General features: G+C 39.3%; 1 protein-coding gene across 1 annotated transcript; it reads right to left on the bottom strand.

The window, feature by feature from the left end:
* Positions 1–26,748: 26,748 nt before the first annotated feature.
* Positions 26,749–70,894, bottom strand: LOC131184792 (ras-related and estrogen-regulated growth inhibitor-like). Its single transcript, XM_058156515.1, has 4 exons — positions 70,685–70,894; positions 39,386–39,442; positions 33,364–33,437; positions 26,749–29,724 (listed from the first exon to the last, which is right to left on the bottom strand). Exons 1-4 carry the CDS (start codon positions 70,779–70,781, stop codon positions 29,239–29,241), a joined length of 714 nt encoding a protein of 237 aa, XP_058012498.1. The 5' UTR covers positions 70,782–70,894; the 3' UTR covers positions 26,749–29,238.
* Positions 70,895–72,089: the final 1,195 nt, after the last annotated feature.

Below are 72,089 nucleotides of genomic sequence, written 5' to 3'. Positions count from 1 at the left end.
ACCCTCCCTCGTTCCCTGTTGACTGTAAAGGCAAGGAGGGAAGAGATACTGTATACTTTCAGATTTGTAAGATTCAGTTAATGTAACCTTGCAATAAAGTTAGAGCTGGTATTTCTGGGTGTGCTTCTTGTGTGAACTACCTCACAAGGCTGACAGTAATTTACTCTTTTTCAGAGGGCCGGTATTCCTTGTGCAACACTGTGACAGGGCTGGGCAACATTTTGGTAGCTTATTTGTTTTTATTTCACTTATTTATATAATTATTCATATTATTTACATAGCCACTAATAATTTATATGAGCCACTCAGAGCCACCCCACAAGTGGCTCTGGGTGGCTTGCAAGATTAAAATAGTTAGATCCACCAACCATAACCGCCAAGGATAAATGTTTGACCCCACTCACCATCAAAAGTAGTAGAATTCATTTACTCACTACCCCCCAACCCCCTATTCAAATGTCTGGGGAAACAGCCAGGTCTGCAATGTTTTGTGAAATACTAACAGTTAAGGATGTTTGAGAAAAAAAGGAGTGGGTCAATTTTGTTTTAGAATTGTGGTCTCCAACCTTTGTGGCTTAGCGGCCTGGCTGAGGGGAGAGGGGAACTGGACTGTGTGAGTGGTGCATGCACACGCAAGCAGCACGACTCATGTGAGCAGTAGCGGGTTTCAAATCCCATTGGGCGCGTGTGTGCACGTGCGCACAATGCTTCTCCGCATGCGCAGAAGCAACCGAGTAGGTGGGCAGAGCGTCCCATCACCACCACTATTGGTTCGCCCGATCCAGAGCGAACCGGTAGCAACCCACCACTGCATGTGAGTGTCGGGCCAGGACGCATGTGCATGCACACGCAGCGCAACTTGTGTGTCACCCTGCCACTAATACGATTTGAGCAGCATGTGCATGCACACGCATTGCACGCTGCTCACACAGCCCGGTTGCAAATAAGCCATGGGCCCGGTAGTGGGCCACGGCCCAGAGGTTGGGGATCCCTGTTCTAGAATACAAAAGCGAATTAACATGGAAAAGTTCAAAGCAGGATTTTCAATTAAAGTTCTATATGGATAGACTAATTTATCAGTTAACTTTCACCCATACTCCTTATTTTAAAAACCAAGTTCCAAGCAACTGCTTAATGAAGAAATGTGAGCATTTTGGATAACTTTTTGTTTTCAAAACTGTCATCTATCCGTAACACCCATGTAATCCTCCCCGTACCTGCCCTTCATGGAAATACTGCTGCCTCTTCTCCTTTCGGTTCCCTGCCAGACTTTCTCCACATAAGGAAAACTGAGAAGAACAATGGACACCCAAGTCAAGTTAGAGCAGATTATTTTTTAAACATTTTCAAAAGGACTTCGTAAAAACACTTCCATTCTACTATCAACACTGAAAGCGATACTTGTCCTTAGCAGGATTAGCACTTCACTGTTTTTGACAGTGTGCAGGGAATATAATGTCATTTATGCTCATAACTAGATGTCCCTGAATATTTCTGCCTTTGCTTTCCTGTTTAATATAAAATGCCTATTTAACATAAAAGTCAATGTACTAAGCCATGATAGCCATAATTGCTAAACCACACATGGCATGACTGCTGCCTCGTAAAATAAATATCCTCCTACAGTGACCTTTGTTATATCAATAAATTGCTTTGATTCACAAATTGTATCACTCCATAGACTGTAACTTTCTCAAGGATACTGGTAAGAGGTGTGTTTACCATTCTTCCTGTTCAAAGTGGGATCTGGGGTCAAACCATTGGGGTAATAGTCCACTTGATTGGCATTTATACTTCTCACAGACTAAGCACTCTGCCTTGCAAAGTGTTCTGTTTCTAGACACAGGACATTCAGATTCCCAAGCAACCCTATCAGTGCTTCTTATCGGTTGTACAATAAAATGATTCTTGGTCAATGACCCAGTCTCTGTTATACACAAGAACTTGTTTGATCAGTCTTCAAGGCTATTTGCTCTATAACAGCAGGAGATTAGTGATTCACTGTATGTTGCTACTTTTAATAAAATGATGGTTGTATCCTCTCCAGCTCTTGGCATGTCCTTAGATGAGTTTTTCCACTACAACAGTCAGTCTAATTACATAATGGAATTATTTTTCCATCTATGTTTTCAGGCTAATAAAACAAGAGAACAATCTTGAGAGATGATGTAATGCAGCAAGGAATGTTTTCTAACCTCCTTTTGCATATCAAAGAAAGTAAGTCTTCAAGTGAAAGACAAGGAGAATCTTCTCCTAGTTGCCTATGTCTCTACTTACAATTGAGATGTGTATTTCAAATTGTTGAATGTGTTAAAAACTTTACCAAATGCCTTGCCATTTGGCTAAATAGGACTAAAAGTATAACTTCATGGCCACCAGTAATTAGCAATAGTTTTTGAGAGGCCATTTATCAGCGTGACAGAATTGCGGTTTTTTGGACCGTTTCCCATCACTCTCACACACTTAGCAGTTTATATAAAATTTGTAAGAATAAATCAAGCATTGCCAACCTGAATTTCTTAGCTTGAAAGATTGTGTAACTATCATAATCAGTTATATAACTTTCAACTAAGGTATGAAAGCCAGTTTGGTGTGGTAGTTAAAGCATCCAGCTAGAAATTGGGAGGCCATGAAGACATCAATAAATAAATAAGATACAATAACATTACAGTTTAACTTGCAAAGAAAATGTCAATAACCACTTTACAAGTGAAAACAAGTCATTGTCCATATACTTGGAACTAAGAGCAGGTGGTAGATAACGTTTGTTATCTAAACCAAACCGCATCAAAATATATTGGACTTTAGATATGGGCTGTACAGTCACCAACATTTATGAATCACCTACATATTTCTTGTTTTTATATATTTTATATTTTTAGCCATCTGGAATTAGCATTGTAATTTCCCTTTTGTTTAGATAATACATTTTTGAAAGATCATATTATACCCTACAAATAAATAAATAAATAAACAAATATATTTATATATTTGTTTTCTGAGGTTTTCACGGGTGTTTGTATGTAGGTCTTTGGTTGTTCGGGTTTTCTCCCGTGTAAAATTGGAAGTGTCTTGGCGACGTTTCGACGAAGTCTCATTCGTCATCTTCAGGCTTCAGCTTCGTGCTTCTGGGAGCAATGTGTGATCGCAGCTGTTTCTTCCTTTTAACTACTAGTGGGGGTTTGAACTGATTGGCTGGGAGTTTGGCTGTGCTCTGATTGGATGGGGGTTTTTTTGTGCTCTGATTGGCTGGGGGTGTGTCCTGTGTTGGTGGGGGCTTGTTTGTGCTCAGTTTAGTCTGTGTTGCAGGGGGATTTGAGCTGGTGAGCTGCATAGCTGTTGTTTGGCTTTGTGGTCGTGCTACATCTTCATAGTGGGTGTCGGTCTGCTGCATGTATGGATTGGAGGGGTTTGAAATGGCTAATGTTGCAGCTGCGGTCTGGCTTCTGGTCCTTGGTCGTGCTTCATGATCAGTGTGGGTTTGGGTCTGCTTTCTGGGTGGATGTGCGGTGGTGACATCCTGTGAGGACCTCGTGAGTGTGGGTCTGGTGTCATTCCTCGTGTCCCTAACGAGTCCCTAACGAGTCCTTAACGAGTCCCTAACATGTCCCTAACTAACGAGTCCCTAACAAACAACAGCTATGCAGGTCACCAGCTCAAATCCCCCTGCAGCACAGACTAGACTGAGCACAACCAAGCCCCCACCAACACAGGACACACCCCCAGCCAATCAGAGCACAGAAAAACCCCCATCCAATCAGAGCACAGCCAAGCTCCCACCCAATCAGTTCAAACCCCCACTAGCAGTTAAAAGGAAGAAACAGCTGCGATCACACATTGCTCCCAGAAGCACGAAGCTGAAGCCTGAAGATGACGAATGAGACTTCAAAACGTCGCCAAGACACTTCCAATTTTACACGGAGAAAACCCGACCTATATACAAACACCTACCTATATATATATATATATATATATATATATATATATATATATATATATATATATATATATATCTATATATGTCTCTGTGTGTGTGTGTGTGTGTGTGTGTGTGTGTGTGAGAGAGAGAGAGAGAGAGAGAGAGAACTTCTGGAGACTGTCACTAAGTCTTCTGAAGTGTGGATATATGAATCACTATGAGTATGTGGAAGCAAGGATGGTTTGCCAGATTAGAAAGTTATGAAAAGGAATGATGAATGCTGTTGACATAAATGTGATTTAGTAAGAGTTCCTTTTCATCTCCTTCCATTAATTTCTCCTGCTTATTATTTTTTACTCCTTTTCTGCTTTTTGCATAAAGTTGGCTCCTCCCAAATGGAATTGTATCATGGTTGCACACAAGTATGTGTTACATATTTGTTTCTACCTACAAGATTTATGCATTTGCTGACAAGAAAGTGACTTCAACACACACATTCAGATTTAAAGTAATTTTATTTCATATCCTAAGTGGAGATTGTGTATCCCAGCACTTTCTGGCTTAAGAAGATAATGAACCTCTCTCTCAACCTCCTGATTTAGCAACACCACCTGGTGGAGCACAGAGTTATAGAAGTATCCACCAGTTCTTTTGCAGATTAGTAAGAATTGCTCAGAATAGCCTGGGCCATTTGTTAATACCTTAAAATATTGGGAGGGGGGATTTATTACTAGAATAAAAGTCTCTGTTTCTTAGCAATTTTACTACAATTTCTATATTAAAAATACCATACAATTGATGCTACCTAAGCATGTGGGATAGTTAACTGGAAATGGGGAGTCCATCTCCAGCCATAGAAACTCAGTGGGGGATTATGGGACACTTTTTCACTCACCATTGAATCTACTTCACAAACTTTTTACTGGTGGGGGGGGATGTGAAGGGGAATGCAGTGTATAATCAGCCCTTCAAGGTAGGCCAGGCTTACAATGATTTTTTAAAATTAATTTTTAATTAATTACAAGGGATTAAAAGAATGCTCTTTATTATTATAGGACATATTATCAGGATCCTGAGAATTTGTTCAAAGCCTTCACTGTCCCCTTTTTAAAGAAAACACATTCAAGGCAGATCTGATCTGAGCTTCTTTCTCTTGCTTTTTACTTTGTCAGGACTTACCAGCCACCTCTCTCTTCCTCTTCAAGACTCCAGCTAAATTCTTCCATGCCTTTAATTCCTCCTAGAAAGACAAGATACAAATTTAACAAACACAAATAGCAATACTTACAGAACATGCAGAATTTAGAATTTCTGGCTGTACTTCTGGCACCTTCAGAAGCAGGAACTGCAAGCTCCGTGGTCCCATTCCAAACTGTCTCCCTCAGAGGGCTCAAATCTGAGCCATAGCCACTCTGGAAGAGTGGTGAAGTAAAGGAAGTAAAGGAGGACTGCCTGTCAGGTCAAGGAGAACCTCAGTTCTCCTCCCTGATCATCCAAAAACGAAGAGTGGCAGCAAAAATGTCTGCCACAAATCTGGGGATAGTCAGAATACCTAAGACTGTGCTGGAGTGGAGAAAGTGAATGGTGAGCAAACTGGGTGAGAAAATTTTTTTAATTGCAATCTGACCCCAAGAAAATCACAGAACATGCAGAATTTTATTGATGCCAGTACAGAAAACTGATTGCTATGACCTGTAACAGATCTGGCAATCAGAGTTGGCAATATTAGGAGACTTCCAGCTGATGTTGTGGCGAGATCGGACGTGAGGAGTGGGTCTCCATGGTCCCGCACCGAGTTCTCTCCATTGGAGAGCTCTGAAAGGAGCTAAAGCCACGCTGTGATGGTAGTGAAGAAAAGAGGGGCACCCTGTAGGTTGCGGAGAGCTGTAACCCTCCTGCTTGACCCAGGGCTTCTTCCCTCTCACCCTCAATGAGGAAAAGAAGCAGCTATCATGGCTGCTGTGAAGCTGGGACAGTCAAAACAACAAAAAAATGTTCAGGAGTGGTGTAGATGAACAGTGTCTAGAACTGGGTGAGAAGATTCTTTTTTTTTAATTTGGACCCTAACTTTAAAAAAAAATCCAGGAAAAGAGATTCTTAGAACTATTTCTTAAAGCAGCAAACAACCATTGAGAGAAAAATCCTAGACCCGAAAGAAAGGAACTAAGAGTAGAAAAGTTAAAGACCTTTTAAAACATAGAAAACTGGATTTTTAAACTGGGTAGGCATTGTTTTGGAAAGGCATTATAAAATGCTGGAACTATCTACTTGAATAGCTGACTTTGTTTCCATAAATTGAACTAAAATTGAATTAATCAATTTATCAGACTTAAAACAATGCTGAAACCTAAGCTGAGGGTGTCATCTACTGGTGAATGAAAAATATACCATACTCCCTACAAGCCTGGGAATAAACAACATTCATCTGGAGGAATGTGATGATATTTACTGTTCTATAACTATTTACTTTATGACTACTGGAGACTCTATTGTGAGAATAAATGTAAATGTAAATAAAATAAAATAAAGAAGACTCTTAAATAAAGTAAAGTGACTTTTGATTTGTGGAAAGCTGCCTGGACTATTTAAATGGAACTGATTAATAATCCTGAGATGTGAAGAACTATGATTATTGAACTTTCTGAGGAGCAACATTGGGCTTGAATATGTTGTTTTTGGACTATTGAGTAAGAGTGGGACTTACTAAATAAGACAAGATGCTCCACCAGGGGAAATGAGTGAGATTTCAAAAGAAATGGTGTTGATGTTTCAAAGCATTAGGGATACTATGACAAAGAATCACAGAGAGATAAAGAACCTATTACAAGGCATAAATGGGAAAATAGAAAATATCCTACAACTGATAATGAATGAAGATCAAAGAGTCCAGGGAAGAGAGAAGACAGCAGAAAGAATGGAGGAAAAGATAGAACAGACAAACCAGCAATTAAAGCAAGAAGATGAGAAGGAGAAGACGATAAAGATAATAATACTGATGAAATAAACCAAGGGAAAAGTACCTTAAAGGGTTTAAAATGGAATTGGATAACCAGGAAGATACTTTTGAAAGGGAGATAGGGGTGTGGGTGGACACTCTGGAGACCTGGCAGCTTAGGAGGATAGAGATGGGAGAAATATTCAGACTGAATGCTGATAGAGACAAAGATCCAAGAGAGACATATGGGAGGCAAGCTAAAAAATGAATAAGAATTGCAGTATTAAAATGGACAAGAGATTATGGATAGAAAGGATTTTTTTCTTTCTTTTTTTTTTCTAATATAATGATAGCCTGAAATAAGAATACACACCTTTATATAAAGCAATAGTTATATGGAAAGATTGGAGGTTGAAAGATGGTACTATTAGGTATGATTAAATAATAGGATGATTGGTACTAGAATGGTGTACTGAGACTTTGAATAACCAAATAATGAAGGACTATGTCTTGCTATAAACATGTGTATTAACACTAGGATTAGTAATGGTGGCCTGACTAGAAGTAACAGTAACAAGAGTTGGAACGGACCTTGAAGGTCATCTAGTCCAACCCCCTGCTCACACAGGAAACCTATACTAGGGATTCAAACCACCAACCTTTCTGATCGACAAGCTCAGCATCTTAGCCACTGAGCCACCTAGGGAGCCACCCTAGAAACTAGAATAGAGGTAGAAATAAGAAATAGGGGGAATGTTAGCAGATATAATTTTTATATAATAGAATATAAGTAATAACTAGATGGAAAGATTAGAGGTTGAAAGATGGTATTACGATGTATGCGTAATAATATCATTAGCATTAAAATGGAACATTGGAATAGCTACTCTAAAACAAACATATATATTAATATTAGGATTATATAAGTTTGATTAATGTAACAAATATTATTATTATTATTGCTATTTGTATCAAAATGAATTCTACCCAGAGGCCACACTGTTCATGTGTTGATATTGATGTGTATTTAAAAATAAAAATCTAATAAAACTTAAAAAAAAAGAAGAGTTGGCATTATTAGGCAAAGATTGAGGCTCACCCCCAACAAGGTTCCTCCGGCCAGCTCTGGACTCCCTGGTTCTGCTCCTTCTCCATACCTGCCCTATCCAGCAAGGAAGAAGAAGTAGAGGAAGGAGATATTTTATCACTGTCTATTGATCTGAGTTTCTTCCTCATTCCTGTGCAAAGAGGAAGCTCTGGACAGCTTTGCAAAGATACATAATCAGCACTGGAAATAGTGGCAAAGGAGAATTGGTTGCACTAAAGGTTTGTTAAACTCTTATTGATTGAGAAGTGGTATCCATGAAAATGGATACCATCCACCATGTCTTGCATTGGCATCCCTTCGTTCAGAAACCTGCCAAATTAGAGAGGGCGTACGGTTGAGTATACACACACACACACACACACACACACACACACACACTATTTGCTGTAAAGAGCTTGTTTTTATGGGCAGGGGTGTTACTGACACATTCAATAAGGAATGAGCTTCAGAATCTTCTTTTCCTCTCTGAGCATCCCACACATTTAAATGTAACACATTCCAGTTTATGTTTACCAGGCCACTGTGCCTGGAATCAAAGGAAGCGTTTGGGTGGGAAAGACAGAGAGGAATTGCAACCCCCTGTTAAAGTGATTCACCAAAGAGTGGGAGGAGACCATCAGTTCACCCCACCAATTGCTTCCTGCAAAGCTAAAGCCCAGCTGCTTCTTTCTTTCTAGCCCCCAGAAATGATCCTATCACAGCATTTTGTTTTTCAACATTTTTTCCTGGGACCTTTAAAAAAGGCACAAGTCAGGAATGAGCGTGTGCATGCTCACACACACACACACACACACACACACACACACACACACACACACACGTTTGTATCAGTAGTGGTACTATATTCACTTACCTTCACTACCGGTTCACAAATGTGAGCTCTGAGCATGCGCAGAGTGTCCGTGATAACGTCCAGGCGGGTGGGTGGAGCCTCCTCCCGCCGCTACTAATTCGCCCAAACCGGGTAGAACTGGTAGAATCCCACCAGTGGTTTGTGCGTATGTGTGTATGAGAGATCTTTAGAGCTACTATAGATGGGATGTAAATATAAATTCAGATGAGTGCTACATGCAAGTACCTTGAGTTTTCTGTATCTCTTTGCAGCTCTGTATGGGGAAATGGTGTTTGGAAACTCGATCAGTAGCACTGTGCATTTTAGTTTAGGAATAAGGAGATGCCTAGGATGTGATGCAGGTTCATAAAATTGTACAGGTTGAAGAGAGACAAGTGTTTCTCCCTTCTATGCATAGTTAGTGAAATTGGTAAGCATTGAAAGTAACATTAATTAATTATCCCACCTCTGCCATTGCCTCTTGGCCAGTGGTGGGATTCAGCCAGTTCGCACCACTTTGGGAGAACCGGTTGTTAACTGTTTGAACAGTTTGGCAAACTGGTTGTTGGAAGAAATCATTAGGTCAGAGAACCGGTTGTTAAATTACTTGAATCCCACCACTGCTCTTGGCCCCTTTCTTCCACCATCCACTAAAATAGCTGTTTATATATAATAACTATATATTAAAATATCTTCTTTAATCAGTTGCAATTCTCTGTTGGTTTTCTTCCACACAAGCTGACATGCATGAAAACCTCAAAAGATTTGATCCTTTGCTTTTCCTCCATGGGCGCATATATCAGACACCCCCAAAAGTAAAAGCAATCCTACACTTCTTCTTCTTCTTCTTCAAATTTCTTCTTTTTTCCAGATGGGGCAAAAGGCACAGCAGGGGTGCCAGCAGCTGGTGTTTGGGATACAAGCCAAAGATACCACGTTTGATTCTAATTTTCTTATGAGGAACTGATTAGCTGTGCTCTTTTAATACTTCTCTTCAAAGTATCTTTATGCGCACAACAGGTTGTTTTTTTTAATGGAATTACACAAGAAGTAACTATGGTTGCAGCCTAAGATGATTCTTAAACAGGATCAGGCGGATAAAACTTTGAAGGACTGACCAATCAATTATTTACAGTGACAGCTAAATGAGACTTCTGGTTCAAAGGTGTTATTCCTTTGAAGGAATGTTGCTGGACGTTGCCAGATGACTCATGGAAGAAAAGATCCATTGCACACATGCAGGTTAGTTGAAGAGAGACAGGCCACGGGACTGGATGACCTAACTCCTGACTAGGCTTCTTGTGTGGTAAATTTTTATGGACCATAAAGAAACCTAGGACAATGGAGATAGGGCCCAGGGCTAAATGGGCAAATACTTAGCATGGATGTATTTGAAAAATATTTTTTTTTCTTTTAAATCACCTAGTGCAAAAATAATTTGTTTATATCCTACCTGTTATTATTTTTGCAAATAATTAAGGGCAGCAAACATATCTAACACACCTTCCTGCTCCTATTTTCCCCACAACAGCAAACTTGTGAGGTGGGTTGGGCTAAAAGAGAGTGACTGGCCCAAAGTCACCAAGCTGGCTTTCGTGGCTAAGGCAGAACCTGAACTCATGGTCTCCCACTTTCTACTCTGGTGCCTTAACCACCAAACCAAATTGCCTAAAATCATGTCTGCCTTTCTAAAATGCTTTATTGATCATGCAAGATTTCCCCCTCACACATTACATAATTTCAGCCTGCACTTTCTTCAACTGAATTTGCATCATTTTCAGATGGTGAAATACCAACTTCTTGTTGGCAGCTTGTGTCTTGCAACAAATTTTGAAGCTGAAAATGTCTCTTCTTTAGATGTGCTTGGACAACAACCTCCAGAATTTGTAGCACAATTGGAGAAAACCTCAAGTGTGTTAGAATAGCTGCAGCCAAGGATCTCACTTCAAAACTCTGAGCAGTTTCGTTTTCTCTAGGGCCAAACCAAGAATATATTATGTACGTATATATGCAAGAATATGTATGACACTAAAAGTCACCAGGGTACAGATCTAATTTAGTAGCCCTGTTTTGACGTTGCCTAGCAACTTGGAATAGACAGGGAAGTTTGTATTTTGACTTGAATATCTTAAAAACATATATTCTTGTTCTCTGGTTGCTTTTGCAGATCAGTTCCAATGATGTGGAAAACTACCCGGTTGCTTTGAATTTGCTTCTTTGTTGAATTGTTGTTCTCTTAACATTTCTACAGCTTACTTTGTTTCTAAAAATTCTTGACTTACGTTATTTATAGTTAACTTGCTTCTAAGTAAAATTTGCCAAACTTTTTACTTTACTAGATTTATTTTATACACACACACACACACACACACGTATATAGTAAATCAAAAGGCCAAAATTAAGAGTTGTGAGAATGATCCTACAATATATAAAGTATTGGCAAAAATGTAGGAAATACATAAAACCTTCAAACTTTGTTTGAAAAAACTCTTGCATGTTAAGTAGCAAGCCTTTGGGCATCAATGTTCCAACTTTGTTCCTCTGGAGAGTTTGAGAGAACCTGTTTCCGGGTTACGTCTGTTGCTCTCCTTGGGAGATGTCCAGAGACCTGCCTCATCGATTTGGCATTTTCTCCTTTGCTGATTTTTTTCTTCTATGCTTCTCCTTGGGGATCTTCTGCTTTCAGAGAAATGTGGAAGAACTGTGCAACAGGCAAGGTGCAGGTTATATCATTGTTAACTCAGTAGGCCAGATTAATATTTTACTCTTCACATCTACGGTATACAACAGGGGTCTCCAACCTCGGCAATTTTAAGCCTGGAGGACTTCAACTCCCAGAATTCCCCAGCCAGCTTTGCTGGGGGATTCTGCAAGTTGAAGTCCTCCAGGCTTAAAGTTGCCAAGGTTGGAGACCCCTGGTATACAATGTGCAATAAGAAAACTTTATTGTTCCATTCCTTAGGCTGAGTTGACCTTTCACATGAAACAGGCAATTCCCTGGATTAAGAATGAGTTTTGTTCCCTAATTCTGTCTTTAACCTAAATTGAATTTAATTTGGAAGAGGTTTGTGTACCTATATATCCACATATCAGGGATGAACAACTACAACAACAAAGCTGTTTATAAACCTTTTGTAAAGTTTAAACTGAATATGTTATGTTTTATACATTAAAACCAAGTTAAAGGGGACATAGACTTTCAGCAAGGAGAACCCAATTTAAGGAGAATCGACTGGAATTTAATAATTCAGCATCCTGAAGGCAAAGTGTTCCAACTCAGAATGGCAGATGGCGTTCGCCTTCCTTAGCCTATGAACCACTGAAACCATGCAATGCTTTCATGAATCAACTGTTGCTACTAAGATGCAAATGCTACTTTGTGACACTCACGAATTATGGATGAGAAGTGAAACATCTTCAAAGAAAAATCCGAAAACCCAGTTGCCTCTTGGAAAAGCAACTTTGGCTCTCTCTTGTAGAATGCAGATGTTTCACAGAAGAAATCTTAGCATCATTTAGTGCAAGTCCATAGTACTAAACTCTGTTTATCTCAGATTGGTATTATTTAGGTTCATTTGAAGTTTAAGCACTGGAATATGACACTCATGGAAGCATTGCGTGGCTTCAGTGGATTGTCGGCTCAAAGAAGAAGAACGTTGACCATCATTTTGAGTTGGATCACCTTGCCAGTCAGCCATCCACATATTAAGCACTTAACACATCAGCCGTTCCCCATTTTGTAACAGGAAGACATGTTTGTATCTAGGGGTTGTCTTTAAGTTGGATGTTCTTAACCCCGGGGTTGCCTGTAGACCACATTATGCTTGAAGCTAAGCACTGCAGTTTATTAACTATGAATCGCGACTTAATATTTTGTGTGAAGCAAGTTGTTATATAGTTCACAGTTTTAAAAAAAAATCCATGGCACCATATGATAGGTGAACTTAATATATCAGTGTTTCTTAATCTTGGCAACTTTTAAGATGCTGGCTGGGGAATTCTGGAAGTTGAAATCCACACATCTTAAAGTTCCCAAAATTGAGAAACCCTGCAGTTTATGGAAGCCAATTCCTATGATCTAGGCATAAGCAATTTTGGCCCTCACAGGTCTTGTTGGACTGCAATTGGACTCCTGTGAATTATTACCAGCAACTCTAGAGTAGGTCACACAGTATCCATTGCTGCTGTACAGAATAGTCCCAAAGTTGTCCCCTTTCTTAAATAAGGTAACTACTTGCCTTTTCTAGCCTGATCCCAATTACTAAAAATAACTGGTAACAAATAGTACCACAGAAGAGCTAGTGGAAGAATACAATTGGTTTGTATTATTATGTAATATATTATGTAAAATATTATGTAATATAATATGTATTATTATTACATATGGTTAAATTATGGTTTGCATAATTTAATAATACATAATATTGCGTGCCCATCATCCCTGTCATAATGTTTTCTTTTTTTATTTGTATCTTTTACATGTATTTATAATTATGTTTACACTTGTATCTGTCAAAAAATACATGCTTGACGAAATAAATAAATAAAATAAAATAAAATAAACCTAGTCAGAGCCACAGGATATAGATTAGAACTTAAATGTATTTCGCTTCAGAGTTTCCTGTGATGGAGAGATCATAATATAAGCAGAAGATTAGAATATTAATAGGCTTAGTAATCTTGCCAGCAAATGCTGATTGACATTTTTCAATACTGCAACTTTGCCCAAGTCAGGTTTTTTTTTTTTTTACTAATTATAGTCAAGAACGGAACAAATAATCCTTTGACATTTGGAAGAAGCTTGAAAGTTGAACTGGCTTTTAGTTTAAAACGCAGACCACAAAGGACTGTAAAAGAAAGACAAAGAACAATGATGACATTTCAGCTTCTTTTCAGAAGACTGTCACCCAGCCAAGAGATACTGTGTGTTTGCACATGAGTGAACAGGTATGTTGCCACAGAGTGATGGGTTTGGACAATGAGAATGATATTCATTTTATAAATAAATAGAAAATAATGGGTTGGTTTTTTAAAAAAATAATCTGCAATTGGCTGGGTTTTTACATAAATCATAAACCATGGTTAATAAATCATTATGATTGACTCCTAAGCCAGAAAAAATTGAACTACACTGTAAATTAGCAGTACCATGAAGCCAGTCAGTGTGTGCATATGTGTAGTAGAAGGTAACACGCCTTCCATGCAAGTTTGTTTGTTTTTAATCGTGATCTCTAGGAACATAATGGGGTCTTGAATTAGTAGATGAATGAAGGCAAAATCTGGAGTTATACAAACCCATGAATCAACGAATGGCATTTGGTCTTCTTGCAATGGATTTGGGAAATGTAGTTTTGGGAATTGGTCATGTTGGCCTGAGGAGAGATGGTTGGGCTTACACAATGTCTTTTGCCAGAGTTGAGAGGAACATAAAAAGGAAAAAGATCATCATCAACATTCCTAGCAGCAAATTCTTGTCCTTGAAGTTTGAAAAACAAGGTTGCTGTTCCCTAAGGAATGTATACATATGGCATAATGGTTGTCAACAACAGCAACATTTTTGCACAATCCAACTTTTGTTTCCTCCAAGGCAGAAGATGATTACAGAAAGATTAGGTGACAGAAGACAAATATAAGCTGTCTCCCTTCAACTTCTTCCTTGGGTCAGAGTGTGACTATAATGTCCTTCCCAAATTGACTGCTACTGAAATTATCATTGTGATTTCACATCTTCTCAGCTGTGTGAGTTGCAGTTGAACTCAGCTAGTGACAGTACCATTATGCATAGTTGCCGAAATTTTATTTTTTCTATCATCTTAGATAGAGCAATTGCTTTCTTTACTGTAGGAAAACTTCTCCCTTGTAGATGTCTATGGAGATTTCAGTCATCCAGATCATGGTTGTCTCAAAGGTGCTTTTCCAAGAGGCAACTGGACTTTCTAGTTTTTCTTTTAAGACATTTCACTTCTCATCCAAGAAGCTTCTTCAGCTCTGACTGGATGGTGGTATGGATATATCATTGGTTCAGGTTTTCTTAGGCCTCACAGCCGGGAGAACTTGACTTGACCTTTTTCAGTACTACATGACAGACATGATTTATAGTACCCATAGCATTGCTCCTTAAGTTAAGTTTTGCTTTCCCTGAGTTAGATTTCTAATTTTGCTTTCCCTGAGTTAGGTTTCTATTCCGCTGAACTTTCCCTGAGTTAGGTTTCTATTCAGGTAAAATGTATGATTTCTTGTAAACCACGTGGTATTTTGCTAATACGTATACTCTAAACGCTCGCTGATTGGTAACTTTCTATATGCTACTTCCCTCCTTGCTGTAGTTACCCCTCCCTGCTAAAACTGCATAATAAAAGAGACTGTTGCGATCTAAAGGGGACCCTTTTTTAACAACCCCTTTCTTCGTGCTCTCTCATCTTAAGAAACTTCTGGTGTGGTGTCTTTTATTTGGCTTCTTTTGTCCTTGCGAGGACCTCCTAAATTGTCTCAGCGAGGGCTGAGACTCGTTCCCGGTCAGGGAACCCAGGACAACATCAACAGGGAACCTAGGACAACAAATACGTGTTGCAGACCAACAGCAACATCTGGGGGCTCGTCCTATCCTGTTGTGTTGTCCAGAGGCGCGATCGTTGTCTAGCGGTGCGTCACCTTCACCCTCATTGCTTACCCGTCGGGACGCGACACGTGCACACGTAAGTAATGGGCTCCTCGAACTCGAAAGTCTCATCATTGCATAGGAATGAGCTTTACTCTCTGGTGAAGAAGGCTAATTGTTTGCAAAAAGTTAATGGCACCACTGTCTATCCTCTTTCTAAGAAATCTCTTACCTCTTTTCTAGTCTCCTACTGTCTCTGTAGCTGCCTCTGCTCCCCCAGCAGACACAGCTCTTTCTCCTCCTGCAGCGTCTCCCCCTCCGCCGGAGGATACAGACACGGCTGCAGGCACTCTTTCTGCCTTGGTTGCCTTTTCTTCTCTTTCTCTAAGAACTGAACCCCCGATATCGGCTTACCCTTTAAACCTCAATCCAGCAGGAGGGACAGCCGATACACGAGAACATCAATGTCTGGTGCTTAAAAATTTAAAAGAAGCTGTTACTTCCTCGGCATTCACTCTCCGTTCCTTCAGTTCCTATGCCTGCTCATTCCTTTCCCTCCTCCTCCCTTTCCCCCCACTCTGAACCTTCAAACCATATTGAGCTAAAATGTATGATTTCCTGAAAACCACGTGGTATTTTGCTAATCGTATACTCTAAACGCTCGCTGATTGGTAACTTTCTATATGCTACTTCCCTCCTTGCTGTAGTTACCCCTCCCTGCTAAAACTGCATAATAAAAGAGACTGTTGCGATCTAAAGGGGACCCTTTTTTAACAACCCCTTTCTTCTTGCTCTCTCATCTTGAAGAACTCCTGGTGTGGTGTCTTTTATTTGGCTTCTTTGTCCTTGCGAGGACCCCTAAATTGTCTCAGCGAGGCTGAGACTCGTTCCTCAGGAACCCAGGACAACATCAACAGGGAACCTAGGACAACAAATAAGTGTTGCAGACCAACAGCAACATCTGGGGCTCGTCCTATCCTGTTGTGTTGTCCAGAGGCGCGATCGTTGTCTAGCGGTGCGTCACCTTCACCCTCATTGCTGTAGTTACCCCTCCTGCTAAAACTGCATAATAAAAGAGACTGTTGCGATCTAAAGGGGACTTTTTAACAACCCCTTTCTTCGTGCTCTCTCATCTTGAAAACTTCTGGTGTGGTGTCTTTTATTTGGCTTCTTTGTCCTTGCGAGGACCCCTAAATTGTCTCAGCGAGGCTGAGACTCGTTCCTCAGGAACCCAGGACAACATCAACAGGGAACCTAGGACAACAAATAAGTGTTGCAGACCAACAGCAACATTTTTGCACAATCCAACTTTTGTTTCCTCCAAGGCAGAAGATGATTACAGAAAGATTAGGTGACAGAAGACAAATATAAGCTGTCTCCTTCAACTTCTTCCTTGGGTCAGAGTGTGACTATAATGTCCTTCCCAAATTGACTGCTACTGAAATTATCATTGTGATTTCACATCTTCTCAGCTGTGTGAGTTGCAGTTGAACTCAGCTAGTGACAGTACCATTATGCATAGTTGCCGAAATTTTATTTTTTCTATCATCTTAGATAGAGCAATTGCTTTCTTTACTGTAGGAAAACTTCTCCCTTGTAGATGTCTATGGAGATTTCAGTCATCCAGATCATGGTTGTCCCAAAGGTGCTTTTCCAAGAGGCAACTGGACTTTCTAGTTTTTCTTTTAAGACATTTCACTTCTCATCCAAGAAGCTTCTTCAGCTCTGACTGGATGGTGGTATGGATATATCATTGGTTCAGGTTTTCTTAGGCCTCACAGCCGGGAGAACTTGACTTGACCTTTTTCAGTACTACATGACAGACATGATTTATAGTACCCATAGCATTGCTCCTTAAGTTAAGTTTTGCTTTCCCTGAGTTAGATTTCTAATTTTGCTTTCCTGAGTTAGATTTCTATTCAGGTAAAATGCATGATTTCCTGAAAAACACGTGGTATTTTGCTAATACGTATACTCTAAACGCTTGCTGATTGGTGATGTTAAGTTTCTATATGCTAATTCCCTCCTTGCTGTAGTTACCCCTCCCTGCTAAAACTGCATAATAAAAGAGACTGTTGCGGTCTAAGGGGGACCCTTTTTAACAACCCCTTTCTTCGTGCTCTCTCTCTTGAAGAACTCCTGGTGTGGTGTCCTTTATTTCGCCTGCTTTGTCCTTGCGAGGACCCACTAAATTGTCTCAGCGAGGGCTGAGACCCGTTCCTGCGGGAACCCAGGACAACATTAACAGGGAACCTAGGACAACAAATAAGTGTTGCAGACCAACAGCAACATCTGGGGGCTCGTCCTATCCTGTTGTGTTGTCCAGAGGCGCGATCGTTGTCTAGCGGTGCGTCACCTTCACCCTCATTGCTTACCCGTCCGGGACGCGACATGTGCACACGTAAGTAATGGGCTCCTCGAACTCGAAAGTCTCATCATTGATAGGAATGAGCTTTACTCTCTGGTGAAGAAGGCTAATTGTTTGCAAAAAGTTAATGGCACCACTGTCTATCCTCTTTCTAAGAAATCTCTTACCTCTTTTCTAGTCTCCTTCTGTCTCTGTAGCTGCCTCTGCTCCCCCTGCAGACACAGCTCTTTCTCCTTCTGCAGCGTCTCCCCTTCCGCCGGAGGATACAGACACGGCTGCAGGAACTCTTTCTGCCTTGGTCCCTCTTCTTCTCTTTCTCTAAGAACTGAACCCCCGATATCGGCTTACCCTTTAAACCTCAATCCAGCAGGAGGGGGACAGCCGGTACACGAGAACATCAATGTACGGGTGCTTAAAAATTTAAAAGACGGCATTCACTCTCCGTTCCTTCAGTTCCTATGCCTGCTCATTCCTTTCCCTCCTCCTCCCTTTCCCCCCACTCTGAACCTTCAAAGCATATTGAGCTAGAAAGCATATTGTACCAAATACCTGTTTCTTCCATCCCTGCTTTGAAAACTGCCTCCCTTCCCCCAGAGCACCCCTTCCTTTTCCCCATGGGTGCGATCGCTCAGATTAACCAGCCACTGATTTGGTTCGATTACTTCTCTATATCTGGAAACAATCTGGACAAGGATTTGCTCACAGCGACTACATGGAAAACATTGGGAACCTTTTTCCATGAAAGTCCAAGAGCCCCTGTAAAAATTCTGTACATCTGGCACATGATCTTTGAATGCCTCATTTTACTTGCAGACGTCACTTAGAGAGTTCTCAGGACCTCTGCCTTATCAAAAATGACTTAAAAGGATCCACAATCACAGTCATGATTTGAACTGCTGAGTTTTCTCAGACAAGTTCCCCAGGTCTGTAAATGTTGTTTGATGATGTGTGTGCTTGTGTATGTATGTATGTGATCATTTTCAGACCTGCATAAGAATTGTAGAGATAATTGTGATGCTTGATTTGCATGGAATGTGTGTATGTGCAAAACTCATTGAGAAGGTGTGAAATTTCTGTGTTGTCTTTTGGATTTGCAAGAAATGTATGCATGTGTGAGAAATTGTCTCTGCATGTGTGTGTGTGCATGTGTGTGTGTCTTTATGTGTATCTGTCTGCATAAATTCCGTATGCAAGCAGCCAGGTACTTTTGGAAAAAAAATAAAACATTTTTTTTCCTTTTGCAAGCAAGTGAGTTACTTTTGGACATTTTTTTTCTCTCTTCATATGCATGAGAGTGTCTTTCCAGTGAGTTACTTTTAACTTTTTTTTTTTTCTGCCCTCTGGCTTATCTTAACTACCCCCCCCCTTCGTTCCTTGTAGTGCCAGGGAAAAGGGCGGGCTACGGGGGAAAACCATCCACCCCCACTCCATTTTTTTTTCTCTCTTCTTTCTTGTCTGAGAAGGGAGGGACAATTAGGCTCTCTGGAAGCATTGCTTTTGTAAAAAGCTATGTAAAAAACTATGCAGATGTATTTTCTTTTTCACCATGAAAACAATTTTGATTTTAATTTTTAATCATGCATACAATTTTGGTTTTGCTTTTAATTTTTATTTTTTATCTTTTCTGGAACTTTTGAGGTTTAACCTGCCTGATTAAACCTATACCTTTATAAATGTTTTCAAAGCACTGAGTTGACTAAAATGTTTCATTTAGCTTTGTATTTTGCAGCTGTTAACATACATCATAAGAGTTGGAAGGGACCCTTGGAGGTCTTCTAGTCCAACCCCTGCCCAGGCAGGAAACCCTACAGCATTTCAGACACATGGCTATCTTCTTATGTATGGATGCATTTTTTTAAGCGTAAATCTGTTTTTGGAAAATGCACTTAGGTTTTCCACATAAACAGACTCACCCTAAAGCTTCCGCCATGTTTTCTTTTTGAATCAGACTCAGTGTGCCCTTATTTGCTGTTTGTATTGTTTCTTTTCTTTTTAGCAGCACAATATGTGCCCTGTTTTAGGAACTATTTCAGAGATGAGTTAGAAAGTTATAGGATGTGATAAGTTAGAAGGTTACAGAATGTGAAGAGAGTTAAGAGGATACTAGTGCTGAGAAGTTTTAGTAAGTTAGAAAAGTAAAGTAAGACAGATGGTGATTTTGCTAAGAATGTGGTTTGTTTTGGAAGTTTTTGATAGCATGGATTTGTTAGTGACCAACTTCCACACATGAATAAAAAGGGTGGGAGTTGGGTTTTATTGATTGATTGTCTTTTCTCTGTCTTCCACATAGTATGTTACTCAAATAGTACAAACTATTTTTCAATCTTACTTGTCCCTTCTCTTGATTCTAATCTCACTTCTCTTTTCACAACTTTACAGTCTCTCATTTACAAACGTACACATCCCTATTTTGTTACACATATACGGTTATCAACCTTTTCCTGGTTTTCCAGGAAGGAACAATGTAGCAGACGCCATGGCCTCTGCCTCCTCTCTTTGACACTTTCTCCTGTCTCTCCTTGGGACAGTCACTCCTATTTTCATCAAAACAAAAGGCGCTCATGAAACAATTTGGCTTCACGGCTGCTGAGGCATCTGATCATACATCAATGCCCTACTTGCAGCCGCCAAGGTAACTCTCTTCCGATGGGGTCAACCCCAGAGGAACAGTGGCCTGTCAACTATGGCAAATGGATGTAACTCAATATCCATCCTTTATACATATTCAGGTTTCATCATGGCAACCTTGCAAAGGGGTGAAACCGCAAAACAAGTTATTAATCATTGTATTCGGACTTTCGTAACGTTGGGATGTCCAAAACTCTAAAACTGACAATGGACCAGCCTATACGAGCTCTGCCTTTGCACAATTTTGCCATCGCTGGTCAATAATCCATAAATTCGGCATTCCTTTCAATAGCCAGGGCCAGGCCATTATAGAGAGCGAATTTGACTCTTAAACAGGCCTTGGACAGACACTTGGGGTCAAAGGCATCAGCCCCCGACACTCGGCGTTGCAAAATGTATTAAATGTTTGCTTGTATTCATTGAATTTTCTTAATCTAACTGGATCTCCTGCCTCCACTGCTGCCTCGAGACATTTTCCGCTCCTCCTCCCTCTTCTCGTCCTCTGGTATATTATAGGCATCTTCCGGATCCAGCTTGGAAAGGTCCAGCTCAATTGATTACCTGGGGAAAAGGCTACGCTGCAGTTCAATTGCCTGATCGAGTCCTGTGGGTTCCGGCTCGCTGTGTTCGCCCCTGTCATCTCAATCAACCACAAAAGAAAGATGAAGATCCTTCTGATCCTATCACTGATCTCTCTTGCCTCTTCTGCCTCTAATGCCTCTTCCTCTCTTCCTAAATGTACTTTCCTTGAACGTTTAAGTGCTTATATAAGAGTTCCTCATTGTAGAGTACAAACCCCTCTTGGGGGTCGTGCGGAACTTGTTTGCAGACAACGCCATCCCTTGCTGCATCCAGCTCAGTGGACATGGCTAAAGAATGGATATCCAATCCATCCCTCTAACAATACTTACATTATATCCTCTCCCTGTTCTACTTCTCTGTTAATTTTTAACATCTCAGCTGAAAACTACAGCACTTATGTATGCTCCCTGTTTTTCCCAAAGCAAGAAAGATCTTTTGACATGAAAATTTCCCTTCTCTCTGCTACCCATTTCTCCTCTGGCGTATTTCGCTCCTTGCCCTCTTCCCACGTTTCTACCCCTGCAGCTCTCCGTTCGCAGCGCTCCTTATCCGGAGCACAGCAGAACCTGCATCGTCCCGCGAATTATACTTGGACTATTTTGGACTTCCAAGGAAGCGTCCTTCATTCCATCTCTAATCGAACTCTGTGGCCTTGGTTTCCTGCACTCTACTTTGACTTTGCTGAAATGCTGGTCGGCGCCCATGGATTTAAACATAAAACAAAATGTGATCCTTCCCCTCGGGACGTCTGGGCAATTGGTCCAGGCCTGTATATCTGCCCAGGACATCTTACTGATCTCTCCCACCTAGATGAATGTGGGACCATCTCTGATTGGTACTGCAAGTCCTGGCAATGTGTGTCAACTGGAAAGATTTGGTGGACTGCTCCCTATACTACTGACTATATCAAAGCTATACTAGGCCCTGATAACAATTTGCCTTGGAATTCCTGCTCCAATTGGGCCTGCTGCGGCGTTCGCCTCAATCCTATGACTGTTACTTTTACATCTCATGGAAGGAGTCTTCCGATTACTGAATGGCTTAAAGGGAAAAGATGGGGGGGAAGGTCGAGAGATAATTCCGAATACAGACATCCAGGAAATATATTCATAATTCGTCTTACCATGTCCTTAGAAACATCCCCACCTGTGGGCCCAAACAAACAAGTCAATTCGCCCTTTTTACAGCCCTTGATTAAAAGCAACAATCCATTGGTGTCCTTGGTCTCCTCTGCGCATGATGCCCTTGTGGCAGCCCGTACTTTTCCTAACAATGATAGTAGATGTTGGCTGTGTCTGTCTTCTCAACCCCCTTTTTATGAGGCCATAGGTTCCGCCCTACCTTTTACCAATAGCACCTCAGATACGGTTGCAGGTGGTCTATCTCTTCTATAACGGTATCCTCAATTGAAGGTCAAGGTTGTTGCCTTGGGTATGTACCCTCTAACTTTTCTCACTATTGTATCAATGCCTCCTCGGATGCCTATACTTCCTGCACAATATACTTGTCCAAAGAAAGGCTAGGACTTGACACTGGAGGGTGGACTATAATACACACTACTCTATCAACTGCAGATCTTTCCAAACGTTTAAACGGTCAGTTTTTTATTCCTTCCAATGGCTCTATTTGGGCCTGCTCTCACGGGTGCTACTGCATGTGTCAGTGGAGACATTTTACACCAAACACGCTTTTTGCATTCAGGTTTATCTTCTCCCTAAAATGTCTGTTTTTTCCAATAATGAGTTCTTTTCTCGCATGGAAACACCCCAATACCTTCCACGAACCAAACGGGAGGTGGTTACTACTATGACTTTGGCCCTTCTCCTGGGCCTAGGAGCCACTGGTGCTGCAACTGGAATCGCAGGAATGGTTGTGGCTGACAAAAACATCCGCAGGCTCAGTATTGAAATAGATGCTGATCTCAAACGCATTGAGCAATCTATGGTTGCCCTCCAAAATTCCCTGACCTCTCTCTCCGAAGTTGTGTTACAAAATAGAAGGGGTTTGGACTTGCTATTCTTAAAACAGGGCGGTCTGTGTGTAGCTTTGAAAGAAGAATGTTGTTTTTACACTGAAAGTTCTGGTGTTGTGCTTGACTCTATGGCAGAATTAAATACCCGATTGAAAGATAGAGAAAAAGAGCGTTCTCAATCCCACACGTGGTATCAGGGAATGTTTAATCTCTCTCCCTGGTTGACCACCCTCCTCTCTGCCCTAGCTGGTCCTCTGATTTTGTTGCTCCTTGCATGTACAATTGGCCCATGTGTCATGGGGAGAGTTCTAGCATTTTTGAAACAACGACTAAACAGTATTGGAGATGATGTCCTCTTGCTAAGGAACACTGTTGAAAATGAATATAAACAACCTCTTTTAGAATTAGCCTCTGAGGCTGATGAAGACTCTGAATCGGGAACCATTCCTTTGAAAAAGTGTACTGACTCCCTCGGGTCTCCCGGAGGGATCCACTGGGATGTCATAGCTTTAGAAGAATATTACCCATCTTAAAAAATAAAAACAGAGGACATATGGATATATCATTTACCCATCTTAAAAAATAAAAACAGAGGACATATGGATATATCATTGGTTCAGGTTTTCTTAGGCCTCACAGCCGGGAGAACTTGACTTGACCTTTTTCAGTGCTACATGACAGACATGATTTATAGTACCCATAGCATTGCTCCTTAAGTTAAGTTTTGCTTTCCCTGAGTTAGATTTCTAATTTTGCTTTCCCTGAGTTAGGTTTCTATTCCGCTGAACTTTCCCTGAGTTAGGTTTCTATTCAGGTAAAATGTATGATTTCTTGTAAACCACGTGGTATTTTGCTAATACGTATACTCTAAACGCTCGCTGATTGGTAACTTTCTATATGCTACTTCCCTCCTTGCTGTAGTTACCCCTCCCTGCTAAAACTGCATAATAAAAGAGACTGTTGCGATCTAAAGGGGACCCTTTTTTAACAACCCCTTTCTTCGTGCTCTCTCATCTTAAGAAACTTCTGGTGTGGTGTCTTTTATTTGGCTTCTTTTGTCCTTGCGAGGACCTCCTAAATTGTCTCAGCGAGGGCTGAGACTCGTTCCCGGTCAGGGAACCCAGGACAACATCAACAGGGAACCTAGGACAACAAATACGTGTTGCAGACCAACAGCAACATGGTGGGGAATGGAAGGGTGAGGAATGGAAGGACTCACTATGCAGTCAGAGCTGAAGAAGCTTCTTGGATGAGAAGCGAAACATCTTCAAAGAAAAATTAAAAAATCCAGCTGCCTCTTGGAAAAGTAACTTTGGGTCTCTCTTGTAGAATGCAGATGCTTCATAGAATATTTTAGCATCATTCAGTGCAAGCCCGTAGTACTAATCTCTGTTTATTTCAGATTGGTAGGTTCATTAGAAGTTTAAGCGCTGGAATATACTTGCATGAACTGTCAGAGCAGGATAATTGTGGAGAATATACAAATGCTATGGAATCTAGTTGGATTGTTTTATGTAATTATGGAGTCAGTTTAATTATCTGTTAATTCCCCTCACCTTTTGTAACGATACCCGATTTATATTATTTCACTTTCTTCAAAATATGGTAATCCAGTCCTGTTGCAACTGGATTCTTCTGCTTCTATTTAGTGGGTACTTAGATAACTGCCTCAATGATAGCAATCCCTCATACGTATTTTAAGAAGCAATCTGACAGATGTGTACATACACACACACAAATCTAGAGGTTTCCAATCCCTGAGAAAATGACAGGTTTAGTTTTAAGGCCAAGATGGCCATTTGAGCATGTATCAATATTAAAATGAGTCAATAGCAACCAGGCAGTGTATCAAGGAATTCTCTGCATAGCTTACTAGAAAGGAAGTCACTTGTAAACTTTCTATATTTAAAGGAGTTAGAGAAACCCTAATGTCATAAAACAGAACTTGAAAACTGTGATATTCATCCATGTAAACAAAAGCTGCCTTTCACTAGAGATTTTTGCAATTGAAGTAAAGCAAATTTTGTTTGAGAGGTTGACCATTCTCATCAGATTGAACTTTCAAAATTGCCTACACAGCTCCCTGAAAAATTACTTTGGTCTATGACATGTGAGATGTTATTTATTTATTTATTTTCTATAGCTGCCCATCTCAACAAATGACTCTGGGCAGCATATAACATGAACTGTAAAAAAAATACAATTAATATAATTTGTAAGGAGAGCAACAAGCAAGTTTGTGAAATCACATCTCTTTCTATTTTCTCCCTGAATTATGTGCAAAAAATAGAACGGTTCTTCAGCACTCAGTAATATCAGAACACTATGGCCTACAGATGAAGTCACCAATTAATAGCATTAAGAATGTGGTGATGAATACACTGGATATGTAATAGAATTCCAATTGCTACCTGACTCATCCAGAATCTTTAAAGATTAAGGACACTAGAACTTCCAATAATGGGCTTCCTAGATGGTTTTGCATCCAAGCATTTACCAGGTCCAACCTAGATAGGAGAATTATAGAAAGCCAAGCAGCATAAAAATTTATAAATAAAATAAACTATACAAGAAAGTTACATTTGGTATTGCTCACACCAATCCAATGTCTGATTTTTTTCAACATAGACCACCCTGTTCTTGAATGGCTGGGTGGACAGGACATTAATATTTGAACTACTATAACTCCATGTATTTGTCATACGCTAAATAAATAAATAAATTGGTATTGTTGTTATAAAGTTGCATGAAATTATATAGATCTATTGATTTTTTCCCACTGAATTAAGAAAAACAAATATTTAATAAAACAAAATATCAATCAAGAGTAATTATTTTTGAATATTCCCTATGCCTAGCAGATTAAAAGAAAATTTTACTGACAGTTTTCTCATACAGAAACAATATCTAAATTAGAATAAACTTGTTTGAGAAAGATAAAATTCCCAAACAAGAGTGGAAAACCAATAGCAAACAGTGGTATAATATTATACTGTAGAAATAACCATTTAAAAGCATATATGACGTTATACACAAGACCCAATGCTCCCAGATTACTTTTTTAAACAATGGAATAGTGTTTATCGTTATTTTCTGAGTCTTGGGCTGATGATTCATTTGTTATATAAGACTTTCCTTTGAATAAACATTTACAGTATTTCATATTTATCTTTTCTTCGATTACTTTGGAATAAAGGGGAGAAGGAAGCCGACATCACTCTGAGCTAAAAACTTCAGAAGATAAATACAATGCTCACTTTTATTAACTTGGAACAACAATAATAAAAGGGTTTCTGTTTTACTAATTATCCTATAATGTAAGTGAAATAATCATATAACAGTCCACTATTAATTATTTGCATGTGAGTTCAAGTAAAATCAGTGTGAAAGATTATTAATAGTTTTTCACACTGATTTCAATGAGATTTAAGTGCAGCTTTATTTGTTTTATGAAATGTAGAGGTCACCTGATTCCAGATGACTATGGGCAGCTTAGAATTTTAAAAGAAAGAGGAAAAAATAAAAACATAAAAACACAGTAAAAGAACTATGTGTGTAGAAGGGAAAAAACCAATACAAAGAAAAACAACCAATAGGCTCAACACCCACTCTTCCTCAAGGCCTGGCAGGTTTTCACAGTTTGAAATAACATCAGAATGGAGCCATATGCATCCCTAAGATAGTAGGGTTCCAGAGCAGGGGTCTCCAACCTTGGCAACTTTTAAGACTTGTGGACTTCAACTCCCAGAATTCCCCAGCCAGCAAAGCCAGAATTCTGGGAGTTGAAGTCCACAAGTCTTAAAGTTGCCAAGATTGGAGACCTCTGTTCCAGAGGACAGCCATTGCAATAAAGAAGGGCCACTTTTGGGAACCCACCAGATGCTTTTAAATCAGACTATTAACTGAGAGCTCCTAGACATGATAACAAAAGCATCCATTCTTTTCCTTCTTTATGTCAGCAGCAGGATGGTTTGCTAGCATATGACATTTCCTTATTCCCATTGAAGCACCCAAGGATTAGCACGAATGGCATGACTGCAATGGAAAATATCTGGAACTGGAAGATTCTTTCACTCATACATGGAAATATTTTTAATGGGAACCATTCAAGAATCTCTGAAATGTGCAGTCTCACAAAATGCATGTTGTGATGTTGTTATCCACAGTTTCTATGCTATTGTGGACATATCTTAGAATGGAGGCAGTGAACCTTTGATCATAATAAAAAGTTGTGCATATTAGCTAGTTGTTTTTAAGAATCTGGGTGCTGGAATATATACTGAACAGCAGAGAATTCTGGCATCTAACTACTATTTTGATATGGCTGTTTTACTTAATTTCTCATTTGTTGATTTATCACATTTTCACTCTCTTTTCATGATCTCCGTAACATTCCCAAAGTGTGTATGTAAAAATACATATCATATTCTTTCTCCATATGTAGAGATTTTAGTAATAGTAAGTGTAACAATTCTACAATGCAAATTGTAACTGTAAAGCCACACGGTGTCAAAGCAAAAATATACACAAAACTTCTGTCTCTAACTTGACAATTAGCTGGAGTGGATAGTAATCATGAGCCAGAGAAATTAGTACAGACATATTTATTATTTCTAGAAATACAGAGCATCCTTCAAGGTGTATGTAAAATATCTGCATGTTTAAGACATAAGACCTTTTGTTTCTGTGTGTTGCATTGCAAAGAAGCCACACAAACCACTGTAAAGAAGTAAGTAGTAGAAGTGAGCAGGCGGCTATTTAAATAGTTTTCCAATGCAAAGAAGCCATGTAGGAGCCTTAGGGAAAAAACTGAACCAACTAATCTGTCATCTCTCCTTCCAGAACAACAGGTGCCTGGGAGTCTGAGCAATATATTGGCCTAGTAGATGAAGCTCCCAGGGGGGTGGGGGATAGCTTGAAGAGGGGCAGTAGATCTGTGGGAAACCATATATGCTTCAAGCATTTCTCCAGTTATTTTTCTTTAAATAAGGAACATTTTATTTGCTAAAGCATCTCAAGGAGCAGTGAAGCTGAGATGTTAAAAAGTTCCTATCTGTCCAAATAGAAACTCATAGGCTAGAACAGTGATTCCCAAACTGTGAGCCGCGGCTCCCCAGGGAGCCGCGCTATCGTCATGGGGGCGCCGCGGAATATCTGCGCCCACTGGGTCCGGCGCTGATGCGCAGTTGCAGGTCGGATTTCCGGGGGAGCCGCGGGCGCGTCTGGTGCGCATGCGCAGTTGCAGGTCGGATTTCCGGGGGAGCCGCGGGCGAAAAAGATTGGGAACCTCTGGGCTAGAAGGAACTTCCCATGAGGCAGCTTCATATATGCACATTTTCAAGCAAAATCTGAAAAGTGAGGAGGCAGGTGAACACATCCTTGGCTCCTATTATCCACACTATCTGAATTATCTGAATTAAAATTATTCTGTTAAAAGTATCTGGAATTTCCTGGCAGTAGACTTAATGGGCTTTTAAATACTAAGGTGTAAGGTACTGTAAATTTGCCCAATTCCCTGAATTCATCTCTTCCCTCTGGCCATGAAGTCTGATCTTCTTACACAAATAAAGCACCCTTTTACCCAAGCCTATAGATCAAGCAAACATTTTCAGCGGGCTAAGTGTATTTGACTACATTAAGGGTAGTTTTTACAGCATCCATCAAAAAGAAATGATAACAATGGTCTTAATCAGTCTGTAAAAGATGCACACACGTTATGCTTGTCGGAAAAGACAGAACAGTAGTTAAGAACCAAAGAGATAACAATATATTTAAGACCTTGTAAACCACTGTTGTAAACCACATTAAGGAGAACTCAACACTTAACAAGGCTCAACCAGGTGTTGAATTCAGCACCTGAATTTGCAAAGACATTTAGTTTTACTGTTTTTCTTGTTGAAGAGAAAATAAAAAGGCCCCAACCCAATGGAGCTTTATAGTGCTCTTAAATCCAAATTTAAAAGACTCTACAGGAGAACAGGCTACAACTCACTTACTTTTAGAAGTCTCTGCCATTAAGACAGCTACTGGCTTCAATTATTTTTAAATGAAAGAGAACAAATTCATGGGGAAGGGATTGTGGAATGGTTGTTCTGTTGCCTTACATAGCCTTGTGCTATCAGCTAAGAATCAAACTCAGAGACTCCAATTTTGATGGATTTTTTTTTTAAAAAAGCTTTCCTAAAAATGTGCAGGCCTCTTGCCCTTTGCGCTAGCAATTCTGCAGCCTCTTCCTTGTTATCCTGAACTGGCTCTGTGTGCTTTGAATATCGCTGTACAGCGGTTTAGACAAATGTTCACTCTGGGATGTAGTCCCTGAATGAATTGAAGCTGAGACTCCTGCCTGCTGAAGTTAGACTTGAATTGGCATGAATTTTGGGAATTTTTTCCATTAACTTAGATGATGCGCGCCTCTTGAAGGACCCTGGGGAAAAATGCCCTTGCTTCATCAGCTCACCATATAAGGTGTTGAAGACCACAACAGTCTCTTCATAGCTGTCCCTGGTAGAGATCTCATAGAAAGGATGCTTCAGAGCCTTGGAGAGATTTTCTCCATCTTCAAAGGTTACCATTCGGTCAAACTGCAGGTCCTTCTTGTTTCCAACAATCACAACTGGTGGTTCTCCGCTGCCACTGTTCCGCTTTGGGCTTGAATGGATATGGTTGATGAGAAAGCACAGCCTCATCACCTCATCAAAGCTACACCTGTCAGTGACAGAATAAACTACAGCAAATCCATCTCCCCACTTTATCTTTTCTTCAATTTGGAGAGAATCTTCTTCCTAGTCCAGAAAGAGAAAACACAGAGATCAGTATAAAGATGGCACTTTCTCTAAAGGAAGATCACAATTCCTCTTCATAACTGGTTGTGACAAATACTAGTTGTACAAAGAAATTCAGATAGCTCCCAGAAGGGAAGCTGACAAGATCAGACATTCAGAGATAATAAAAGTTGGAAAGCAGGCGAAAGAAGGGTATCCCTGTTAAGAGAGTACCCAACCTTTACTCCACTTATTGTGACTTTCTTACAAACTGTCTTCCTTCATAGGGTTTAGGACATTTAGGTGCCTACCATTAGCTGCGCTCACTTTGTCCCCAGCCACCCGCCCAGGGTGATTCATAGCCACCTTTCCTCCTCCAGTGCCTCTGCCCTGGTGATTCTCCTCCGTGCCTTGGTCCTCCATCCCCAGCCTTTTGTCCTGGGTCATTGGCATGGTTTGACCCAGGTGTTTGGCTCCATGGGACCAGATGCTACCAACCAATCAGGCAAGCCTCACAGCTGCTTTCACTCCTCCTGTGCAGCATGTGAGTGGTGGAGGAGGGCGATTGTGAGGAGTGGGGGGGGGGCTAGCAGCCTTTCTGGTGAGCCTTTTGTGAGCTTTTCACTCACAAAAAGTAGCTGTGAGTCTTGCCAGAAAGACTTGATAACCCTTCCTCGCAATTTCCTCCCTCCACCACTTGTGTGCTGCGCAGGGGGAATGAAAAGCAACTGCAAGGCTTGCCTGATTGACTGGAGCCAAACACTCAGATCAAACCATGTCTCGGCCAATGGGCCAGGACAGAAGGCTGGGGGAGGAGGGTCAGGGCAGCACTGGCAGTGGAGAATGGGGCAGAGGCACTGGAGGAAAGCTGGCTGTGAATTTCCTGAGTGGGTAGATGGGGCCAAAGTGGGTGTGGCTAATTGTAGGCGCCTATCATCCCATTCCGTCCTTCACAGGCTTCTCCCTCAGCCTACATTATCTGTGTTTGTCTATTGGGGAAAGCAGGATTATTATTATTTATTATTATTATTATTTATTCGATTTTTATACCGCCCTTCTACCGAAGGACTCAGGATAGGGTACATACATAGTGGAATAAGGACAAGTGCAAAAAATGAGTATTCCCACTCAATTCTCTAAAGCAGAATGTATGTTCCCTAAAAATATAGTCTTCATTTAGGCTACTCCCTTTCATTTCCTTCCCAGTTTGAGGTTTTTCAGAAGAGATTGGACAACCATTTGTCTGAAATGGTATAGGTCTTCTGCTTGAGCAAGGGGTTGGACTAGAAGATCTCCAAGGCCCCTTCCAACTATGTTATTCTGTTTCCCCCTCTAACAGTCAGTTTGGAGGAATTATTATTATATGAACATATTAGATGGGCCATTTGGTAGAGGACAGTACATTTTTAAAACATTTTTTTCCCGAAAAAGTTCTCAAGATTTTGCCATTTTCCCTAGCCTAGTGATTCGTCATAGTACCATTAGAGGAGGCTTCAAGTAAAGTGGATGAACAGAAAACAACAGGATAAATTTATCCAGCACCCCTCCCATTATAAATCCATTATATTGAAGATACCAAACTTCTTTTTGGCATTTGTACAATGACATTTGGTTAATACTTAGAATAATTGCTAATATTTAGAAAGTGAATTTGATTATTAATAAATCATAGCATTCTAAATGTGGTTCATGGATCAAGACCAGTCTTCATTAAATGAATAGAAAAGTGCTTGGAAAATATTCAAAAAATTGTTTTCTTTGTCTTTTACCACACTGTTGCCAACACCCTAATCAGAGAGGAAACTGTCAATCAGTCAGTCTGACCCTTTAAAAGCTTACTTTGCATGTGCAAAAGTGATCTACCATTTTTTTATACATAAAGAAAAAAAGGAATAAAAATGTGCTTCCAGATAAATAAAACTGAGAAATCTGAGTATATGTTGAAGGATTCTATTAGAACCTAACTGCTTAACAGTATCTTGCTACCTACGATAGAAGTAATTGAATGAATGTTTAATTTAAATTACACATATCTGACCTGTTACTTTATGGGTTATGGTATTTCTGCTGCCAAAATGGTAGGGCTGGCTTAATTCAGAATAAGAAAAAATGTTCCCTTGAAATACAGTATAGCATTAAAAAATGACCACCTAGGAACTAATATTGCATGATTTGATTTGGTTCTGTAGAGCTAATGTCATTCTAAACTGTAGTAATTAATACCCTCAGCACCTGTGCCAGAAGGCCTTTGAGGCATCTTAACAAGGAACAACCAATTGATCAAAGCGCAGAGAGGCAACCTGCGTAGCCACAACAAGCTTCATGATGTTTACAAATTCTTATTATATTTTGCCTCTCTCTGTATTCCAAATTTGGAAATTGCTGTAAGAACTTATTTTTTCCATTTTCCTTTTGACAGACAGGCATTCTCTAGCTATTCTGGCTAGTTGTTCCATCTGATTTTTTTAAGTCACATTACTGTTGAAATCTTCCCAATTTCTAATCTTTGCAAAGATACTTCTTTTTTTCTGTCACATGAACTATTTTACTTCTAAATCCATTCTAATTTTTTAGACTTAACCTTACACACATCTTTTGTATTCCTATTTCTTCTTTTCCCTAAGGATTTGAATGTCCTGTGATTTTGGAATTTGTTTGTTTATCACATCTTACATGTTATTTCCCATCTACTTATTCCATTATTTTATTATTATTTATTTATTTTTATTATTTATTTTATTTTTTTATTTAATCAAAATTTTATACCGCCCTATCTCCCGAAGGACTCAGGGCGGTTTACAGCCCGATAAAAATACAAATATAATACAAGATAAAATACTAATTAAAAAACTTATTGAAATAGGCCAAAATTTAAAATTACAATTAAAATAATAAAACCATGTTAAAACGAAATTTAAAAATTAAAATTCTAGTCCAGTCCTTATCATGGCTAAGCTTATCATGGCTAAAATTCTAGTCCAGTCCTTATCATGGCTAAGCTTATGTCTGTGACCAAAACCATTACCTATAGGGAGAAAACTCACATCACAGGGTTGCTATAGTTGTGGAAAAATAGGAGGATGGTGTAATTGGATATGCTGACCATCTTGAGTTATTTGTAAAAAATAAGAAAGGCGGGATACAAAGTGATAATCTTGGAGTTCACTAGCATTTGTTTCTTTTCATGCAAATGGCATGCATTTTAATAAAGCACATTATAGTTAATAACAATAAAACAACGTATTATTAGGGAAAATGCATCTAAAACACCATGTATTACAAAAAATAATCTATAACCTAAAAGTTACTTCTTTATGTGTTGTTTTTTTATTTGTCACATAGTGTATTCATTTTTTATTTTTTAATGTTCAGAGGAAGAGTGATCCATATCTCCCTACCACATAGGCCAAAGATGTAACTTTTCTTATGAGAGAATTGCTCCTGCCCTTTGGCATTTTCAGTGCTCACTGCAGTACTTTTCCATTTCTACAGGACCATTCCCCTCCCCCAGCGGTAGGTTGCCTCCGGTTCGGACCGGTTTGCAAGAACTGGTAGTAAAACCGGTGGGAGGCTCCACCCGGATGCCATCAGGAAGCTTCTGCACATGCGAACCCACCCCTGCCCTCCCACCTTTTAACAATGAAGCCACTAAAACCATACCTGCCCTGCTGTGTCAAGAATTTCAAAATGAACCATGTCTCCGTCTATGATTGCTGTGTGCCTGTAAATCATCTCTGTAGAACAGAAACATTGTGTGAGAAAGCAAATTTATAAATAAAGCTTTTTTTATTCTATATGCAGTCTTTTGACAGTTTGATGTCTCCAGAAGTGTTGAAAAATCTTTCTTTGCTCTCAAGTTATCTGAGACATGATAGGAATTTAGTCGAACACATCTGGTGGGCACCAAATGGGAGAAGACTAATATGGAACCCACATTTGGCCTTTAATAAGTCTTAGGATTGTATATTTCTAGACATTTCTAACACTTCAGTGCAATAATCTTCAGTATATTTATAGTAAAAACATACAAAAATATAAATCATCAGATGATAAAGCTTACTGGACTGTGGTGGTCTTTTTTACCAGAGGTTGATCTGTATACTTAAACTAATGAGAGTTAGGAAGAGTTGCACAGGCAGAACAATGTCATAATAAAAGCGTCTACTTTTATATATTTTTTTAAAAAAATACCTGACATGGCCTCCAGATGTCGTCTAACAATTTCCATTAAGTTATTTTAAATACATGACTCAACTCATATTAAATGTATTTAACTCATTTAGAGGTTTATTTAATTTAGTATAATTTATGTTTTGTCCTGGCCATGCTGCTATTATTAATATTAACATACCATTCAAAGGTCAAGTATCGTCCTCTGCCTAAAAGAACTGTATATCCTTATGCTGAATGAGAGAAGAACATAACATGGGAATACCATGGCTTGGAGGAGGCACTGATGACATTCCTGAGAATTCACCAAAATGTAAACACAAATAGCACTGGAGAAACATAACCACGGCATCATGTTTATATATTTATGGAAATAACAGTTAAGACATAATTGAAGGAAGCTAAGTAGGGGAGAAGGAGGAGGAATGGGTGGCCACTGTTCACAATGGACTAGATTTAGAGCATAAAACATGCAAGATTGAATAAGGAAACATCTGGGAAAACATCCTGCAAGTGGTTTAATATGAAGGCATAACAGCAATAAAAGTGCACATACCGTATATACTCGAGTATAAGCCGAGTTTTTCAGCACATTTTTTGTGCTGAAAAACGTCCCCTCGGCTTATACTCGGGTCTATACGGCTTATACTCAAGTTTTTTTTTTTTTAAGCCCCTCGGCTTATACTCGAGTATATACGGCTTATACTCGAGTTTTTTTTTTTTCTTTTTTTCACATTTTACCGGACTGAAGCCCTGCGGGTGCAGTGAGAGGGCGGGGCGGGGGAGCCGCCAGCCTTCTCAGCTGAGGGAGGGAGGGTTTCCCCAACCGGTAGGTGCCTCATTTCCCACCCTCGGCTTATACTCGAGTCCCCAGTTTACCCCAGTTTTTGGGGTAAAATTGGGGACCTCGGCTTATACTCGGATCGGCTTATATTCGAGTATATACGGTAAATCCCTCTGGTATTCATAAGGAGTGGGGGGGAGAAACAAAAGGAGGCCCCATCTTCTGGAAATGTATAATATGGAGGAGTTAAAGGAGATAGGGAAGTTTGTTAGGTGAGGATGGAGCACCAGTTCTAGCTAACACAGGCCTTATCCTATCATCACTGGTGCACAACAGCAATGATGATGGGTAGAAATGTGACTGCAAAAACATAATGAGCTACTGAGCTGTCCTTTTACTTCAGTGAAGCAATTCTGCATTCAGCATGGAGAATCTGTGAAGGTATCAGAAATGTTTGCCATGGGCTTTAAAAGAAAGCATGTCAATAGTGCTATAAAATGAGGCCCTGTCAGAACTCAGAAGGAGAAAGGCGGAAAGTTTACCTCCTTAAAAAAAAACATGCCTGGAAGGGAAGCCATCTTTTTTTCCAAGCACTTTGTTCTTTATTGAATTCTCATCTCTACCTTCTGAGTTCCACGTGACCAGGCCACTACAAGCCACATTCATTCATCTTGGCCCTCAAGGCATTCTTCTTTTTCTCCAGACAAAGAGGCTGGTACTGTACTTAACAGTGTGGAAAAGGAGGGGAACTGCCATAATACCCATTTTTAGATTTATTCTTTACTCCTAACTATTCATTATTACTAAAAAAATGGGAATAACCCTGGAAGGAGAAGTTATTAAAAAAAATTTAGATTGTGCAGAAATGAATAGATTAACTTTGATGATCGAAGAAAGAGAGGATTCAGAATATTTTAAGATATGGGATCAATTTTACCATTGGTTAGAAAAAAGATATAGATAAGCAATTGATAGTTATGTAAGAAAATGGTATAATTAGAATATTGTATTGGTGAAAAAATTGTAATAAATCAAATTGAAAGGAAGAAAGAAGAAACACCAAGATGTCACACAGAAGGAATGACTGATGTATTAAATGTTTGTTTGCTTATAAAATAATATATATTATAAAATAATATATATAATAATATAATAATATATAATAATATATATTATAAAATAATATATATAATAATATAATAATGGGGAGAGATTTCATATTCCATTCCTTCCTACCCATAGCACCCTCCAAATAATTAAATCTGTGGGGTGCTAAAGTATTTGATGAAGATTTATTTCGAAATACATCTCTATCTCTTTAATATTCAGTGGGGTTTCACCACTCAAGGATTATATCCTTAGAGCTAGAAAAGATAAAAAGAAAAAAAAATAGTGTTTAAAGTCCCCTCCCCACCCAAGGCAAGGACAATTTCTTTTAAAAAACCAATGGAGACATGTTCAGTAATTATCCAGGAATTTATAGTTCACAAAATGTTGCTCTCCACCTAGAAAAGTTATCTATCAAAATCATCTCAAAATGTAGTAATTCCAGTCATGGATTTTGCCTTACTACTTCCATACAGTATAGCAATGTTTCTTGGGAGTGTTTCCCAAACTATAATTGCTAATTAAAGCACCTCCCTGAAGTTGTTCCATTTTTCACAGCAAGCTTCTTCGCTGCTATATTTAAAATATCTGAACTTTTACTGTTACAAGCCTATATTCAACATAGTAATCTAAAAAACAGCTTTTACTTTTTTGAGGAATGCTTTCATGGTTATAACAAAGCAAGGAAGTAAAGTTGAAGAAAAAGTAGGGCACAATGAATAGTAGTCTAATTTTCTATGAATTACTTTCAAGTTCACTGCAAAAATGAAAAAAAAACCATTATAAGTAGGTAGAAGACTGCTAGCCTGAAAGCTAAATGAAAACACGATCATCACAGACTAAATGTGCAAAAAATCAGAGGTAAAATAAGCACCCTACAGTGTTAGATTTGTTGCATCACCCTTTATCATATGAGATGCAGACCTGAGCCTACACAAATTTTTCAGGGAAGAAATTGCAACCACCAAAGAAAGCTGAGGAAATTCTAGGATAGCTTGTAAGGCAATATTGTAATGAATCATTAGGTCTTGAGGATATCCTCTAAATATCAGCTGAGTCAGCTTTGAACCCTTTAGGATCAAACTCCAGACTATGGGGTTTAAGAATTCGCATTTGAAATTACTGCCCTCATAGCAATAATACGTAATTTGCCTTTCTAATCGGGCTTAGTGTCTGATGTTGCCAATGTTACACCCATTTTTTTAAAAAAGGACCAAATGTAGATCCAGTAAATTATAGACTGAGAATATTACCAGACAGATTTATGTCATATACTTGAATTTTCAAAAAAGTCTTGACAAAGTTTCTCATTGAAATTTCTTAAGTTAGCTTTTCTGTTGTGCAATAAGAAGACCTAATCTATTATGAATTGCTAGCTGATTAAAAAGCAGAAGCAAAAGATGTGAATATATAAGCAACTTTCTTAGTGGAGCCAAGCAAGAGTGGAGTCCTTCAAAGATCTGTATCGGGACTGATTTTTTTCAACAGTTCATAAATGATCCCTATTTAGAATAAGTAGTGAGCTGGCCATGGTTTTAGATGATTCTACAAGGAAGTGTGAAGAGCTTCAGAAGGGTCTTTTCAGATGATGAATGATCAACCAAAACAACCAATGAAGAAGTTTAAATATAGTAAACATATAAAGTGAAGCACATTGCGGCAAAGCAAGATAACTGCACATATACAATGATGGCATCTAATAGCAATAGCATTTAGACTTATATACTGCCCCATAGTACTTTACAGCACTCTCTGGATGGTTTACAATGTCAGCATATTCCACCCAACCTCATTTTACTGAGCTTGGAAGGATGGAAGGCTGAGTCAGTTTTGAGCCCTTCAGGATCAAACTCCAGACTAAGAGCAGAGTTAGCCTGCAATACTGCATTCTAACCACTGCACCACCTGTTACAGTCTAAACTATTATATAGGAAAAAGAGTAGTTGGGAGTCAGGGAGTCATACATTTATATTATGGTTGGTTCCACAGTCCCACAGTCAGCCAGTCTTTTACACTGGATTTGATATTTTTTCCACCTATCAATTTTTTCCCAAGAATCTGGGGGGAGATGTTGTTTGATGTCGCAGGATGTAAGCTATTCCAACTAAAGCTGACTTTTGCAATTAACTGATGGTGATTTTGTCAGTTCTGATGGTATTCAAGTGATGTTCCAGTTGTTTTTATTGCTATAGATGGGGAGTCATAATAGATGATTCAATTAAGATGTTGACTCAATGTGTGGCAGCTGTGAAGAAGGCACATCTCAGGCTAGGGATCATTAGGAAAAGAACTGAATATAAAACTGCCAAAAGTATAATGGTTTTATAACAGATCTATGATATGACAATATTTGAAATACTGGGTACAATTCTCATTGTGACATTTGAAACATATAATACAGTGGAAAAAATGAAGAAGAGGGCAACCATAATGATCAGATAGCTCAAAACTTCCCTTAAAAGAAATGGTTAGGATTTTTGGGGTTGAATTGGGTAAATTAATGGTGGATAAGTCTATCAAAGATTCTCCATCTTGAAGATTTAGAGTTGTCTTTGGATCGCCAAATACTACTATTAGGGGAACAATAGCAGGAGAAGAATATGTCTCTACTTGGGAGTACTCTGGCTGGCAATTTAGCAAAACCAAATTGTGAATTAAAATAAGAGTCTCACCTCATCCAACAAGACAAGTTTTAAATTACAGCACTGCAACTGACCTGAACATCAACTAACTGGACCTATGAATATGTACTTTCTATAACAGCTTTCTCCAATTGGTGCCTTTCAAATGAGTTGGATTCCTTTTCTTGTGAGTCTAAGGCAAGGGGTTGATGGAGAATTGTCTTTTGACCTCTCTGAAGGACAACAAGTTTGCAGAAGGCTATTCTAGGTTATGTGAGCTCGACCAGTGAAGGTAAGATGGCAGCAGAGTCAATCATCATTGATAACCATTTGACTAGTTAGTTTACTAGTTTCACTTATTTATTATTTATTTTATTATTTATTTTATTTTTTAAATTTATATGCCATCCATTCCACTACTAGAACAACTTTATATACATAGTTTGATTATACTGATAATTCTATGGTGGGATCATAAATCTGGAATGTTCTCCTAGTTGAAATTTGTCTGAATCTGTCTCTGCATCTTTGAAAAACACAGCTCTTGCTTCAATTGGAATTCTAAAGTATATCAAGTAGTTTTACTGCTGCTTTTATCTAGGTTTTAAGCTAAATACTACTTTGGGTATTTTTAATAAAAGAGAAAGAAATAGTAACAAACAGCATCATCTTTGCTATAAGATCTGTCAAGTAATCCACTTTTACATTAAAAACCTAACACTAATTAAACACACATACTTCATCTTCAAACTAATTTTTGTATAATGAGTCTATCTAGCTCAGCATGACTGACAATGTTTGGCAGCCAATAGCTCTTTGGGCCTTAAGCAGCAGGCTTTTCCAGATCTATTTAAAGATGTGAGGGATGAGATTTTGAACCAGGACTCTATCTTCTGCCTAAATATTTTTGATCTGAGATCCAATGTTAACAGCAACTGCCATTGATTAACAAAAACACAAATTAACACACTGATTTGACAGAGCAAATAACTAAACTTACCTAGAGTAGGGTCATAATCACCAATAAATCGCTTGGTGATGAATCTTACTGTCAATGCTTCATTGGAAAAAGAAAAAATAACAATTAGCAGAGCAAACCAATATAGATATACAATAGCTTAGCTATTAATCAAGTACAGATATAGATCCGCCTTATGCACGAATCTACTTTATATATGTCATAGAAAAATTAAGGCAACAGTTTAAGACATTCAGATTGGCTTGTACCCCCATCTAAAGATAGCAAAGTTTGAAGGTCATAAGAATGACAAGTTCTAGGTGAAGTGGGAGTTCATTTCTAGAATATAATGATTGTCCAATGCCTTTTTAAAACAAGGTATTTATGAAATTTGGGCTTAAATCACTAAATACAAACTTGATGGACATGACCTCGTAGATGACCCTCACTCTGTCAAAGACCTTGGAGTTCTCATATCAAATGATCTAAGTGCCAAAGCCCACTGCAACTACATCGCCAAAAAGGCATTAAGAGTGGTAAACCTAATCTTGCGTAGCTTCTTCTCCGGAAAGATTACCCTACTAACCAGAGCATTCAAAACATTTGCTAGACCAATTCTCGATTACAGTTCACCTGTCTGGAACCCAACACTTCATTTCGGACATTAATACAATTGAGCGTGTCCAGAAATATTTTACAAGAAGACTCCTCTACTCCTCTGATCGCAACAAAATACCTTATGCCACCAGACTTAAAATTCTGGATTTAGAAAATTTAGAACTATGCCACCTTCGGCATGACCTGAGCATAACTCATAAAACCATCTGCTACAATGTCCTTCCTGTCGAAGACTACTTCAGCTTCAACCACAACAATACACGAGCACACAATAGATTCAAACTTAAAGTGAACTGCTCCAATCTTGATTGTAGAAAATATGACTTCAGTAACAGAGTTGTTAATGCCTGGAATGCACTACCTAACTCTGTGGTCTCATCCCAAAATCCCCAAAACTTTAACCAAAGACTGTCTACTGTTGACCTCACCCCATTCCTAAGAGGTCTGTAAGGGGCGTGCATAAGAGCACCAGTGTGCGTACCGTTCCTGTCCTAATGTTCCCTTTGGTTGTATTCAATTTGTGTGGTTATTTCATACTTATACTTATATATATTGTATATAACAAACAAACAAATAAATAAAAAATAAAATAAATAAATTTCCTCATGTCAGCAATTGGTTTCACTTAATGTTTACTTAAGAATGAGATTCAAGATGTACTTCTGAGGGAAACTACTGCATATCAACACTCAAAGAATTGCAACAAATACCAAACTGAAATGAATAATGCCAAGTTGAGGAAGAGGAACAAGCTGTAGCTTTCAAAATGATTGTGAGAAGAATATTTAAAAACAGGAGCCAGGTAGAGCTGGCAGCTCACGAAATCACCCAAAGTGCAGATCATCATTCTCTTACTCCCTCTATGAAGGAACCAGATATCTGCTAGAAAAATGCCATAAGTATGATCCACGATGTATGCCTGGGAATCTGTATCCGTGCAGATATTTTACAAAAAAGAACAACATAGATATTTTGGGTTGACTCTTATGCGAGTCCCAAAGAGAGTTTGCCTTGTTTCCTGGTAGCAAATAGGAAAACATAGCTAAAGGCTTTTTAAAAAAACTTTCTCTTGGTTTCATTTAAATGAGAAATGTATGTGAAAATCAGTCAATGGGATGTGTTATCTAAGGATCAAACCTTTCTTCTGTTGAACTTCTTCAGACAAAGGCTTCTGCTGAAATCATAATTTGGACTGATAAAAGATAAGTCTTCTTCAAAGTCCATGCAATTTTCTTGGCAATAATATGTTATTTGCCACTGCCTTTGTCTGGAATGTTTTTTGTTTAACTTCTCAGTCTAGTCTACGGATTTCTGAAATCCTGATGTTGTTTTTCGTCTTTCTTATACCATGGAAAAATACTGCTTTCTGTCTTTTTTCCCAGCAAAGACAATTCATTTTAACTAAATTCAACTTTCACTTCCAAGGCTGGGACAGGAGCGGTTATTCCCAGAGGAAGACCACTTAAGCATAACTATAATCTTTTCATAAGCACAAATGAACTAGGAAAAAGGAGTTAGATCTACAGTTCTCAGTAGAGTGGTCTTTAGAGGCACTAGATAATGTCTCATTGTACATACACAGCATAGCTTGTAGGCCCCATTGAGTTTGAGAAGGCGGATCAGGCGACCAAACTAGCACTATCAGAAGTGTTATGGAAATTATAATCTTGATTATAATAAAATTATTATAAAATTGATCTTGGTCAATGAGCAGGAAAGCAGAATACGGTTTTCTAAAAATTATTTACATATTACAATAATAGGATAGTTTGAGAATTCATGTTGATGGACTGAATCATTCTGTCTGTAGTTTGCACAAAGTGCTGTACTACATGTGACAGCAAGAGGGAGAAAAGACTGAAATAAATATAATGTACGTTTGTGGGTGGCAGGAGCCTGAATGCCTGGTGTAAGTTTACAGATGGAATTGTTTGGAAAGGCGCACTATCATCTTCTCAGAACCCCAAGGAAGTCCAGAATTCAGGAGAATATAGATTCTATTATGTAAAGAACACACAGGATGTTATTAGCATCTAATCTCAAGGTCTACCACCAAAATAGTAGCTAAGGAGGTGGAAACTATACTTCTCGAATTTAAGGCAGAAAAATACTTCTGAGCATTTACTGAATTCAACCTAGGAATTTCAGATCAGAACCCTAACTCTAACTCACATCCCAATTTAGAGAAGAGGTAAAGGGATTTATAATGTCTTGCTGATATATTGCAAATTGTTCTGAGCTGAACAATCTTGTCCTTATCGTGATGGAGAGAACTTTTGGGAAACAAACAACTGTTTTTTTGTCCTACCACAATTTAAGATAATTTCTGGGCAACAGTATAAATATTCTAGATTTGTATCTAACAATAGCCCCAATAAATGCTAAATATTGTACACACTTAACATTTATTTTTGCAGAGCCCAAAGTAAAGATTTTCCATGAAGTATATCAGAATAAATGACAGAAAAAATGAAAATTGCAGAGGATAATGTGGTACCCTAAGGCTATACAGAGAGAGATAATTTCATCTGATACCCCTTTCTTCTGGGTTAAATCCTAAGTTGTAATTAAAATAATAGTGCTCTTCTAGTTGAACTTGATTCCTGGCAATAACACAGAGGAAACCATGCTGTTTTCTTAAGCATAGTACAGAAGAGTTTGCCATTGCCTTCTTCTGATCTATTCTACAGTCATGAGATTTCCTGGTGGTCACCTTTCCAAGCACTACTGAGGTCTGGCTGTTTAGTTTTTTGAGATCAGTCATGATGGCTAAATGCTGCAGTTATGTTCTTCATAGCTGCCATACAGAGGTCATAGTTTGTTTATAAAAAAAGGATCTCATATATGATAGAGTCAGGCAGGAACATAATTTTCACATGCACATTTTTATTTGTTATTTTAATTTAGTAATACTTCATGTAAATTACAGATTTCCATATTGATACAGATTAAACATTATAACTATAAATAAAATAAAAGGATTATTATAAAATATAGTAGCTTTAGACCATCAGAACTATTTGCATATTCTTCTTCTGCATCAGTTTTAACTATGCGTTCTGCGGATGTTTTAAAAATAGGAAGACTAAATTTAACATAATGTCCAGGGTTCAGAGATTGAAGAATGTAGGTGGTTTGGGTACACTGGAAGAGAGAGGGGGATGGGCTCCTTGTTGAGAAACAGTTGTGGCTAAAAATCAGATAGAATAGAATAGAATAGAATTTTTATTGGCCAAGTGTGATTGGACACACAAGGAATTTGTCTTGGTGCATATGCTCTCAGTGTACATAAAAGAAAAGATACATTCATCAAGGTACAACATTTACAACACAATTGATGATCAATATATCAATATAAATCATAAGGATTGCCAGCAACAAGTTATAGTCATACAGTCATAAGCGGAAAGAGATTGGTGATGGGAACTATGAAACGATTAATAGTAGTGCAGATTCAGTAAATAGTCTGACAGTGTTGAGGGAATTATTTGTTTAGCAGAGTGATGGCCTTCGGGAAAAAACTGTTCTTGTGTCTAGTTGTTCTGGTGTGCAGTGCTCTATAGCGTCGTTTTGAGGGTAGGAGTTGAAACAGTTTATGTCCAGGATGCGAGGGATCTGCAAATATTTTCACGGCCCTCTTCTTGATTCGTGCAGTATACAGTCCTCAATGGAAGGCAGGTTGGTAGCAATTATTTTTTCTGCAGTTCTAATTATCCTCTGAAGTCTGTGTTTTTCTTGTTGGGTTGCAGAACCGAACCAGACAGTTATAGAGGTGCAAATGACAGACTCAATAATTCCTCTGTAGAATTGGATCAGCAGCTCCTTGGGCAGTTTGAGCTTACTGAGTTGGCGCAGAAAGAACATTCTTTGTTGTCCTTTTTAATGATGTTTTGATGTTAGCTGTCCATTTGAGATCTTGCGATATGATAGAACCCAGAAATTTGAAGGTTTCTACTGTTGATACTGTGTTGTCAAGTATTGTGAGAGGTGGAAGTATGGAAGGGTTTTTCCTAAAGTCTACCACCATTTCTACGGTTTTGAGTGTGTTCAGTTCCAGATTGTTTTGGTTGCACCACAAGGCTAGTCGTTCGACCTCTCGTCTATATGCGGATTCGTCATTGTCTCGAATGAGACCAATCACTGTTGTGTCATCTGCGAACTTCAGTAGCTTAACAGATGGATCATTGGAGATGCAGTCATTGGTATACAGAGAGAAGAGAAGTGGGGAGAGCACACAGCCTTGGGGGGGCCCTGTGCTAATTGTACAGGTATTTGATGTGATCTTGCTTAGCTTCACCTGCTGCTTCCTGTTTGTTAGGAAGCTTGTGATCCACTTACAAGTCTGTTCCGGTACCTGTAGCTGGTTTAGCTTAGTTAGAAGAATGTCTGGAATGATGGTATTGAATGCTGAACTAAAGTCTACAAAAAGGACCCTTGCATAGGTCTTTGGAGACTCAAGATGTTGTAGGATGTAGTGCAGAGCCATATTAACAGCATCATCTGTTGATCTATTTGCTCGGTATGCAAATTGCAAGGGGTCTAAGAGCGGATTCGTGATGGTTTTCAGGTAGGAAAGCACTAGCCTTTCAAAGGTTTTCATGACTACAGATGTTAGAGCAACTGGTCTGTAGTCATTCGGTTCCTTGATGGTGGGCTTCTTCGGCACTGGGATGATGGTAGAGCGTTTGAAGCAAGAAGGAACATAGCACATCTCTAGTGATTTATTGAAAATATGGGTGAAGATGGGGGCCAATTGGTCAGCACTTTGTGAACTCCTGTTATTTAGGAAACAGCTTCCTAACAAAAGGAAGAGCTGGGGGAATCATACAGTACTGACTAATGGACCAAACCCAAAACTCCTAGAGATTCAACCATCGAAATACAGTACAAACATGAAAGCATTTTAAATTCTGGCTCTGTCCTACCCAAAAGACAAGTTTCCCTGGACAAGTTACTCAGAAACTAAAGTCTAAGCAGAACATGCCCAAAGAAAGGGTCAAAATGATAAATTAAAAATCCTTGTGGGCTGCAAAGAAATATCTGGACTGCTGATTCTGTGGCTAGTGGTGCAGAAAGGCTGGGAAGCAGTGGTGGGATTCAGCCAGTTCAGGCCAGTTCAGGTGAACCAGTAGTTAAACTGCTGGCTGGCTCCAACCCTCCCCGCCCCTTGCAGGAGTCCATTTTGGCTCCCAGGTAAGTGCAGGGAGGCCTACTAAGCCCAAAATGGGGCATGGGGGTTGCCCCCCATGGCCCGTTTTCGCTCCCAGGAGGCTGCAGGGAGGCCTCCCAGGCCCAAAACGGGGCGCAGGGTGTGTGGCACTCCCCTCCCCCAGCAGCCCGTTTTTGCTCCCAGGAGGCTGCAGGGAGGCTTACTAGGCCCAAAATGGGACATGGGGGAAAGGCGCATCCCCTCTGCAGCCCGTTTTTGCTCCCAGGGGGGTGTAGGAGGCTGAGTGCTACCTGTCACACCCTCTGGCCACACCCACACCCACCCAGCTAGGGCGTGGGTTAGGGCAGAGAACCGTTTGTTAAATTATTTGAGTCCCACCACTGCTTGGAAGTACTCAGCAGCAGTGTCTGTAAATTTGCTATTTTATTTATTGGTTAATAAAAAATGTTGCTGGCTGCAAAAAACTGGTGGATCGCATATGGTCCCCAAACTTGTTGCATGACCTTGCTGTTTGTACAATAGCAACAGGGAGAAAAAAAATTTGGTCATTGCTTCAGAACTGTGGAAATTCTTTCTTTGGAATATTTGAAGTCATTTGGGCAAACTAAATATTCATTCATGGCAATAATAATTTACTAAGCCAAGAATAAGCAGTGTATCTGTGAAATATGTTTTCTTTTCCTCTTTGTGACAGCCTTAATACTTTAATCTTTAATACTTTAATTTTCAATATTATAAAAAACTATTAGTCATATCAAGTTGGCTCAAAATCAATAACAAACTATAATTATTTGTTTCAAATAAAAGAGACAACTGGTTTTTAAAAGTCCATAACTGCAATGTTAAATCCAGGATCCAAAGAAAAGATTTTAAAGGTGGGTGTGGTTTTTTTTGGGGGGGTCTTTTACCATGGCTTAGGACCTGGGTACTTACGGGACCGCCTGCTGTTACCACATGCCTCCCACCGACCCGTACGCTCTCACAGAGAGGGACTTCTCAGGGTGCCGTCCGCCAAGCAATGTCGGCTGGCGGCCCCCAGGGGAAGGTCCTTCTCTGTGGGGGCTCCCACACTCTGGAACGAGCTTCCCCCGGGTTTACGCCAAATACCTGACCTTCGGACATTCCGTCGCGAACTGAAGACACACCTTTTTATCCGCGCGGGGCTGGCTTAAATTGAATTTTAATGTTAAATTTTAATAATTTTAAATGGGGTTTTTAGTTCATGGCAAATTTTAATTTTCAGGCTAATTTAAATAAGTTTTTTAAATTGCATTTTAAACTGTATATTATATTGTTGGTTTTATCTTGCCTGTACACCGCCCTGAGTCCTTCGGGAGAAGGGCGGTATAAAAATCAAATAAATAAATAAATAAATGAAGCCACAATGTCTGAAAAGGACCTATAAATCTGAGGTTACCTCGTTTTTCAAATTATTTCTTATTTTTCATTGTTCTGGGGGGAGATTTAAGTTTTATTTTTAAAAAAGACATTTAAATGCATCAAATAAATAAATAAAACCAGTAACTTGTTTATATTTAAAACCACAATATCTAAGATAGCAGTCATACCAGTTAACATTTATTGTATTATTTGTTTTATACTGTCAAATGCCTCAAGAGGTTTTGTAGCACCACAGATGGCCAAGGCAAATAAACAAATTATAACATTGACTAAGTTTTATCCAATGTCTCTAAAAGCACTTCAAAAGAATAAAAATGACAGTGGTTATTAATAAGCTTGTACAGGCCTTTGAGGAGGGTCTTTGCTCTGATAATTCAAGCAAAGGACCCTCATGAAGCGATATAACAATATGGATGCCTGTGTTTTTAAACATGAAATAATCATGTTGCTTCAGTTCTTCATTGCCTCCTTGAGTACTTGCCATATACTAAGAAGAGGTTTTCAGCGTGCTACTGTCAGCATGAGGCAAAACATCCACAGAAGTCTCTTCCAGCTTTGGAAAATGCCAGGCAGGCAGAGTAAGAGGGCAAACCGCATCCCCTTTTCATCTTGAATTGCACCATCCCTGCCATTATGATATAGAGCAGCGGTTCTCAACCTGTGGGTCGGGACCCTGTTAGGGGTCGAATGACGATTTGCCAGGGGTCGCCTAAGACTATTGGAAATATGGGAAGTATACTTGCGAGTCGAAAAATCGCGCTCCAATGGTTGACTCCACAAGCCAGCTGCAGGCTCTTCAAATCACTAGCCGAATTCGGCTTCAGGCGCAATGAATTAAAAAAGAGAGAAATCTTTGCTCTGATGTCTTCCTCTCAAGCCAGTTGCAATCACTCCCAATCGCTAGCCTAATCTGGCTTCAGGCGCGATAAACTTAACAGGGGAGAAGTCTCCGCTTTAATGCCTCCGTCCTCAAGGCAATCGCAAGCAGTTCAGATCGCTAGCCAATACGTCTTCAGGTGCGATAAATTCAAAACGAAAATTATTTTATGGTTGGGGTTGCCACATCATGGGGAATTGTATTAAAAGGGTCGCCACATCGTGGGGAATTGTATTAAAGGGATCGCAGCACTATAAAGGTTGAGAACCACTGATATAGAGACATTGGTTATCCTGAGGGAGTAATGAACAAACATCGTTCCCAACCTAGAAAGGCCCAGCAAACACCCTAAGCCATCACATTTTTAGAGCTTGCCTTGAAATCGGTTAGGATAGGTGCAAAATGATCCTTCAGGGAGCTTCTGTCATAGAGGAATGATGCTTCTTAGCCCTTGCTGGATGACATCCCGTCTTCAAAAATGGCAGTTAGCCATCATTTATAAAGGAATTTAAGGAACTTCCCCCCTAAACTACAATAAAAATCAGAAACTTGTTTATAACAACATGACTATCAATGGATTCATCAGTTCTCCAATTCTACACTTTTTTGAAACAACAAGCCAGAGAACAGCTTGGGAACATATCAGAGACACCTCAACTGGCAAAGGAAAAGTGATGCAAACTTAGATTTGGATACAGTAAACTGTGTATATTTTAATTTTTGAATATAAAACAACACTATTTTTTCTCAGAATTTTTTTTTTTTTACCAAATGCAATCTGGTAAGATTTTGTAAATTAAAAGGAAGTAAAATTTAGTGATGGAAAGCAAATTTTGATTCTTGACTAGATTATTATTGTCAAATAAAATGATTACACAATTTAGGTAATCATGCTTCTACGAACAAATGTCACCTTGGCCACAACTCAGCTCAGCAGAAAGAGGTGGTGGTGAGTAACCACATACCCATTAGTTCAGGTTCTTCACAAACTCTAAATACAAAATTGTAGATTCACCACTTAAGAAACTCACTATCATAAGCGATTTGCAAAAGGCATACATCTTCAGTTTTTATTCACACACATCACTGTTTTTAAAAACCATGTAGGTTTGCACCTGAAGCTCAGCATTTCTTATTAAGAAGGCAATGCTAGTATGTGTTCTTCTCTTTAAAAGTGGCCAGTGAGCACAGAGCAGCCATAGACATTGGGATTCAAGGGAAAGGCTCCAGTATTTTCCCCTTCAGGGCTCATTCTAGGGGACTTCTGATGAGCCAGTCTAAAGTTTGACAGAAGCAGTAATAAGATCAGTATGCCAACCACTGTTTAGCCTCTGAATCCAGGAGTTATGGTTTCACATAACCAGAGTGATGCTACATCCTGGGAAAATTAAAATGTGACTTCCCAATCTTCTAATTAGTGATTCGTCACTGAAGATTCTGCCAGCAGCTCTAGCAGCTATCTAAGGGTGCTATCAGCTGGCTTGGGTTATACCCATAAGTTTTTAAATTCCTCCAGTTACAAAATCATATGAACCATGTTTTCACCAAATTTAATGGGACTATATAGGACTGCTGTTTTAAAAACTATTGATCTGAGCCACAAGCATGCACATGGTTGCTCTTGGAGGAGGCCCCATAGAAGCACTACCGTGTTCTACTTTAAGGTATCAATCAGTACTGCTGAACATTTGTTACATTTGATAATGGGCTAGACAAGAGTAAACAGGCTGATGTTACATCCTGATAAGATGGAAGGACTGCTGGTCAATAAAGGGACTGAAATTTAAATTTGTTTGGAATACGTTTGCCCTTCCTCAAAGGATTATGTCTGCAGTCTAGGAGTTCTTCTAGATTCTCCAGTCACTAAATTCACAGAGGATAGTTATGGCAAGGACTGCATTTACATAATTACTATTTGGATCCAGTTGAGAGCACTTATGAGCCAGTCAGATTTGGTAATGGTTAGCCACATTTTGACTCTAGGACAACTTGACTACTACAACTTATTTTATGTGGTATTGCCCATTAAAAATATCTGGATACTGCAATGGTGCTGTCCAAAATGTAGCAGCTAAGCTGTAGAGACGATTCTATTGAAAGCTCTGCGCACACTGCTAATTACCCAAAGAAAGCAGCAAAACACCAAGTATATTTTCAGGGAAGTGGGCAATTGTAATTCATTCATTCATCATATTTATATGTGACTCCGGGCAGTACACAATAACAACTTTTAAAAGCAATAAGATAAAAAAATATCAAACAATTTAAAAAAGACAATTTAAAAAAGAAAAAGAGAGAATAACAGATATTAACAACAGTGGAGCCACTCCTTAGCACCAAGCCTGATGACACAGCCAAGTCTTGAGGGACTTGGGAAAAGTTAACAAGGATGGAGTCAGCCTCGCTTCAGGGTGGGATAACATGATGATGTTCCATAAAGTAAGCACCACAGGGTCCTGCTAGATTTGCTCTGGAACAGGAAAACAACTGGGTCAAGTGGCACAGAAAAGGATCCAACAACTTTGTGTCCAGTTTCTTGGCCAAGCAGGATGAAGGCAAACACAGCAATTCTTGTGCCTTTTTGTCTATGCAAATCTGCTGCCTGTGCATATAGCATCTTGGGAAAATCTAGCTGTTTTCTTATGAGAGGTTGTGCTGATTGTAGCTCTTGGAAAAAATCAGAGGAACCACAGAGACAAAAGTTCTGGAGGACAAGGAGTACAGGTTGTGCCCATAAACTGTTTGGAAGGGAGACATACTGATGAAGGAATGAAGAGAGATGTTACATGCAAATTCTGCCAGTGGCAACAAGTCAGGCTAGTTGTCTTGTCGACATAACAAAAAGCAACACAAATATTGTTCTAGTACAAAGTTTGTCTTCTCTGTCTGCCATTTGTCTCTTGGTGATGACAGATGAATACCTAGTAATTGGAAGAGGGCTTTTCAGAACAGGGGTGGAAATTGAGAATTATGATCCAAGATCATAGTCTGGAGGAGAAGAGTGACTGGGGAGCCTTAGCCTAATGGACATCACACAAGGCAACAGCGGACAGCCCTTCTCAACTACACACTATTTCAACTTAACCTAATTATGTTTGTATAGGAGTTCTAGCATATTTCTGACATGAGTAGAATGCAGACAAGGCTCTTTTGGGGAAAAAAAATCAGAATGTCATCTAGGTAAACAAATATAGCATATTTGTTGTCCAAAAGATCTGAAAATAATTCATGAATCTGGCAAAAATTGTGGCACAATTAAAAAGTCCAAAAGGCATCTCATAATGTCAAAGACTGTTAAGTATTTATGACTCTCTTTCATCTAAATCAAGCTGCAGTTTCAATAAATACAATGAAACCTGTGTCTTCTGGAGGTAGCCTACCAAGTCCAAAATAAGAGGCAGTGATTACTAATCCCTAATGGTTCAGAAGTCTATATTCATGCATAACTCTTAAGGGAGTTTTACAAAAAATGTTGGCAAAGATCCAGGAGACAAAGGAGGGAAAATAAATCCTTTTGCTAGAATGTCATCCAAAAATTTCTGTAAAGCTGCCAATTCTTACACAGACATGGGATACTGCTGTTCAACTAGGATCTGGACTCTAGGCAGTTAGTTAATTGTGTACACACACACACACACACACACACACATATTTGGTGGGGTGGCAAGGTCATCACTTCCTGCCTGTTCAAAAATCAGTAAAATCTGTATATTTTCCAATCAAGGAAGGAAGAACAGGAGAAAAGCCCAAGGCCTGGAAATGCTGCAGCTTATAACATTGAGAAGAGAAGAAATTGTCCTATGTTCCAATTAATACCAGGATTATGCATTTGTAGCTAGTCTATCCCCAAGATAATCGAACTGTGCAAGGAAGCAGTCAAATATAGTCGGAATAATTATTTGTGGTCATTTATTTTCACTGCAGAAGACTTCTATGTTGTAGGATGAGACTAGATCTACCCTCTGTCTTCACGACTTGCAGTTGTACGTGAAAGATGAAATGATTCACAGTATCTTCATTCATCAAAATAGCAGCCAATCCCAAGTCCAAAAGAGCTGAGAGGCACATCCTAAGTCCCATTGCTTAAGCAAGATCATCTTGTGGAGTCTAGGAAGCGTGCTTTGCCTGCTGCTGTGCTTGCCCTCTAGAATGATATTCCCCCCAGAGATCCAGATGGCTCCCAACCTAATGGCATTCAGAAAACCATTAAAGACCTGGCTTTGCTCCCAGCCTCTGGGGCAAAGAGAAGGTTGCGCTCCTATTGGATGTATTTTCTTTAATTTTCTGTTGTTTCTGGAGTCATTCATGACTCTTTTTTCTTGCATGTGGTATTTTACTTTTTATGTATAGTTTTTATTAAAATGTTTAAGCAAGAATATAAAGGCTAACACAAACTAACAGAAAATAAGGAAGAGAAAAGAAAGAGAAAGAAATTAAAGAAAAAGTACAAAGAAAAAGTTAAAAAGAATAGGAAAAATATAAAGAGGCTTCTGATAGTCTTCACAGCAGTTTTAAATATATTTTAACTTCTAGCTATAAAGTTACATCATATTACTCTTCTTTCTATAATCTATTCTACTTTATTTTTACTTTTAACTGCAAGCCACTCAGGATTGTTGGAAACTGGACAATCTATAAATTATATATAAACGAAATAATTTTAAAAAGTACAAAGATTGATGGAAATAATAAAATGCCTAGTGTTGGAGCTTCCTTATTTGCCTGAAGGCCTCCTTACAAGAGCTCTTGCGTGGGGGCAGGGAGCTGCAAAGTTTCCTGGTATCAAGGCTTTGGAAGAATTTGGAAACTCACTCACAAAGTGACCGAAATCTTCATACCTTCTAGCTGCCAGATTGGCAATTCATCAGTGCGTGCTCAAAGGTGTCATAGTAAAAATATAATTTGAGGACACATCTTCGTTGTTTCTCCATTGCAGGCAAGAATCTCTTCCTTGCTCCAATGCACATTGACTCCATATCACGGACATCCAAGGAGACAATGAGGAAGGAGGGAGGGAATAGGTGAAGAGCCAGTTTGGTGGAGTGGTTCAGGCAGCAGGCTAGAAACAGGAGACTGAGAGTTCTAGTCCCATTTTAGGCATGAAAGCTGACTGGGTGACTTTGGGCCAGTCACTCTTTCTCAGCCAAACCCATCTCACAGGATTGTTGTTGTGGGGAAAATAGAAAGAGTAAGGAATATTAGATATGCTTGCTGCCTTGAGTTAATTATAGGCAGGGTTAAAACAAATAAAAAAGAAAGGCTGTAAAATTGTCTGCTATTTTCTCCTCTTCCAACCTATTATCAATGACCACATGAGGCTGAAATAACTCTGGTGTGCCCTGTCTCACAAATTCATTTCTTAGTTCATCACAGAAATCTTTCTAAAATGGTCATTTGGGGCAAAATCATCTGAGTCCATGTTCCTGGTGAAGAAAAAAACCCCCGTTAAAAATGGTAAAAAAAATCTACCATGTGCTTGTGTACTTGGCACAAATTATACATTTATAGATTAACAATCAATTTTCTGATGATGCTGTCAAAGGCAGCTCCAAATCTTTGCATAAAATCTCAACAATTGTCCAGGATGGCATCATTTGCAATGAATGGAATGCCCACCTGGCTGCTACTCCAGCGGTGAAATCCAGCAGGTTCTGACAGGTTCTGGAGAACTGGTAGTGGAAATTTTGAACAGTTCAGAGAACCGGCAAATACCACCTCTGGCTGGCCCCAGAGTGGGGTGGGAATGGAGATTTTGCAATCCTTTCCCCAGGAGTGGGGTGGGAATGGGGATTTTGCAGTATCCTTCCCTTGCTACGCCCACCAAGCCATGTCCACCAAGCCACACCCACAGAACCGGTAGTAAAAAATATTGGATTTCACCACTGTGCTACTCCTTTCAAAAGTTGTCAACAAATGCCACTTTGCATCAAACTTCAGGGACCTTTGGTGGCTTAGTTGCCATAAACAGTTCATGAAGATTAGGACTTGATCCTGAGACCAACAACAACAAATCAAACCTCTCCAGCTGATTCTCAGGGGAATGAAGTATAACTAGTGGGAGACAATCCTGCAGCACTCTTTCAGATTGAAGCAAACTTTGATCAAATGCCAGCCACAGCATCAGAGCATTGTGCAAAGTTGTTTTCTGTGTATCTACCACTTGTCTAAGCTGCAACTACTCGCTCTGAAGACAATGGATTGTCATAAGGCTTGATAACTATAATCTAGTTCTTTGCTAATGAGGATCAATTCTTTTACTAATGGGAAAGTAATGAGACTTACAAGATTGTTGTTAAGCAATTTGAGATAAGTAAATTCAGAAAACAAAATTTACATGGATTTTTGAAAAGGTCTTTATTGCCAGTTGATTATTGTAACAAAATCATGAAAACCTTCAAAATAACTCCACAGCTCAACTTGTGCCTAGCATAATGGAGGTCAAGTCACTTGGAGACTCTTTCTCACACTGCTCTCTTCCCCTGGGCTGACATGACTCTTTTGCAATGGTCCTATTTCCACTCTTGAATTCTTAGGGCCTGCTAGATATTCCACAATAGAATTTGGCCAGTTATACAATCTGCAGGAGAGATTGTAAAAATGCCCCATCAGAGGTTCATATATCCAGGAAACAAGAAATGGTATTTTTTAAATTTTCAGCCTGTAGAACACACAGCCTTGGAAGCTGCACTTTGTACCCCCATCTCCTAATCTTTAGAGGAGCAGGCAAGACTTATTTCCTTTTCTTTCTTAAGTTATCAATTAATTTTACAACAATTTAAGCATTCTGTTCTGTATTTTAATTTTTGTTAGCTGCCTTGTAAATCAAATAAATACATGCCTACAATTCTAAGTACAATTACCGGTAGCTCTTAATGGGGAGGCACATATTCCTGAAGAGCTGGTGTTGTACATAGTTGTAATTACAATTCTCCGAGTTTAAAGGCATTCATCCTCCTCACATTGTGTCTTGATTGCATTTCACAGCAGTGGCTTTCAAGCTGATACAATGAAAGCAGGAGTTTTTATATGACATTTAGTATAGAGGTTTTGAAAATCATATTTCACTCAATAAATTCCACATTATAAAACAAGATTCATTTAAAATTTTAAAGCCAAGATAGTCAAAAAGTTGATTCTAGATTTCCTTTAGCATTTGCCAAAGACCATTTATATAAACATGTTTGCTTTGCTGCCTTATGAGAAAGTCCATGGAGATTAACCAGTGGTGAGATTCAAGTAATTTAACAACCAGTTCTCTGCTCTAATAATTTCTTCCAACAATCTGTTTGCCAAACTGCTCAGAAAGTTAACAACCGGTTCTCCCGAAGTGGTGCGAACTGGCTGAATCCCATCACTGAGATTAACTATAAAACATATGCTTTTTTATACTCTAAAACATATGCTCTTTTAGATGTGTTTTGTATAATGTTATATTAAGAGGAAAAAAGGTAGCAAGTGGGATATTAAAAACCACAACTGCAAGATTTATTGTATACTCAAAATCTGAGCATGAGAATTGCAATGAGTTTCTCTCAGGAGAAGGGAAAGATGTAAACCATTGTCTAACCTTTCATCAATTTTACCCCACAACTAGTTAACACAATTTTGCCAATTTTAATAGCCGGAGAAACTTATAAAAAACACAATTTATCAGAAAAGTTATCTGAATCGAATATTAATTTTAAAAGTGGTATGTTTTTATTTCATATGTGTATATATATATATATATATATATATATATATATATATATATGTCTTTGGTTATTCGGGTTTTCTCCCGCGTAAAATTGGAAGTGTCTTGGCGACGTTTCGACGAAGTCTCATTCGTCATCTTCAGGCTTCAGCTTCGTGCTTCTGGGAGCAATGTGTGATTGCAGCTGTTTCTTCCTTTTTAACTGCTAGTGGGGGTTTGAACTGATTGGGTGGGAGCTTGGCTGTGCTCTAATTGGAAGGGGGTTTTTTTGTGCTCTGATTGGCTGGGGTGTGTCCTGTTTGGGTGGGGGCTTGGTTGTGCTCAGATTAGTCTGAGTTGCAGGGGGACAACCAAGCCCCCAGCCAAACAGGACACACCCCCATCCAATCAGAGCACAAAAAAAACCCCATCCAATCAGAGCACAGCCAAGCTCTCACCCAATCAGTTCAAACCCCCACTAGCAGTTAAAAAGGAAGAAATAGCTGCAATCACACATTGCTCCCAGAAGCACGAAGCTGAAGCCTGAAGATGACGAATGAGACTTTGTCGAAACGTCGCCAAGACACGTCCAATTTTACGCGGGAGAAAACCCGAATATATATATATATATATATGTAGGTCTTTGGTTATTCGGGTTTTCTCCGCGTAAAATTGGAAGTGTCTTGGTGACGTTTTGACGAGGTCTCACTCGTCATCTTCAGGCTGGTGCTTATGGCTTTGTGTTTGTGTGAACAAGCACAAAGCCGTAAGCACCAGCCTGAAGATGATGATTGAGACCTCGTTGAAACATCGGCAAGATACTCTCAAGCTTACACGGGAAAAGACCCGAATACGCCAAGTCCTACATATTGAAATAAATATATATACCCTGTTTTCCCCAAAATCAGACATCCCCTGATAATAAGCCCAATCAGGCTTTTAGGTGCATGGCAATAAGGCCAAGCGCTTATTTCAGGGTTCAAAAAAATATAAGACAGGGTCTTATTTTCGGGGAAACACAGTACACACACACACACACACACACACAAAACAATATAAGCTCATAATTAAAACATAAAATATAAATATAAAAACAACCTAATAAATGCAATTACAAAACTGAATGCAACCATTTAAACAATATAAAGCAATTTTAAAAGGCCACACCAAAGTTATTAATACTGTGACCCTAGATATGCATGTATCTGTACATATACATATGAATATATTGTATACTTATAATTGGAATAGCAAAGTTAACTTTATTATTTTAAGTTGTTTCCAATTAAACTGCTATAATATATACTGTATTATCACTGTGCACTTCTAAAAATTATGTGGAAGATACACTTTGGAATTTGCATGGGTGCAGCATCTCTGCTAATCATTTAGGCAGCCACATCTCTTCTTTTTTAGACAACAGGTACATTTATTAGAGACTAGAAACTATGGATTTTTTTGCTAAAAATGAAAAAATACAGCTTGTGATTTATGGGTTGATGATTAGAAAAGGTACAATATGGAAAGAAGGGAACTATGATATAAAACACGGAGAAGGGATAAAATATAAATGCATTTATAAGCATTGTAAAGAAAATTGGAAGCTACTTCTTTATGGTAGACCTTGAATTAAAATGGCAACTGGGACTGGAATTTCTGTCATTAAATGGTGCAGTTATAAAGTATGATGTCATGTGACCACATTGCTTAGCAACAGCAATCCCTGAAGCCCGTTGCCATTGTTAAGTGAGGAATGTGGGTCATTAAGTGAGCACCTCCTCACAATTACCTGTTGGCTTCCAAGAAGCAAAGTAAGTGGAGAGACCAGGTAAAAGAGGAAGGAAAAGGGGACGCAGGTAGTCAGAGACATGGTTTGAGCTCAGAGAAGTTTGTGGTGGCTGCTGGTGCTGGGTGAGGGAAGGTTCATGAGTAGCTCGGGAGAGTAGCTCGGGAGAGTGCATAAGGCTCAGGTGCATGAAAGTCCATGGGTAGCCAATGAGGAGTAATCCAAGAAAAGAGGAGCTGGAGGCAACTAACCTGAGCAACTTGTAACCTTCCCTGAAAGCTTCCTCATTGATTGCTTGTGCAAAGCCAACAGGGAAAGTTACAAAGTATGATCATATGACCACTAGATACTGCAACCACCATAAATGCCAGCTGGTTGCTAAGTGCCTAAGTCATGTGACTGCAGGGATGCTGGGAGAGTCAGCATTTCAAGAACCAGATGTAACCATCACTCATTCAATGCCATTGTAACTTTGAATAGTACACGTATTACCTCTCCTGCAGGAGCTGCATTGGCTACTGATTTGGTTCCAGGTGCAATTCAAGGTGCTGGTTGTCACCTTTAAAGCCCTTCATGGCTTGGGACCAGATTATCTGAGGGACCATCTCTTGCTGGTCACATCTACCCAACCCATCAGAGCGAGGAGGCAGGGATGTTGCAGGTCCCATCCTCAATGGCGATACATCTGGTGGGACCCAGAAGAAGGGTCTTCTCTATGGTGGCTCCCTCTCTCTGGAACATCATTCCCCCAGAGATTAGAACAGCAGCCACTCTAATACTCTTCTGGAAGATGCTGAAGACCTGGTTCTGCCAGTGGTCCTGAGGAACCCAGGGTGGGATGGAGCCCATTAAATGGCTCATGTGATCTGCTGTCGCCGGGATGGGGGGGGTGAGGTGTGAGGTGATTTTATTATATTATACTATATTAATTTATTTGATTCTTTTTATTAGTTTTATTGTTTTAAATGTGGCTTTATATTCTGTAAGCCACCTTGAGTCTTCATGGGTGAATAGGCGGCAATATAAATTCAATAAATAAATAAATAAATATTTTTTTTCTTATTTATAATCATCCTTCTTTTACTTTTCTTTACTTTTACTTTCCTTGTTTATCATTTGTACTGATTTTATTTTGTAAAAAATAACATTGAGTTAAAAGAATGTAGTTTTATTTTTTATTTTTTCAAATTTTCAGGAGGGTCTAAAAAAGGATATGGCTATTTAGCAAGTAGTCCTTTGGTTGCATATGTTGTAACACATTTTTTTTCCAAATCATTTTCAGAGCATGTCTAGTGCTAATATACAACCCTTGCCTTGGTAGGCAATTTCAGAAATTATAGAGTCATTACCAAACACAGCCTTCTATTATATTTGCCATTAATCTATCTAAAGACTGATAGATATGGTCTCAATGGCTAATGGCCCTATGAGCCAATAAGCAATTTAAACAGTTCTTTATATATCTATTTCAAATACCTTAGGTCTTGACTAGAACCACAGAAGTCTGTCTGATCATTGGATCAAACAAAGAGACAGAAATGAGGGCCCTAAGACACTATAACAAGAAAGTAAATAAAGCATAATAAACAAATAAAGCTCCTCTCTCTCACACACACACACTCCATTTTTGCTAGAACATTTCCTATGAGAAACATTAAAGGACAATATATGGTTACAGGAAAGGCCAATTACAAACAGCTGTTTCACAAAGTCAACTCAGAAATAAGGAAGGGAACAGATATCTACCTACACACCATGATAGCAACTAAATAAGGAACAGACCCCAAATCACCATCCCACACAATTACATCAGCAGTTTACTGTGGCGTTGCTGCTCTATGTTAAATCTTAATAGCTTGCTGGTTTAGTGGGAAGAACCAAGCAAAGGTAATGAAGGTCAATGTTAATTGAAGAAGTTTCTAGAAATAGATATCAGATGACAACACATGGTACACTGTGCCATATATAAGTAAAACCAGAGTATTACATACAAAATGTAGCAGCCTGTAATTATCTCCATCTTTAAGGACTTATTGGTAAAGGGCAAGACCACAGAACAAATAAGCCTGGAGTTCTGGGAAGTGCTTTGCTTCCACAGTGGGAACTAGGCAACCTCCCAAACTGAAAGTGCATATGAATTTCTATTAAGAAGGCAAGCCAATTGAACTGATTAGAAATGTCAAGAGAAAGCAACATAAGGCAACATTGCAAGGAAGGAGTTGAGGGTCAGGATGATGCCAAAACTGAGCACAATCCCCCCATTTTTGTTCCTGTTGGAAGACCTCATGGAGGGCAAAAAAACCAAACAGAAAGGATTTCCAATGAGCACAGATAAACAGTGCGCATGCATATGTCAATCACAAAATGGTTTTAGACACAGGAACTTGAGGCTCTCCAAATACTGGTCACCTACCACAATCCCTCAATTTGTAGGGCACTGGTATCTGGTCTGCAGTGGTGTGTGGCCTGCAAAGGTATTTTTTGGCAGCCATCAGTCTCTTTTTCAGAATTGGATGATAATAATTTTGGTGCCTTCAAATCAGATTCACTACTGGCAACAATGTCTACAAAGTCCCTGAAGCTTTCTTAGCAAGATTTCAGAAGTGGTTCCCTATTGTCCCCTTTCTAGAGCTAAGTGAGAGCGACTGGAACAAGATCACCCAGATGGTTTTGTGCTTGAGGGAAGGACAAGAACACTTGATCTCTTGGTGCTTTAACCAAACTGACTCTCAGCTGATTTTAATAGGTTAAAATTAAATTTGATGATTTACAATTGGTAATGGGGGAAATGTACTGCTCAACTTACTAAAAACAATTGATGTTTTAAAGTACAGCTTTTATTCTCAATATCCCCATTTTCTGCTGTAACCTGACTATTTTCACAATGAAGAACCAATTTTTATGTGGAACAAACAGTTACCATTATCTAAATTGACCACCTCAAAACTAGGGGTTTTGCAGAAAGGATCATTATTCCCTATTTTCAGCAATTCCACTGGTAATGATTTATCATTACCTTTAGATTCTTTTCTATCCAGCTGATACAATTCAGCCAAGGATTGAATTTTTGACGGACTGGACTTCTACTGTCCATCTCAAATATTAATCCCGCTGGCCTATTTTATAGAAAACACTAAACATTTGATTATGGATTAATGTGTTGTGCAAGTCCTTATTGCAGTTTATTTAATGAATCATTATTAAACCATACTTGAGCAATGTGTGGACCGAATTAAATATCAAACAGGATTTACTTCTCTGAATAGGATTAACAGAGTAAAAGAACCTAGAAATACATTTTGCCTTTTTTCTTTAATGTAACATTTTAATGATCACGAATATATTTGAATTCAGGTAGTCCTTATGACAATTGAACCCAAAATTCTGGGTACTAAGTGAGACATTTGTAAAGTAAGTTTTGCTCCATTTTACAACCTTTCTTGCCACAACTGTTAAGTGACACAGCTGTTAAGTGATGACTTCCTCGTTGACTTTGCTCGTCAGAAGTTGCAAAAAGTGATCACAGGACACTGCAACTCTCATAAATATAAGTCAGTTGCCAAGTGTATGAATTTTGATCATGTGACCATGTGATGGCTGTAAGTGTGAAAAATGGTCATAAGTCATTTTTTTCATGGTCATTGTAACTTCGAACTGTAAGTAAATGAAATGTTTTAAGTTAAAGACTACCTATAATAGGAACTCAATGGTTGTTTCACACATCATGTGATTTGTTTTAAACAGAATATGTTCAATAAGCTATAATAATTAGCTGACGATCACATATTATATGAAGAAACACTACTTAGAGCCAGCTAACCTCACCCTCAGTGCACAATTCAGCTCCTATTTTTGAATTTACAACAGCAAAGCCTGAAGGACTGAATTAATTTACTTGCAATATCTTCTGTAAGGTATATGGCTCCCTTTTTTCACTTTTATGGCAAGAGATATTTCCTTTGAGAGTTTCATAACAGATACAAGTGTAGTAAAATATTTCCTTTAAGGTTGGCTAAAAGGAAAAAAGTGATGAATTACCCAAGGATCTAGCTGCATTGTTTCATAGCTATTTTCCACTGGTTCTGACAAATTTTCAAGTGCTTTCCACTAATAAGGAAAAATTTCACAATGTAAGATCTGTACAACAGGGAAATATTTATCTATATAAGTTGTGTGTTCTCCATTTCTTGAGATTTTTAAAAAGAGACAGGACAGCCAAATCTCACGGATGGTTTAATTGGTCCCTTCCAACTCTACATTTCTGTGATTTGATGATTCTATATCTATACAATGTGCAAAAGCTAAGAGATCAAGTCAGATTGGCATCCTTCAGATACCTTTTCCATTTTCTCTGCAAATTGAAATTTTGAAAGTTGTGGTCCTACTATAACTGCAATACACCAGGCTGGAGAAAGCTAGATTGATTTTTTAAAAATCAGAAATAGTAGGGCTGACTGCTCCCTTCTCTCTTGGCCAATTGTTTTGTCAGTCAATTCTTATTTCAGCATTGACAATGCCTTAGGATGCTTTATCATGCTTGAATATTGTTTGTTTTGTTTTGTTTGTTTATTTATTGTCTTATATAGCCACCAATCTCACATGATGACTCTAGGTGGCTCACAACAATTCATTAAAATAGTTATAAACAAAATTACCCTTACCCTCAGGTGTAATACCAATCATCTTCGCAGGTCAATCGTCACATTAGACCAGGGGTCGGCAACCTTAAATACTCAAAGAGCCATTTGGACCCGTTTCCCACAGAAAACAAAACAAAACACCGGGAGCCACAAAACCCTTTTGACATCTAAAAATGAAGGTAACACTGCATATATCGTTTTACCTTTATGCTATGTATAAAAAAAACTATAGTGTGTTGCATTTATGAAATCAATGAACTGCTACACAGAAAACAAATTTTTATTTCTGCATGCAACAAAAACATTTTGAACTCCGAAAAAAAAAAAGATGGGTCAAAAAGCTCAATAAATCACGTGCTGGCGGGTGTCCCATATTTTGACCAACAGGGACCTATATTTTGAGCGACAGGGAGCCGCAGCAGAGGGATGAAAGAGCCACATGCGGCTCCAGAGTCACAGGTTGCAGACCCCTGCACTAGCCCAATGGTTGGGAGAAGAACCAGGTCTTACAGCAGTGGTGAAATCCAATTTTTTTTTCTACTGGTTCTGTGGGTGTGGCTTGGTGGGCATGGCAGGGGAAGGATACTGCAAAATCTCCATTCCCACCCCACTCTGGGGCCAGCCAGAGGTGGTATTTGCCAGTTCTCCAAACTGCTCAAAATTTCCCTTACCGGTTCTCCAGAACCTGCCAGAACTTGCTGGATTTCACCCCTGCTTCACAGCCTAAAAGTGTAGGAATCAATCAGATCTCAGGTGTGAGGCTGTTCCAAAGGGTTGGGAGGAGACACCAATCATTTAGAATAGGGATGTGGGGGGGGGGGGTCTACAAAATCCTGGCATTCCAGAAGCACTTGAATGGAATAGGGGGAACCTGTCTCTGGAGAGCTTCCCCCCTTCCACCACTTATCTTGTTGTAGAGAGCTCTTCTCCCTTAATCTCCATGCAAAACTTTTCACAAGGGATTGAGGGAGAAAAATTCTTTGCAAGGGATGGACTCCTTAGTCAGAACAGAAGAGAGAGGATTTATCCTCTGACCTTCAGAGGCTGCAACCCTTCTGATCTGGGGTCCCAAGGTGTGTTTTTTTTAATTTTAAAACAGCAGATTCTATAGCATGAAAAAGTTTGGAAACCCATGTTTAAGGGGATGAAGAAACAGGCTGTGTGGTATACATAACTCTGCCTTCCAAGAACATAATAGCTGTGTGGGGTAAAGATCAACTTGGGAACTACCATTATGTCCCCACCTCCAGTGACTATTGCCTGAGGCTTCCTTACCTAATTGTAGGGTTGATTTACAACCAGAAGCAAAAATAAATAACATGATACAGGTAATCTTGCCATGAAGAACTTTTTAATAGAGATCTTCCTCCAGGAAGGAGAAGTGATTGCAGCATTAGACTCTTCATAAACTTGCATGATTGAACTTTAGACAGGCAGAGACAAAGATGCTTTTTTTCCCTCACATAAAGTTCACAAAAGTTCCAACGTATACTTAATTAAAGCTGTCCCCACCCCCTTTTTTTTCTGGTGGCAATCAGAGTCTACGCTAGAAAAAAATGATTTTTGTAAAAGAGTGAAAAAGGCTGTAAGTGTCCTTTCAAGATACTTTTTTATCCTATTTCACCTCCTCCCCAGCTCTAAGCAGCACATCAGAATGCCTCTGACAGCTACCAGTAGAGCACAGAACAAGTCTGCCTTAATTGGATGTCTTTCCTCGTTACTCACATTTCCTCCGTGGCAAATCTGGCAAACTGCAAGCCCTCAATGCTGTGATGGGGGCATAATATGTGGGCTGGAACTATAAAAGTTGCTTTCAGTGCAGGGGTTTTAAAAATGGATGCGCAAGACTTTACTTTGTCTTGGTTAACAAGCCTACAAGATACGCTGCTGAGTCAAACAGGTACAGCATTGGGACTGGCATCACTTGATTATCAGCGATCCCCTCACTCTTGGGCTTGGTCACGATCCAGTCAAAACTAGCATCATTATTCTAGATTTTGTATGTATATGAGTAACTCAGCCTGCTTAGCATTTTGCAGAGTACAAGAAGAGAGATCCAAATCCTCAGTAGCTTGCAACTTAAAACCTTCCCCCAAGAAACTTGCAAGTTAAAATCTGAGACAAGGAAAGAAAAACATTGGAGAGAAAAAGAAGTTGAGGTGATTTTCTTTTCAAAGGTACGTGCTTAGGCTGAGTTATAGGAGGACAGGAAGATATGGGAATATGTTCCCACTCAGGTCTAAGGACCATTCCTGCCAAATCAAGTTTTCTGTTGCATTGTTGAAGATTCCTGTTCTTCTGTAGTAATTAAAAGTAGTACCTGAGCTCTTAAATAAGATGGAGTGCCAGAGCTATTCTTAAAAATGATTTGCTTCCTCAAATGTGATCACTTTGATGCCAATAATCATGGTCTCCACGAAAAGAGTATAAATGCTTTTGAATGGAATATTGTTTCCTACATTGACTTAAAGAGGTTTACTGAAATGCAGCTGTGAAATATTACCAAATTCAACTGCACTAGTAAATCATAGCTTGTAGCATAATATGTTATTTGAACCCAGTCAAATATCACTTATCTTAGAAAATGTTGCTTAAATCTGGTTTATTGTATGGTATAAACCTTACAAATGTGGCTTATTCATCCAACCAGGTTGAAAACAAACTATATTGATAGAATAGAATAGAATTTTTTTATTGGCCAAGTGTGATTGGACACACAAGGAATTTGTCTTGGTGGATATGCTCTCAGTGTACATAAAAGAAAAGATACCTTCATCAAGAATTCTAAGGTCATTTAATGATAGTCATAGGGTACAAATAAGCAATCAGGAAACAATCAGTATCAATATAAATCATAAGGATACAAGCAACATAGTTATAGTCATACAGTCATAAGTGGAAGGAGATGGGTGATGGGAACAATGAGAAGATGAGAAGATTAATAGTAGTGCAGACTTAGTACATAGTTTGACATGTTGAGGGAATTATTTATTTAGCAGAGTGATGGTGTTTGGGAAGAAACTGTTCTTGTGTCTAGTTGTTCTGGTGTGCAGTGCTCTGTAGCGTTGGTTTGAGGGTAGGAGTTGAAACAGTTTATGTCCAGGATGCAAGGGGTCTAAATATTTTCACAGCCCCCTTTTTGACTCATGCAGTATATAGGTCCTCAATGGAAGCCAGGTTGGTAGCAATTGTTTTTTCTGCAGTTCTAATTATACTCTGAAGTCTGTGTCTGTCTTGTTGGGTTGCAGAACCAAACCAGATAGTTATAAAAGTGCAGATGACAGACTCAATAATTCCTCTGTAGAACTGGATCAGCAGCTCCTTGGGCAGTTTGAGCTTTCTGAGTTAGTACAGAAAGAACATTCTTTGTTGTGCTTTTTTGATGACGTTTTTGATGTTAGTTGTCCATTTTAGATCTTGCGATATGGTAGAACCTAGAAATCTGAAGGTCTCTACTGTTGATATTGTGTTGTCTAGTATTATAAGAGGTGGAAGTATGGAAGGGTTTCTCCTAAAGTCTACCACCATTTCTACAGTTTTGAGTGTGTCAGTTCCAGATTGTTCTGGTCGCACCACGAGGCTAGTTGTTCAATCTCCCGTCTGTATGCGGATTCATCATTGTCTTGAATGAGACTGATCACTGTTGTGTCATCTGCGAACTTCAGTAGTTTAACAGATGGATCGTTAGAGATGCAGTCATTGGTATACTGAGAGAAGAGAAGTGGGGAGAGCACACAGCCTTGGGGGGGGGCTGTGCTTATTTTACAGGCATCTGATGTGATTCTGCTTAGCTTCACCTGCTGCTTCCTGTTTGTTAGGAAGCTTATGATCCACTTACAAGTGTGTTCAGGTACCTGTAGCTGGTTTAGCTTAGTTAGAAGCGTGTCTGGAATTATGGTATTAAATGCTGAACTAAGATCTGCAAGGAGGACCCTTGTGTAGGTCTTTCGAGATTCAAGATGTTGTAGGATGTAGTGCAGAGCTATATTAACAGCATCATCTGTTGATCTATTTGCTTGGTATGCAAATTGCAAGGGGTCTAACAGCGGATCCGTGATGGTTTTCAAGTGGGACAGCACTAGCCTTTCAAAGATTTTTAAGTCTACAGATGTTAGAGCAACTAGTCTGTAGTCATTCAGTTCCTTGATATATATATGTGTATATTTGAAAAAAGTAAAGAAAAAGTAGAAGGAGGCAGCTGGACGTATCTGAATCTTGAGGTATAATGGGATGGAAAGTAAAATGTCTATTCCTTTTTTATATAAGTGTGTTCCATATAACTTGTAGCTATGTAAAAATAAAATAGTTTGATTCTTATAGCCAGTATATATATGGACTTTTACTTCTATAGGCTGCCCAGGGTCACCATGAATTGGGCAGCCCTATACATTGTGTTACTAAATAAATAATCAATAAAATTTGAAGTTTCTAATACTTTTTTCATTAAAAGGAATTAAACAAGACAAATTCACCTCCCATCACTCTAGGAAATAGGAATCCATAATGGTATTTTGGGAATAGCACGTTATTTCTTTTGATGAGTCAAGATGGAGGACATATTCAAAGCAGAAATTACAGTAACCTTAAAAGTTGTTCAACAAAACATAATAGCCACATTGAGTTCAACAATTACAAGAAATAAAAGCTAGCTTGGAGGCAGCAGTGTAAAGATTCTACCAAGGTAGAAACTAAGGAGATCCATATGGTAGATGAATTGGCTTGTTTTTAAAGTGAGATTTTTTTTCCCCTTCAGAATTCCATTGGGATTAGAAAAAAGATCTGAAATAGGATCTTTTTTTTTCAAATAAAACATCACGTACACCAATGTGACATTATGTGTACTGGTGATGCTTAGAATTGCCCTAGGTAGGATGCAAATCTGTGCTCTGGGGAGAGAAGACAGCAAAGAAAGAGCAGTGGAGCAAACAATCTCCAAACCAAGAATTCTGAAGCAGTACTGATCAGGAGGCACCAGAATGACACTTCACAATATACATGCAGAAAAAGACTCTTGTTATTGACAGGTGCCCATGGGATGAGGTTTTATAGAAGCCAAGACAGCAACAATATTGGAGCCCTCTCTTTTTTTTTAATGTGTGTCACACTTTTTTATGCTCCATTTTTAAAGCTGGTACTAGAAAGAGGTTAGGGCTTGGGAATGGCTGATGATCAAAAAAAGAGAAGTGGTACCATCCATGAGACGTTGTCCAGAGTTGAGTAGCTATCCTATTTGGATTGTATGGAGATTATTATTAGACTGAGATACAGTTCTTTGCAATATGCAACTCTGTTGTAAACAGACCTTTGATTTTTTTTTTAATTGAGAGGCTAGTTAGTGAAATAGAATCATAAACTTTTCCCTATGAATTAATTCATATCTTTCTTAGTGATGAAATCATTTATTATTTCCAGTTTACAGCAGTGGGATTATTAAATTATCACTGCATTTACAAATTGCAATTCATAAATATAATAACAATGCTAGTTATTGTAAATATATATTTCTCGGAAAAAGGTAAACTTTTCATTTCTATTCTGGTAGCATTCTTGACAGTATTATTGGTTAGACTTAAGAAACAAAAGGATCAAGAGCTACTGATGCAAATACTTGTTTCCTCACCAAAGGTGGAATAATTCAGAAATGAAGTCAACTGAGAAGTCTATCTACTTTATTCTGAAATCATAGTTAGTGTAAAATATGAAGAAAAGTGTGATTAATTAGGTGGTGGTTGCAGTAGAGCAATACTGCATAATTTAATCCTCCCCCTCCCCCAAACTATGTTTTCAGGAACCTTTGCTTTAAAATTTGGATCAACTGAATCAAGTATCAAAAATCAGTGCAAGAGTAACAGAGAAAGGAAGAGAGTGGGACAATGTGTCTATGTTTCAGAAGCTTAAGGCAGGAATGCATGTATACCCCAGGAAACAGATTCCATCAAAGGATCACTTTACTAAGACAATCTGAATGGAACTTTCATTGAGCTTCATAGAAATGTGCTTAACTTCTTTTGTCCTTTAGCAGAAAATGCAAAAGGAGGGTATTAAATCTCTGTAGATTTCTAATCGAAGAGAAATTCACCAAAGGAAAATATGTGGGTGTAGATAGATAGGATTAAAAGTTTTGATAAATTCTATACTGTAAAAGGACTTGCGTGTCTAGGAAGAAAAGAAACTTGCTTCACCTGGTACAAATAGCAAATGTTAGTGATAGTGCCTGAGGTGAGTTTTGTTTTCTGGAATGCAACTCCAATACTGTATCTTGAGATTCTTTGTATATTTGCCTTGCTCGTGTTAACAAAATGCTATTGCTCCAGACCCCTCCATAATTGGATAACTGCGTTCCTCTCAAACAGGCAACAAGTGGTCAAAATAGGCAGTGCCCTATCAAATCTTGCTCCTGTTAATAGCGGTGTCCCCAAGGCAGCGTTCTAGAACCAACACTCTTCATACTATACATTAACGACCTCTGTGACCATATTATAAGTAATTGTGTTCTCTTCGCCAATGATGTTAAACTATTTAACACTACCAATAATGCGGCTACCCTTCAAAAAGACCTTGACTTTGTGTCGGAATGGTCAAAACTTTGGCAACTCCAAATCTCAACCAACAAATGCTCTGTCTTACACATTGGAAAAAAGAATCAGAACACTAAACACAAGCTTGATGGACATGACCTTGTAGATGACCCTCAGTCTGTCAAAGACCTTGGAGTTCTCATATCAAATGATCTAAGTGCCAAAGCCCACTGCAACTACATCGCCAAAAAAGCTTTAAGAGTTGTAAACCTAATCTTGCGTAGCTTCTTCTCCAGAAAGATTACCATACTAACCAGAGCATACAAAACATTTGTTAGACCAATTCTTGAGTACAGCTCACCTGTCTGGAACCCACACTTCATTTCGGACATTAATAAAATTAAGTGTGTCCAGAAATATTTTACAAGAAGAGTTCTTCTCCACTCCTCTGATCACAACAAAATACCTTATGCCACCAGACTTGAAATCCTGGGTTTAGAAAATTTAGAACTACGCCGTCTTCGGTATGACCTGAGTATAACTCATAAAATCATCTGCTACAATGTCCTCCCTGTCGAAGACTACTTCAGCTTCAACCACAAGAGCACACAATAGATTCAAACTTAAAGTGAACTGCTCCAATCTTGATTGTAGAAAATATGACTTCAGTAACAGAGTTGTTAATGCCTGTAATGCACTACCTGATTCCATTGTCTCTTCCCAAAATCCCCAAAGCTTTAACCAAAAACTATCTACTGTTGACCTCACCCCATTCCTAAGAGGTCTGTAAGCGGCGTGCATAAGAGCACCAGCGTGCCTACCATTCCTGTCCTAATGTTCCCTTTTGTATCCAATTCGTATGGTTATTTCATGCTTATACTTATATACATTGTTGTGTTTGACAAATAAATAAATAAAAATAAAATTTTAAAAACATTGTTTTTTTTTAAATTGTGGGCTGCACAAAGTCATGCATATGAGATGGGTAGCCAATTAATTTACTAAATAAATAAATAAATACTACCATATAAGTGATGGAAGGCTAAGATTAGGATAACTGCACTTCAAATTTTAATTTACATTTTGACAGCAACATGAAAGAAAGTGATCCATGCAACATTTATCTGCATTTCACCATGAGCCCACTATTAAAAGAAAATTACCCCTACCTTCAGTCAAAAAAAAAAAAGTACATTCCTGCTTTTTATCTCCTTGATTTTTGTTAGTCTGTTCTATTCCCTTTTATACAATCCTTTCACTTTCTTTCAGTTTCCAAAAGCTGTTGGGGTATATTTTGGACAAAGAATTGGTTAGATGCAAAGACATACTATGGACAAGACTCGAGCCAAATATAGCGTTCCCATATTTAAACCCTTCCCTAAATAAGCTAAAAAGAATGGTCTTTTTCCTTCCTTTGCAGATATAGATCAACAAGTATGATTTAAATACTTTGGAGAAGAAGTTTGGTGGCAAACTATATCAGTGCAGAATGCAACTATGACACAAGTCTAACTTTTAATTTCCTCCACAGTTAAGAAGAAAAGTGAGAATAGAAGCCTCAATATGACAAATGTAAAGCAAGAACTAGCATGAGCAGCTGACACTCTCTTTTATTTCAGGCTGGGAGATCTGGGTTGAAGTTCTTGCCACACACTAAAACTAAGATTCATGGGACAGCAGGATTTAAACCCTATTAATAAAAGCAAATAAAGCAGGATTGACAAAGCCACAGCTACTCAGGCAACTCATAAATCACTTGTGAACAAAACCTGTGTTTGGTTCAGGTAACTTTTTTTGACTGAATTTCTGATCCAGAGTGGTGGAGAAAGCAATCCCTGGTCTGATTCCATTGGGAGCATCTTACTTTCCCAACAAAAAGGGAAGGGTATTTTCAGAATAATTCAACAAACATATAGGCATAAAATTGCATAAAAGCTCAGGTCTTAAATAAATCTGTTAATTCAAAAAGCACTAGCAGACTCTTCCCAAATTTCAACACAGATGTTGAGTTAAAGAGCTTCTATATTATCGAAGGCTTGTGGATTTTGAGAAATTGAATAAAGCAGTAAAGGACAAATAGAGGTAATGCTCCCCCATCTATCTGAAAAACAGATGTGCTTTTTTCTGGAAGGCAGCTCCAGCACTGTACTTGGGAGACCTGAGTGTTCACTTTGTACAACTGCTCATGGTAGAGCAATGATGTTGCAGTACTACATGAGTTTCTGAGTTGGATTAAGCACGAAGGGTCCACATATGCCCCTCCACACGGGTTCTCTCACGGGCAGCCAGAGGAGTTCAGCGCTTCCTTTCCTTTTCTAACCTCCAAACCGCACCACCTACCTGGGATACTAACTGATCCTTGGACGAGTGTGAAGTTTTCGCTTTGAAAAATCTCCGAATAAATTGGCGATGGGAAGTCGCTTCCCGCTGGTAAGGTAAACTATGCCACGCAGTTCCACTTTCGACAGCACAGGAGACAGCGATTTCTCCCGCGGGTGCGGGGGGGGGGGGGACAGAACTACAAGACTTCGGTAACTGACGCCTCGACCTGGAGGGCAGAGGCGGGTTGCCTGACTTTTGGGAAGAGAGCGTCGGATTTGAATAGGGAAACGACACGGCGGCTCAAGACTTTCAAGCCCCCGAAGATAAGGATGGGTACCTGTTTTGCCCACGGCGCCCTGTCCCAGCACCACCAGTCGGAGAGTCCGCGCGGGGGTCAAGCTGACAGCTCTGCGCAGCGGTCGCGGGAAACTCATGGCGAGGCCGGCGCTCGACGGCGCGCAAGACGCTTGAGGGAGATACCGCTGCTCGCTGCCACCGGGAACCCCATGCACAGCCCGGACTCCAACTCACGCCACTCGGCAGCCGGGCGTCAACGGCTGTGTGTGTGTGTAGGGGTGGGGGGCGTGGAGCTCCGCCCAGGAGGGGCTGGTCACAGCCGTCGGCTCCTCCTGGGATCGCGTAACCCAGTTCTGGGGCCGCCGACCCCGCCCCTCGCCCGCGCGAGAGGCTGAGGCGCACAGAAAAAGGGCAAGCCGGGTGAGCCTCGGCTAAATCTTAAACTCAGTCGCGATGGCAAGCTGGGACCGGCTGCGCCTTCAGTCGCCACTTCGGGTGGAGGGTGGGGGTGGCTCTAAGCATTAATTAGCGGGGGCGCGTGAACTCCGCACAAAGCGGGGTTGCTGCCGCTGCCCCGCGTGGCTCTTGAGGCGCTCGCGGTCGGTTCGAGCGTCTGTGGAGATTCTCAGTCATCCAGGACATAATTTCCTCAAAGGTGTTTTTTCCCCCCAAAGGGCCACTGGACTGCCTTTTTCCTCTGACCCCGTTGAGGGGTCAGAACCGATGAAGCTTTTTGGATGAGAAGCAAAAGGTCTTCCTCGAGGCAACAAAACAAAACAAAACCCTGTCCAGTGGATTTTTGAAAAAGCACCTTTGAGACGGCTTGGTTCCAAGGGCTCATAGAAGAACGGGTCGAAAGGCACACTCTCTGCCCTAAACTGAAGCCTTCCAGGGTCTGAGACAACAGGGACTGCAGCCATGACTACAGAGCTTACAATTGCACTTCTCTGGAGGGCAGCAAGTCAGGCAGGGGAGATGCCTTACTTCATCCTGTCTCCTCTTAACCAATTTAAATGAAGGATTGGGAGTACGTACGGTTGGCTTAGCCATGACTGATTGAATATGCCACATTTGGTTGGGGTGTATAAGACGCTAGCTCATCATTTATGGTTTGCATGATATCTGCTTGCCAGATCTCCCACAGTTGGTTGTTTTTGTGGTGGTTACTAATAACTGCAATGAATGACACACATCATCATTTCCAAAAGACTAAAATGTTACAGAATGTTCAACAAAGGCAACAACCTTGTGGGATCTGAAAGGCAAGCATATTGTGCTATGAACCTTCATATTGTTTAAGTCTTCATATTGTTTGACTAGGCAGCTGGGCAAAAATCAAGGGAGCAAGCCAACAGTGTACAGTAAGTTTACTGGGGGGATATAAATACAACACCTTGAACAGTATGATAGGAATTTCTTGGCCTCCTTTATAATGAATTCATTAA

This window comes from Ahaetulla prasina, chromosome 1, assembly GCF_028640845.1.
Source record: "Ahaetulla prasina isolate Xishuangbanna chromosome 1, ASM2864084v1, whole genome shotgun sequence".
In the NCBI taxonomy this organism is placed as follows: Eukaryota; Metazoa; Chordata; class Lepidosauria; order Squamata; family Colubridae; genus Ahaetulla; species Ahaetulla prasina.
The sequence above is the reverse complement of the archived record's forward strand: the minus strand, read 5'-3'. Positions and strand labels throughout refer to the sequence as shown.

Excerpts from the sequence above, each read along its gene's own strand:
- LOC131184792 (XM_058156515.1), bottom strand. The coding sequence starts at position 70,781 with ATGAGTTTCCCGCGACCGCTGCGCAGAGCTGTCAGCTTGACCCCCGCG. Across the intron at positions 39,443-70,684 it reads GGGCGCCGTGGGCAAAACAG|CATTGACAGTAAGATTCATC; the intron begins GTACCCATCCTT and ends TTTCCAATGAAG. Across the intron at positions 33,438-39,385 it reads TGATTATGACCCTACTCTAG|AGATGATTTACAGGCACACA; the intron begins GTAAGTTTAGTT and ends TCTGTTCTACAG.